The sequence below is a fragment of the Rhipicephalus sanguineus genome, chromosome 5, assembly GCF_013339695.2.
Source record: "Rhipicephalus sanguineus isolate Rsan-2018 chromosome 5, BIME_Rsan_1.4, whole genome shotgun sequence".
NCBI lineage: Eukaryota > Metazoa > Arthropoda > Arachnida > Ixodida > Ixodidae > Rhipicephalus > Rhipicephalus sanguineus.
Window position 1 is genome coordinate 57908686 of NC_051180.1, and position 72089 is coordinate 57980774.

The following is a 72089-nucleotide window of genomic DNA, read 5'->3' on the forward strand; positions in this document are numbered from 1 at the left end:
AATGTCGCTAGCAGCGTCCTCGCTGATGTGCACCTGTCCGGTGATCGGGTATTGCGAAAACCGTGATACGTTTACAGGACAAGGTAGAATTTAACAACGGTATTTGCACCATTGTGCGGAGGCTTCTTACAGAAGTTCTTGTGATTAGATGGCAGCCCGCTAGCTGGTCGGCAAGCGGAGTATCGACACCACCCAGTTACAAAAGCGGCAAGTAAAAACCGTTATCAGCGAAGTGTATAAAGAGCTGTCATAATAAGCAGCTAAAACAACCCCCGTAACTTGTTTCGGAATGAAAGTAATATAACTTGAGCAAGAAATACAAAACTTTCGAGATACTAACCGACATTTCATTCAAATGAAGCAAAATTGGTCGCAGTTAATAAACTTTCAAGCGAACATTTTTGTGCATCGGCGTTTAGTGCTACATTAAGGCACTAGGGGTGTGCGAATATTCGAGTTTCGAATTCGAATCGAATAATACCTAATCGAATAATTCGATTCGACTTTCGAATAGCTAGTATTTGAAGTTTCGAATAGTTCGACAGGACGAATACCTAAAACGCGACAAAGGTCAATGGTGTTACTTGGCTTGGGTGGGGTAGCTAAAACTAACACTAGCATCGGTATAGTAGGCCTTTCGGTAAATGTTTTACAGATATCCTCGTACAAAAGCGAGTGCATGTTTATTTTAAAGGCGATTATATAATTTACACGCGTAAAAAAAGAAACATGAGAAAACTGCCAAGCGCTTCACAACTTCACCTCTGAAGCGAAGACACGGACTTTTCTTGCTAATGTTCGGTCGCGTATGCAGCAGGCGCCGTAAAACATCCCGACTTCGGCTCGCGAAGCCTTCGATGATTGAATTCACATACTAAAATTTGTTCACGCTGTGCAGTCGTCACTGCCGCACCGCACCACTCGTTCAAAAACTCCCACTGTTCCGGCGCGTAGTTAAAACGCTGCTGTGAACGAGCGCCCGAGTATTTTTCGGCCCCGTGTACCCATGAACATAAAGAACAATTGCGCGACCATAGATGAAGCACAATTGAAGCCGTATTCCGCGACTATAGGGGGGGGGGGGTATAGGGGGGACTAGCTACCGTACTCCCTTCTTTTAACCGTTAGGAGGTTACGAGTGCCCCTGCGAACTGGAGTGACGTGTCTTCTATTGACATGAATGCGCAGTGCGCGCCCATGAAGGCAGAAGAAAAATAACCTTCCTGAAGAGGCGCGCAATAAAGCTGCCACCAAGCCGCAGCGTTCCTAATTTTACCTTTGTCTTGCTGTAACTGGCGGTACACGTTTCGTGAAAATATACGTACTATTCGATATTCGATATTTTGGCCACTATTCGGCACTATTCGGTTGGAATTCGATTCGAGATGAAATTTCACTATTCGCACACCCCTAATATACAGATATATAATAACAAACTTCTGAATGTATTGAAGTATCTTAAGATACAATTGGAATGTATCGTATCGGATACAATCGGCGTTGTTGTATCTTGTATCTGTATTTCAAATACTTCTTGTCTGAGTATCTTGTATCGTATCGCGATACAATTTTAAAGTATCTTTGCTCAGCCCTGATTCACGGTGTTTCCCACGGTCTAAAAAAGATAGCCTGACTGACTGGACTGACTGAACTGACTGAACTGACTGAACTGACTGAACTGACTGACTGACTGAACTGAACTGAACTGAACTGAACTGAACTGAACTGACTGACTGACTGACTGACTGACTGACTGACTGACTGACTGACTGACTGACTGACTGACTGACTGACTGACTGACTGACTGACTGACTGACTGACTGACTGACTGACTGACTGACTGACTGACTGACTGACTGACTGACTGACTGACTGACTGACTGACTGACTGACTGACTGACTGACTGACTGACTGACTGGCTGGCTGGCTGGCTGGCTGGCTGACTGACTGACTGACTGACTGACTGACTGACTGACTGACTGACTGACTGACTGACTGACTGACTGACTGACTGACTGACTGACTGACTGACTGACTGACTGACTGACTGACTGATTGGACTGAACTGAACTGAACTGAGCTGAACTGACTGACTGACTGACTGACTGACTGACTGACTGACTGACTGACGACATAAAAACAAAACAAAACAGACTGCATGAGCCGACAGCTTTCGCGCTTGTCGGTGTCGGTGTCAGTGTCAGTGCTTGTCGTCGGTGTTAGTGCCCCCCAGAAGCCTTCCAGGTTGGCCGCAAAAACCACTTCCCTAGAAAAGAAGGAATCTGGATGCCAGGTGAAACATCGAAACCGTTACAACGAATGTGTAGAGGGTGTGATCTATAGCATCCCGCTGACGTGTGGAAAAGAGTACGTCGGTCAAACCGGCCGATGCGTGAACGACCGGTTGCGCGAACATAGCAACAATGTTCGGCAAATAAACAGTGGGCACTTTTCATTGTAGCACGTGTGACTCTGCTGAGTGCAAACCCCTATTCGAGTGGTGGGGTGATGTGCTTCTCAATTAATGCGTGAAATAATTGAGGCTGCAGAAATCGCGACACTTGGCGAAGTGTGCATGAGCGTCCCGTCCATTGCCTTATCAAGGAAAAAGAAGTTCGGTACATGTCCCGTGCCCATGACCACCGCAAGTGATGTGGGCTGATAACACTGTTTTGCTTTTTTGTAAATAGTGCTTTGCTATCTTTTTTGTGTTCACGTGGCGTTTCCTTGTACCCTGTCTCGTTTCGGAATCAAACTTCAGTTGTAAGTCAGCGCACGTCCGTGCTTTTTCCTGGTCCGTTGTCCTTTTTTGCGCTGTTAGTCACATATCTAAAAGCGTCTGATTCTCCACTGTCGACACTTTCAGCGCGTTGCTCAAGCACAAAGACGTAACAATTGTGACAGTTGTCAGTTCACGCTTGTCCTGTGTATACGCGCATACCTGTGCGTTCCTTTCGGGCGTCCTTCTTTGTGCTTCAGCGGCGCGCTGCAAGTATCGAGCTTCTTGTCGTTCGTGTGACATTCCAATTTCTCGCTATCGCATTCATTGCTTCGCTCTTGCGGCTAAACTGTGACTTTTTTAAAAACTTATTCTGACGGTGAACAGCAGTACGGAGCTTCGCGCTAGACGTCTTGGCCCATTTAATAGGGTCCGTGTTTGCTTCATGTGCCCGGTACATGTAAATGCGTACTATAAAACGGCAATGCTCTAAAATCTCGCATTTTGCCCCTCCACAATTAACCTCCTACGTTGCGTTCGTTTAGCTAATTACTGATTTCCTTTTGTGCGCCGCCATCGCACGTAGCATCGCATGAAGTCAAGCCCTTGAGTTGTACACATTAATTCTTTAGCGCAGCACCGAAAATAACCTTTAAAAAACAAACCTTCATGCACCAAAATGAGTACACACCTCAGGCATGAGCAACAAGTGCGTATTTGCTACCCAGCAGTGCAAGTTACTGAAAAAAAAAACATTAATTTTTACTTTCATGTAACCTTGCGATGTCAGTTTTATACGCAGGTACATAAGTGGGACAGCTAATTCAGTTTCTGTTTCAGTTTCATTATGATTTTCATACGCGTGTTCAAAATACTGAAAAGACAGCACTGGCAGGACTGTACAATCTAGACGTCGTAATTTGTAAAGGATAGAAAAACGCGCTTATATAAATTCTAAAGAGAGCTATTTATTGTATTATGAACCCTTGATACCGAAAAACGAATTACAGTTGTTCATTATAATGCACGTACACCGCAGTTTAGTAGTCTGCTACATAGTAAAAAAAAAGCTGATTTAAATTGACTTGCACGAAACATATGATCGTTGCGGGTCAGTGTTCCGAGCACTTTACGTGGTGGGGAAGCGCATTTTTGTGTTTACTGAAATGCCTGTTGTACAGTTAGTCGGTGACGAAAAAAGACTGCATGCATGCACATGTCAAAAAGTGGTTCCGAATTTGCATTTGCTCTTATGATAGTTGCCTTAAAATGTACGCACGTTGTGCTGTTGTATGGCAACTTTCCGCGCAATCTTTGAAAGGTGTCAAAAGGTGTCGGCCTTCTGAGTAAATATAGCAAGGTTCGGCAAAATGAAGGAAAATGCGGAGATCTGAATGAATGTGATTGCAATATCCGGTTCGCTACCCTGCATAGCGGGTGAAAAAGAAAAGGAAAGTAACAGATTAAGGTTCACGGAGGAATAGTTCACTGTGATAAAACGAAATCGCATTTTTCCCGACAAAGTTTCACTCAGCCTAACAACAAGCTACGCAGAGGCCAAGACACCACCTGGCGGCAGCTACGGACTGACACTTATTATCCAAACCCGCTAGCATATCATAGCTTCTATGCAGAGACCTATCACGGCGCACCTGCAAGGTCTGTGGTATAGAACCTGCTACACTCAAACACGTGCTCTGGGAATGCGAAGTAAATACCAAAGGCACTAATCCTTATGATCTCTCGGCCAAGTGTACCGATGCCCTTCACAGCTCAGAGCTGTACGACCAAATCTGGGCCGTCCAGCAGGCCCTCGACGCGGCCACTAGACAACGGCTATAGTCGGATACAACTTAAGAAGTCCCGAGAGGCCCCGCCCAGATTATCGAAGCGCGGTCGCCGATCGCCCCCGCGACCGAAGAAACAGTCCCGCTCATGCACTCGGCAGTGTTCTCCGAAGGCGGGGTCACCGGCCGTCCGGCTCATGACGTCAGTCCGGAGCGCGCGCCCATTGATACAGGCTTGTGTGCACCCGCCTCTGAGGAGGAAATGCCGCAGACTTCTTAAGTTGGATCCGACTATAGACGTCCCGACGTGAGAGACATGAGCCCGGGTTATGAAACTGCAGGACACTCAATAAAAGTTTTTACCAACCAACGGGTTGGATTTGGTTGGACACTTGTCCTGTACAGTCCTGTCCTCGTGCCACCCACGCCCATGGCTCATCGAAGGAGAGTAGGAGAATACATGGTCATCAAGGGGCACCCACTCATCGCACAGTGAAAAAGGCCCTGAAGTGTGCAGTCGTTCGTGCAAGTCGTTGTCCAAATTTGCCACACGTCCTTCGGTTCTGACGGTCGGTGAGACCAATATTAGATTTCTCTGAGCATATAAGCTGGAAATCAAAATAACTGAATTAGCAGGCACAGTTGGGCGAGTTGGTTGAAGTTCATCTTTAAAAGGCGTGAAAAAAAAACACAACAGACATGTAGGAAGGATACAGGACGACGCGCTTCTGGCAACTGAAGCTTTAATCAAAAAGCGAAAGAAGATATAGACACACATTACAAAAAACAAGAAAAAGAACCAGACCACCGCAGAATGAATATGCATATAAAAGATAAAACACCAGGCACGTTTTTTGTCGCCAGTTTAAGCTATATCGAGGTAATCTACCTCTCGGCTTGATCGCGCTACGGACGGACAGCTTATACAAGAAACATCCGATTTAGAAACATAGGCAGCTTCTACAATTTCTCGAGTCCTTTGGACTCGGTTCGAAAACAAAATAGATGTTTCTTTAAACAAAGGAAGACACCCACAATCAAAATAACACGAGGCGACACACAACGAGGTGGCTGTATTACAGCAAAGTTGATTCTATCGGCTTCAATTAAAGGAGTCTATAACTTCTTGATAAGTGGCGTACCCTGAGACGTAGGTACTGTTGATCTGTTTCACATATGTACACGTTTGAGGCAGTCTCAGTAAACCAATGTGCAAACAGCGCTGAAGTTGTCATTAGTTAAGTGCTGGCGTTAGTCAACACGAGGGTTTTCTTCCAGTTATTTGCTTTTGAAGATACTTATAGAAACCTCATGCCTGCTACTATGCCCGTGAATTCTCTTTACGTCTGCCTCATCTGACTTTTTTTTTAGTGCATCGTACCTTTTTTGTTTTTCCCGCAATGCAGCTAACCGGATATTCATCTGTCACCCGCCATCTCTTTCTTTTTCTCTCCTTTTTTTATTTCTTTTTGTATTGTCTTGTACCGTATCTGATGCAGCGTGCGTACAACTGCGAGTATGCCCATATTGGCGCTATTTTGGCTCTAGCATTACAGGAAACAGTAATGCAGCTTTTTCCTGAAATAGTAATTATGTGCACGTGCTCTTTTATTTATGACGAGCGTCCTCTGTACTGCATTTCCTATTTGAGCGTTCTACCTGGAGGATGGAGGGAGCGCACGAAAAAGCCAGCGAAGCTGTTTGCTACTAAAGACAACACGTTCAGCGCGTTCAATGCATCGATTTGCACGTACAGCATCATTGTTTTCGGGCAAGTGGGATTTCGTTAAAAGAAGGCCGTCAAAGCTGTGAGCGGTGGTGGCTTACACTGTCAATGCTAAATCTAGGGAGAATAGTGAGCGATTCATTTAAAGCCAGAAAGATTAGCCAATGCAGAAATAAATATTCGCCTGCATCCTTCACTCTACGTGAGGGGGAGGGGGAGGTAATACTCCAGAACAAGGAGTGCAGAAAATATATAGAATAACCGTTCAAGGGCTGTCCAATCATGTATGTATGTATGTATGTATGTATGTATGTATGTATGTATGTATGTATGTATGTATGTATGTATGTATGTATGTATGTATGTATGTATGTATGTATGTATGTATGCGGACTATGCAATATGCGCTGTGTTCATGTCTTTGCTTAAGCTGAAAACACAACGCGCCACTCACCATACAGCACTTGCATCATGTCTTACTCGCTCATTCTTCCTCTGCACTGCGGCACAAATCTTACCTAGCTTATTGGCCGCCGTGAAAACAACATTAACCCTTTGCGGTCCAAAACCTTTACCCACTTTCCGGCTCTAGCGGTCCGAAACTATTTCGCCAGTTTCTGGCGCCGCGAATAAAAACACAAGCTGTGGAAGAGAAACGCACAGGATATTTATTTTTGCTCCTGCATTCTGCAGGCAACTCTTTTAGTGATATTTGGGCAACGTATGATACCGCTCAAAGCATTCCCCTGTGTGCAGGCCAGGGTTATTACTGCAGGTTTCCACCGCCGCCGTCGTCGTCTTCGTCACTCACTTCTGTCGAATCACTGTCATCACTGTCTGGTGGAGGCACGTAATTCTCTTCGTCACTAAAGTCATCCTCGCTTTCGCTAAAAGCACCGCCGTAAAACGCACGCGGTGAAAACGTGGCCATGCTTCTCAGCGAACCGCGCGCGCGAGTGGGTACGCTCTAGGCCCCGTGCTGATCATAGTGCTGCACCCTAGTGTCAAAAAAGTAAAACCTCAACAAACAAAGCTCACTTATTCCTCAAGAGATGGCCCTTCATGTATACAAAAAATGTGCGCGACTCGCGGTGAGAAAACAGCAAAATTTAAACCACGAACACCCTTGTCGGGCGGGGCCCGACAGCGGACCGCTACGGCCGTGTTGCGTTGTCGGGCGCTGCCCGACAACGGACCGCAAAGGGTTAACGCCGTATCTAGTTCCTAGACAAGAAGCGGACCGATATTTGTTTCGTAAAACACACCAACAAATTCACTGATTGCCGTACGAGTGTGGTGCATAAGGTCCCTTTCAGCTGCGGCCGCTTCTACGTAGGACAAACGGGCCGATGCATTAACCAGAGATTGTTGGAACATAAGAGATCGCTAAGAGGAGGCTCGCCTTCTAATCTATCTTTACATTGTCGAGATTGTAAGTGCACGCCAAAATTCGATGAATGCGCAGTGTTGTACCGTCATAGAAATGAAGAAACGCGCCTGATGATTGAAGCATGGCCTATCGAGAATAGTGGTAGCGCATGCGTGAGCCAACCGTCGATTAACTTGCATAAAGATGAAATCAAATGCCTTAACAGTTATCTTCCACGTAGACCGCCACGCGTGCCTGATTGATAGGTTCCCCTGTTGCATGGGCATGCGCAGATAAGTTTTCGTGCCTTCTTTCTTTTCAGCCGTTGTGCGTCTCTTCAGTTGTTTAGTCGGCGTTTGTGGTGTCCTGACTTCTTTCTTGTGTCCGTGTTTGCAAGCCCTGTCTTTTTAGATTGAATACTTACCAACTAGCTCAGCTCTCTATTATTCTAAGAGCGAAAATTTTCGCTATAATAAAACAAAACAAACAGTTGCACTGCCCTTCCATATTTGCTTAGTAAAAGAGCTCTTCTTTAGATTCGAAGCAGCTTAAGGTCCATCCCTCTTGCGGCGTCCACACCCCCACTGCGCATGCGCGTCCCCTCCCCTTCTCTCTCCTCTCCGACGCTCCTCCCCTCACGCGCGCCTCATTCTCTCCTGCGCAACGCCGCGATGAGCGCCACCGTCAACGCCGCCGCCAGCGTCAGTGTTAGTGCCAGCACAAGCACGCCATGGGAGGCGTCCACACCACCACTGCGCATGCGCGTCCCCTCTCTCCCCTCTCCTGCACTCCCTCCTCCTCACGCGCCCTTGACGCTACACTTCACCGATCACAAGGCCGTCGTCCTCAAAGCGCCGCGCGCACCGACGCTAGGAATTGCTCCCCGCTGCTTCGCATCCACATGTGGTCCCCTTTAGCGGGAGATGGTGGAAGTTTTAGATGCGAAAGCACCTTATGCTCGAAGCAGTGTCCGTTCTGCGGCGTCCGCCCCCATACTGCTCGTGCGCCAACTCTCCCCCCTTCTCCTCGCATGAGCGCGAGGAGGTGGCGTGAGCGCTGCTTCCGCTTCGTTTCTCCTCTCCCGTTCCTCTCTCTCTCTGCCACAGCTGTGCGTTCGTATTTAATGCGGCGCGCGCTCGCTCCCGTTGCACTCTCCTTCGCAACGGCGCTATGGACGCTCGCGAAGCTGAACGTAAACGGCAACGCCTGCAAGCGAATCTCGAACCTGCGAGGCTGCCAAAGCGTGCGTTCGCTTTGCTTCCGTCATTATATCTCTGTGCAACGGTGTGCGAAACGCCATGAACGACGTCGGCGCTTGTTGCAGCGGCAGTGCCACCGCCGCGGAGCAGTGGAGGGCTCGGGAATCCGAACGTAAACGTCAGCGTCGGCAAGCGGTAATTCAAACGCCTCGAGAACCACCGTCTCATAAGTCACATAAGAGAAACGGAAACTCAATGCGCACCCCCCGCGATGCTTTCGCATCCCACCATGGTTGCCCGTAGGGTGAGACGATGTGTGACTTTTTTTCCTTAGTACTGCCGCGATTCGGCAAGTTCAACATCATCGCTCATAGCAAGTTAGGCAGACTCAAAGACAGTTTTTAAGAGCCACTGTTGAACTACAGCTTTTGCTTCAGGGCCACAGAAATCCTTCCGTTATTCTTCCATGAATTAATCATTGATCGGACAACATTGGTATAACATTTGAATGAAGCGTAAAGCTGTGTCACTCAAAAGACGACCCGTTATGACGGAGCGGGTGGCAACCCCAAGCACTGTACAAGCTCACACATTGTCGAGAACGGATGAGAGCTCATCAAAATTCTAGCACAGTGCTCTGTATCGGCATTTTTGTCTGATATTACACAGCTGTCAAAAGTAGGATTTTGAAAGAACGCAGTTGTCGTTTTTAATTTCATGCTAGATGGCTTCGCACTTTATCTTCTAATGATATGCGTGTTCGGTGCCCAGTCAATCTTAATGAAAATCCTGTTATTTCTGTTGTTTTTTGTAGCTGAATTGATAAGCATTTGAGGCAAGGATATCAGCATTTTTATGGAGTTTTTATTAACTCTATTTGCCAACTCATACAGCTATATCAAAATATCTGGCTATGCATGTAGCGATTGAACATTTGCATAACTTATGAATGACATACTTCAGATATATCGGTCATACGTACCCTAAACTATTGCAAAAAAAAAAGTGTTCGTTGAGGGCATTCCAGCTCGCCATTCAATAACGAATCCTTTCTGCAATATGTAATTACGATGTTCCAACACACTACAACAAATCAAAAGACACCCTGAAGAAAACACGGCGCTTAATGTCGCATAAGCGTAACGCGTGCCTAAAATCACAGCGAAGTTACCAGAATATGTATTTTTTCGGGAAGTGATGCCATTACACATGAAAGCCTGCAGTGCCAGAAGCATCTCATGTGTAATTTAGTCAACCGCTATCAAGGGTTTCGTTTGCAAGCATGATTACGGGTGTGCTTGATCTTTGTGGTACGCTGATACACTCACTTATGCGGCAAGAGTGTGTAACGAGAAGTGTTACCGACATATATATTGTCACGGGGTCGTGACGTCGCCAAATGCAGCAGTCGGCGTGTGCAAGATGAAACTCCTTATTTGGCTGAACTTGTGGCCGCGGGAAACTGAAACTACAGCGATACACACTGTACACTGATAGCGGCGAACAGAGCGTCGGCCGTCAAAAAAACTGATCATGGCTCGGACGCGCCGTCTTCTATACATCATGCATCGAACTTTCCAGCTTTATCACTGGTGGTTGCGCAAGCTCTGGAATAATCTTGACTATTCGCGTCATGTGCGCAATCTTGACAAAATGATCTAGTACAATCTGGAATGTTCCCAGACATTCTGGCACGGCCCGCGAAAGACAGCGATCACACGTGCAACGGACCAGTTACAAAATATATAGCAAAAGAAACGCGCGTGGCAATATAATCCAGCAGTGTGGGCGAGTCGTCGCATATTTCACAGGTACATAGCGACCAGCACACGTTTAGACGAGAACGAGAGCGCACACAATACAAGATTACGTCGTCCTGGCCTTGCTATTTGTCTTCCCTTGTGCATATTTGAATTTATGCTCGTCGCTATACTTACGAAACGACATGGAGCCATCAGACAGGGATAAGCGGTCCTCCTCTTAAGTTAAAATGTCGTGTCGTCGCTGTACTTCATAATATGCACCCTCGAAACAATGAAATATCAATAATAATACCTGGGGTTTAGCGTCCCAAAACCACGATATGATAATGAGAGACGCCGTAGGGGAGGGCTCCGGAAATTTCGACCACATGGAGTTCTTTAACGTGCGCCTAGATATAAGTACGCGGGCCTCAAACATTTTCGCCTTCATCTAAAATGCAGCCGCCGCGACCGGGATTCGATCCTGCGGCCTTTAGGTCAGCGGTCGAGCGCCATAACCAATAAACCACCGTGGCGGAGCCAAACAATGAAATATCAGCTAGGCCCAATTTGCTACCCTCTTCTGCCATTCTGCTGATTTCTTTTTCAGCTGAAATGTTACTTCTCGTAGACTGTCTCGGGTTCAAAGTTGTAAAGGTAAACATTTAGTTGCCACATTAACAGTCGCCGTGGTTGATACGCATCTAACCTTATTTTAATAAAAATTTGTGGGGCTTTAAGTGCCAGGAAGGAAGGAAGGAAGGAAGGAAGGAACAAGCGGAAAGACAGGGAGGATAGCCAGTTCTTAGACCGGCTGGCTACGCTGTGCTGGGGGAAGGGGTATGGGGGACAAAAAATCATAGAATAGAGATATTACAAAAAAAGAGAGCAAGAAAAGGAAAAAGAGAAAAAAAATTGGCCGCGTATCTGCGTGCTTCGCTGCAAATGTTGTCGAAAGACGATAGAGGAGCGCTGCGTTAGAGTTACTGTATATGCTACCTTTGGGTAGCAGAGTTGCGCATAGGTCTGGCTAGCAACCATGGCTATGTCGCGAAGTCTTACTCCGTTTTTGCAGACGACATGCCTACCGGGTCATCGGTCGAAATGTTCGGCGTGTCGAAGACCGGTGATTTACTTTAATGTGAAGGACTAGTGTCAATTCAGTTCGCTGCAGTGGCGCCATCGAGAAATACAAAACTTGACCCTAGCGTCAGCTTCTCCGCAACGCATGGTTGCTAGCGGCGTTTGGAAGACACATGCGCAACTCTGCTACCTAAAGGTAACATATGCAGTAACTCTACGCTGCGTGAGATATGGGCGCTATCCGGCAATACGTCGGCAAACGAGCTTGTGCAGAGGGCACGGAGGAGGAAAGTTCTTTCCTTCCTCCATGGCAGAGAGCTTTTGTGGGCGCGTCGCATTTTCAGCGCAGCTTAAGAAACTAGGGTCTTTAGAATTACGTGTCTATGTATTTTCTATTAAAGGAACACACCATCTAATACCTAGTGATGTTACCCCTCAGATATGCGTAATATTTACTTTTTGATCGACAACGTTCACAAGTATGAACAGCCGTACCAGTTCAAGCTGGGTGGGCGGTAAGCAAGTGGTTCAACTTTGGCCGGGTGGCTGAATCGGGTGACAGTCAGACAAACAGACAGACCAAAATTTCTGCGTTTAAGTTTCCCAAGAAAGACTATCGTCTTTAAAAATTGGGGGACGCTTAAGCTTCGCTTTTGAGAGTTGAACGCAATAGCGATATCCGGCCCCATCCTCATCATGCTGTGTTTCGCTTGTCATTATGTTCAGTCGCCCGGTCTCACACACACGCACACACACACACACACACACACACACACACACGCACTCGACATACCCATAGTAGAGGTAAAGGTTGTTGTTGTTGTTGTTCCTCAGACATTTGGCGCTACCCACTTAGGGGGATAGGCCATGAATCGGACGGTGCCTTTCTCAAAGATTGGATTCACTTTTTAAAGGAAACGGTTTTAAAAATTAATATTTTATGCGTTACACATAACCAGTACAACTTCATAAAGCTTAAAGGGGAAAAACGAAACGAAAGAAAAACGGCCAAAAATACCTATATATACAACTGTGATTAGAGAAAGAAACGCTCTAAAAATAAACTGAGCTATGTTACACTTAACATTCAAATCTTTTAGTCTCTCGTAGGAAATTGCATACAGCGTCGAAAACACTCCTGTGGCTAAAAGCAAGTACGGTAGCACCAAATGAAAGAACCACCGGAAGTGACAAATTTAATCCCATCTTTCGAAGGCGATCTTCTAGTAGTCTTTTCCTTTGGATTTTAAACCTGCGGCACGTCAAAAAGAAGTGATCCAGAGATTCACTCTCCATGCAGTGAAGGCATAAAGGTGACTGAGCCAGACCAGACCTGTGAAGGTAAAAGTTCAGTGTGGGGACTCGACATCGTAACCTTGTAACTGAGATTTCTTCCTTTCTAGAGGAACACCATCTGCTCTTCCAAGGAAACTTCAGTTGTGGGAAGTCTGATGAAAACAAAGGAGATTTGGCGAAGTGATTGGACCTTGTAAGCTTTTCAAATCTCGCTGCAGTGACATATGCCGACGTCGGCAAAATAGACATAACAGGGCCATCGTGGGATGATACTGCAAGTGAATCCGCATATTCATTGAGTATCAAACCTTTGTGGCCAGGTACCCACACTAAACGAATAAGCCGTAAGTGTCTTGGAAATAAGGTAAAGGTTTCCGCCCTCTTTAACAGCACTTTTATGACAACAGTGTACCCACTACGTGTGTGTAAGAGAATGCGAGCACTAAGTATACCCTTTGTAATGGGTGGCATGCTTTCAACCAGCAGCAATTACGCGCGTGATACTTTTTCGAAGTTGCGATGCACCCAAGATGTGTTCGTAAGGGAATACGCGCAGTAATGTGTGTGCCTTTTGTAATGGGTGGCCAGCTTGAAGCCACCAACTCGTTATGCAGTTCACATGGTGTGACGCCCGATGGCAATACACGCATGTACCCCGTTTTACTGCGATATTACACCTCATACTGTGACACCTGTACACAGAACGCGTACGTTTGTGAAGCATTAAAGTTAATTTCAGTGCAGTTCCAAGCAATAGAGTGGCTCTGTAGTAGAACACCTGCTTCCCATGCAGGCGGCCTGGGTTCAATTCTCACTCGAACCTAAGATTTATTTATCATTTATTTTATACAAGATGATGATTTTTCGCTCACAACCAACGACGCCAACGCCGACACTGGAATTTCTGTGGAGCGAGCTCTTTAACGCTGTCGCGTTAAAAAGGCAAGGAGAATATGACACTACTTAGAGTCTGTCTCTAAGACCAGTTGTCCGCAAGAAGCCCAATAATGCTTTCAAAGCCTTCTGTGCTGACGACGGACTCGGCCAAGGTCCCAAAGCCCTTTGTTCCGACAAAGGACGATTGTCAAGTTTATTTAGCGCATACGAAAGTTTTTGTCTTGGCACACTGAAACGGGGACGCACACACATAAGATGGGAGATCGTTTCTTCGCAGCTGCAGTTATTGCATGTAGAGTTGTTGGCCATTCCAATCAGACAGGAGGAGGCATTCGTGAAGGCCACGCCAAGCGACAGGCGGCACAGAAGCGTCTCCTCAGCTCGCGATATTCCTGACGGAAGACGGAGCTGGAGATTGGGATCCAAGCTGTGTAGACGAGCGTTGGTGAATTCCGCCGAGTTCCACTGGGCAAGTGTGAGTTCACGTGCCAGCGAACGAAGTCCTGTAGCTGCGTCGGTTCCGGAGAACGGTATATCTGCGGAGTGGTCACTGTCATGTGCAGATCGGGAGGCCTCATCCGCATGGTCGTTACCGTATATATCACAATGACCCGGTATCCCCTGATACGCTACGTTGTGTTGTTTCTCGATTGCATGGTGGTGAAGGAGCCTTATGGCAGCGACTAACTGCTCAATAGGTCCACAACGAAATGGCAACATGAGACATTGCAAAGCTGCCTTGGAGTCAGAGAAGATGGACCATGCTTGCGAAGGTTCTTCAACTACAAGCTCTAGTGCTGCACGGATGGCAGCGAGTTCTACGGCCGTCGATATCAAATGCGATGTTTTGAATTTTATGGTGACTGACTTCGCGGGAATAAACACTGCCCCTGCTGAGCATGCAGAAGAGACAGAACCGGCCGTGTAAATGTGAAGGCATCTGCTGCATTTCTAGAACCACGATATGACTATGAGGCACGCCGTAGTGGAGGGCTCCGAAAATTTTACCATCCGGCGTTCTTTAACGTGCACTGACGTCGCACAGTACACTGGCTTCTCGCATTTCGCCTCCATCGAAATGTGGCTGCCGTGGCCAGGATTCGATCCCGCGACGAGTCAGTCTCACCTTATTGGCGGAGCAACATTTAGTTCCTGCCAATTCGGGCAAATGCAACATCAAACGTGTTTTCCGTGCAAGAAAAGAGTAAAGGAAAATGGACGCTTGCGATGAAATAGATGACATTTCATTTGATGAAGCCTCCTCTGCTTTTTCTTAATACAAGGCATTCCGGTCTCTTGTATTGTGGTCGGGTATGTATTTCATATGAAAAGATGACCTTTACTTCTATACCTTGCTATGGGCAGTTACTATGTTTGTCAGCGTAGGCGTTCCTGCAGTGTGTCCAGGCGGATATCGTGCTTGAACTATAGATGTGATTAGCACCGTTTCTGGCTTCGACACATAAAGAGCAAACTTAATAAACGCTGCCGTTTTCGTGCTTACCAGCTATAGTAAAAAATTTTATCAAGTGCTCTGCGGTGGAAGCGCGTAATATATATATATATATATATATATATATATATGTGTGTGTGTGTGTGTGTGTGTGTGTGTGTGTGTGTGTGTGTGTGTGTGTGTGTGTGTGTGTGTGTGTGTGTGTGTGTGTGTGTGTGTGTGTGTGTGTGTGTGTGTGTGTGTGTGTGTGTGTGTGTGTGTGTGTGTGTGTGTGTGTGTGTGTGTGTGTGTGACGCTATGAATGGGAGACGCCCAGCGGCACAGACGCCATACTTTTATTCTACCCACGCGTACTTCTTCATCATCTGCTTCTACCAGCCATTCCATCCTTCTTACGTCACAGGATTCCCCCTCACCCCGAAAGCATACGCGCGTTTAAAAACAAAACATGAGCAACCAGAGTGTTAAAGCTAAAATGTCAAAACGCGGAGTAGTTCCGTGTCACAAGGGAGTTCCGTAAAACTAGCACAAAAAGATTCAAAGGAGAGGCCAACAGCCCGGGGATATCAAGGAGAGCTCTGGTGGGCGAGGCTGGCTGTTGCGCTCGGGACAAGATAAGCATGCCTTGAACGTTGACACTGATGATGACATAGCTGGTATTCGAGTGAGCAATGGACGAGTTTCGAAGTCTCTGCAGGATCGACAGCTCGGATTTCGTAGGCGTCGTATTCTTCGTTGTGAGTGGTAAAGAACACGTGCATGCAGTTTGCGTGCCGGTTGATTGAGGCTGACTGGGCGCTGCCTCTGTTCCTGCAGAGTACAAGGGTTACTTTCTTGTCTTTTTGGGCGTTTTATGTGGTGATGTCGCAGTTGTTTTGATCGAAGGCGCAATCTTGATCTTTGGTGCAGAAGGGGTCCATGACGATGGTCCTTTCGGCGGTGTCTTCTCTTCGGGCTTCATTTCAGACTATCGTCTTCAAGCCGTGAGCGAGGTTTTGATGACCTTTTTTTTCGTCGTTGCACATGTTGAAGTGTGCGTTGTAGTCGCTTGATTTCGTCGACTTGCTTGTGCTGGTCTAGCTGATGAGGCAGTGCTTGAGGAACATGACTCTGATTTTCTTCGCAAGTTGATGTGATGTCCACTGTAGCTGGTGCACGGTGGGCTGTTGTGTTGCTTGTCAGGCAGTGAATGCTTGGTGAATTGCGAATGCGTGTCACTTTGCGGAACCGCTGAGTTAACTCCTCCTGAATCATGGCCTCTTACGGAATGGCAGTGGCTTGGCAGGGTATTTTCTTGATATTCCGGCTGGTCTGTAGCGCACGTAGCGATCTCATGAGGCGTGCGATGAGAGTTAGGAACACCAGTAGAGCTCCTGGACGCAAAACCAGGTGGTGGCCCACGAATGTAAGACGAGCAATCAAGCAATCTGGGTGGCTGAATATTGATGTTATTTTTATAGTGCATTGAAGAGGTAGGCGATGGCGATCTTTGCGCACATGGAAAGCCTGGTGGAAGGTCCGGTCTTTTTTGTGTACGTGTTCGTTGCCCTTTTGTGCGCTGCTTATTCGAGTCCGGTCTCGTAGGAAAACGGCCGTGATATCTTTCCATGAGCTGAGACTTTGTTTTGTCTCTTGGAAACTGTGCATTCATGCTCGTCGTTTGAATGCGCTCCGTATATTCGGAAGGTTCATGAGACGGGGCGATCGTCGAGGGCTTTGCATTATGAGGCCACATTTGGCAAAGATGCCTGCGACGCGAAGATTGCTGGATACCGTGGTGACCGAGTTGAAATTTCTCCTGATAGAGCATTGTAGACGAGTCTTCATAGTATTCTTTAAAACGAATGGTCATTTCTTCTTTGATTTTTTTCCAAGATTCGTCGTTTTGAAAGATGTGTGTGAGGTAAAATTTGAAAGCCTCACCGGTGACGTAGTTGTTGAAGTTGGCGACCATGTCCCGTTCTGTCCATGGTGCAGCGGTAGCGTGGCGTTCGAAGAGGTCGAACCAGTCCTCTACGTGTCCATCGTCCGCTGATCCGTTGTACTGTGGGATGTCAAGGTCTGTTGATGATGCCGTCATGATGCTGGTCGTTGTATGCAGCTGGATCTGCTTCGGTGCTTCGTGTATGGTCAGGGCATCTTGTTACTGCTCATCGATGATGTTCGGCTGATAAAGCGGCTGCCAGGTCTTCATCCTGTCGACTTGTGTGACGCTATGAATGGGAGACGCCCAGCGGCACAGACGCCATACTTTTATTCTATCCACGCGCACTTCTTCATCATCTGCTTCTACCAGACATTCCATCCTTCTTACGTCATATATATATACCGCGGAGGCCACCGCGGTGCGATGTTATCTCATGCGTACTTCGCGCGTCGGAAATGGCCGATGTACGTTTCTACTTCAGCCGCGTTCGTCGGCAGCGTTCGCGTGCTCTTACTCGCACGGCGAACATACGGCGCACTGAGGGATGTTATTGATTTGGACTTTATACGGAACATGACGGCGACGGCAACAACCCGCCGAGAGTGTCCATATAATTGATATCGCAATTAAAGCTCCGCATGCGGCCCTCTGATCTAGGGGTATACGTTTTCCCATTTGGAAGGTATTCGTCGTGCAGCGGTTGCAGTCATCACAGCTGCCTTACCTGAATCATCGTCGCTGCTGGCTTCGGTGTCCTCCGCAACGTCCTATCGCGAGCAAGGTGATTGCAGACCCCAATAAAACACTGTCCTGCTCTGGAGAATTCTGACAATACAATGCAAACAGCCGCGCTCTTCAGTGCTGTCAGGGGCTATCCACATTAATTCTGCATTGTTATGAAGTTCACGGTCTAGCTGACCGCATCGGAACGTTTTACACACAAACACACACACATACACACACACACATACACACAAACACACACACACGCATACACGCACACACGCATACACGCACGCACGCACTACGCGGTACGCAGATAATTAAGAGCAACGCTCCATAGATAGTTCCGTCAGCACGTTTCATCTGTTCAATAGAAATAAATTTTCGACGCAGAAAATTGTGTTCTGAACCCATTCCTGTATTGAAATAGTTATTGAATGCATCAGCATTAAACTTCTTGTACACTAACCTTACAACCAGTTGCACATGAAAACTTGGAACTTTGTTAGATTGAAATACTATAGTATTTGAATCTAACAAAGTTCTTCCTGTGTCTAACAAAGTTCTTCTTGTGTCCCTGTGCAGTTACGCGGTATACCGCGTAACTGCACAGGGACACAAGAAGACAGGGACAAGCGAGATTACTATACGAACTGAAACGCGAAGGTCGCGGGTTCCCGAAGATCCTGTCCGCGACGGTTGCATTTCGGTGGAGGCGAAATGGTAGAGGCCCATGTACTGTGCGATGTTAGTAAATGTTAAAGAACACCAGATGGTGGAAGTTTCCGGAGCCCTCCATTACGGCGTGCCACATAATCATATAGTGAGTTTGGCACGTTAAACCCAAGATATCGTTATTATACCAACTGAGAGTTTATTTGGAAAGCAATGACATACATTTACCGAGAGAGAAATTTTCCGTAACGACATCCGAGATGATAACACAACGATAAAAGTACAACCGATAAAAATAATGAAAATAACTCTCACACTTTGCCAAAGTTTGCATTACTTTGTAAAAAATAGTTCACTCCTGCGGCATCTGCCGCTTTCCAAAAAAAATTGGGGGACGCCTAAGCTTCGCCTTTAAGAGTTGAACGCGATAGCGATATCCTGCCCCTAGTGCGCACTTCGAACATTACGAGTTTTTAAGATGGATGGATGGTGGAACTTTATTAAATATAGTCCTGAGAGACGCGACTAGCGCGCAGTGGGCTTCTCCCACGTTGGGACGGGCAGGCTTAGCCTGACCGCCGCATCGTGGGCTCTCTGGACGGCCCAAAGCTGATCCCCCTTGTTGGGGCTTCTGATGGCGGAGCTCCACTTGGCTGGGTCGGCTTGTTCACTGCCCAGTAACGAGGGGCATCGCCAGAGCATATGCTCTAAGTTAGCTATTTCCCCGAATGCGCGCACTAAGGTGTGTGCCTTATGTAATGGGTAGCATGCTTTAAACCAGGAGCAATTATGCGCGAGCATGTGCGCGAGAAACTATTTCGGAAGTTGCGATGCACCCACTACGTGGTCCTAAGGGAATACGCGCAGTAATGTGTGTGCCTTTTGTAATGGGTGGCTCTCTTTAAACCACGAAGTCGTTACGATATTGACATGGTGTGACGCCCGATGGCAATGTACGCTTGTACCACGCAATATTACTGCGATATTACATCTCGTACTGTGACACCTGTATACAGGACGCGTATATTTGGGAAGCATTAAAGTTACTTTCAGTGCAGCTCCAAGCAGAGTTGTGGCTGTGTGGTAGAACACCTGCTTGCCACGCAGACGGCCTGGGTTCGATTCTCACTCGCACCCAATATTTTTATTATTTATTTTATTTGCAGCTTTTTCCATTTTTCGCTCACGGACAAGATGATGATTTTTCGCTCACAACCAACGGCCCCGACGCCGACGGCGGAATTTCTGCGATACGAGCTCTTTAACGCTATCGCGTTAAAACATGAACTCTTTATCTGAGAGGGCGAGCGATTGAGAGTCTACTCACACAAGACAGTTGATCACACGCAATGCTTGCAGCTTCACTAATGATTCTTGTGCTGTCACCTTCATGTTTATCAATCACAGTATCATGAATCACGAATCAAGCATCACTAATCATCCACTCGCCCAATCAGGCATTCTGTGAACTTTGTTAATCCGGAAATCAGAACCTCGGCAAACAGTTAATATATTTATGTTTTTAATTTACCTAACGAATATTACGATTTATTTGATATAATAGAAGAGACTTCGCCTCAGGCCTAGGGGTTATGGTGCTCGACTGCTGACCCGAAGGTCGTGGGATCGAATCCCGGCTGCGGTGGCCGCATTTTCGATGGAGGTGAAAATGCTAGAGGCCCGTGTGCTTAGATTTAGGTGCACCTTAAAAAACCTCAGGTGGTCGAAATTTCCGGACCCCTCCACTACGGCGTATCTCATAATCATATCGTCGTTTTGGGACGTTAAACTCCAACAATAATATTATTATTCTTCGCCTCACTTCACCTCCAAAAATAGAAAGGAACTTTACCTCTTAAAGCACAGTTATTCCTAAGGGCTTCATATCTTCTTGTTTGCCCGATTCGCAATTCTAGGCAGTGATCGACTGCTATGCTCGGTATTTTCTCGCCTTGTCACTGCCCAGAAATGCCGGTTGTAATTTTGTTCTAACCGTGTTACACGTTTTTGTACACTTTCCACTATGACATCTGCTGCGTTCGTGGCGTCGCGAGCAGCCAAGTCAGACTGCAGTTGTCTCGCCTTCACCTCACTCGCAATGTCAGTCGTGACTTGTCATGTATTATCAGGATTCGCAATAAATTTGTACTTCAGACAAGCTTTAGTTCAGGCGACAAGTAAATTTTACTGACAGCCATCGAGTCTCACCTCGCCGCCTCACTTTGACGGCCATAGAACTTAATTGAAAGATGCTATAATTGACGTCGCTTTAGACTCTTGAAATCGTTGCCTCTGTTAAGGGTAAAGCTGTTAATGCTCGAGGTAAAACGTATGACCGGTAAAAATTATCATCATCATAAACGGGTGTGTGCCACAGAAATTGGGTGAATCCCACTACTCACCACTGGTCTACTAAAAATGAAGAAAGCAACAGTGAGGCCAAGAAATGGCTGCGAAGCGACGGCGGTGAGCCGAAGACTCCGAGAACGTACAACACGAGAGTACTAGGTAATGGGAAATGCAACGGCGGCTGAAAGAAGACCCCGAAGCGATGGAAGCTCATACGCCAACGACGACGTGCCCGTAGATTTATGAGAGCTGCGAACGTTCTGTTTCAGCGCGAGTTTCTGTCCCTGGATTATTTATTTATTTATTTATTTATTTATTTATTTATTTATTTATTTATTATTAATACTGTAAGCCGAAGGCTCATACAGGAGTGGGCATACAAAAAAGTACTGCCAAAGTATCCATTTAAAGAAGACAGATGAGATCAAGAACGACACAGGAACAACTAAATACAATAGACAAGCTCTGTCAAAAAATAATAAAAATAAAATAATAAAAATAAATTAAAAATAAAAGAAGTCAGCATCCACATTGGGCACCTAATTAAAAGCCACGTTATACAAAAATGACAAATAGGCGACGCAGTGAGCCATATTCGCACACGCGTATACACTCAATAACATGTCATCGTAAACACTCAACACCATGTGCAAAAAATTGAGCATAAAAAAAAGAAAAAGAAAAGCTGCAGCTACAGTACAAGGACAGAAAACGCGTAGATACTGAGTATGCGGTAGGTTTGATAACATGCTACACATCGTAGTCATGGTTGCGATAACGACTCAAGGTGCAACTCGAGTGCCGATACAAAAGCAACCACAGATTGCGAACAAACAATATCAGTTGGAAGTGAATTCCATAGTTCTATTGTTGAGGGAAAAAAAGAGCACTTCAATGTGTTACAACGGGAAATAATTGGCCTAATACATTTGACATGGTTGGTTCTACTAGAACGACGTCCGGGCGGCCCCAAGTAGTCGGACTTGGTTAACTTTGTCAGGTCGTGATAAATCAAATAAAGAAATTTCAAACACGCTATCTTCCTCCGACATGCGAGCGTAGGTATACCAGATTCGATGCGAAGCGCGGTGACGCTGTCATGTCTGGAATACTTTGTGTATATAAACCTGATGGCCCGGTTCTGAATCTTTTCTAACGCGAGGCACAAGCATTTTTGATACGGGTTCCATACTATGCTGCCGTATTCCAATATAGGCCTGACCAGAGTTTTATAAGCGGTTAATTTCACCGAGGGGGAAGCCGTTGCTAGTTTTCTTCTTAAAAATGCAAGTTGTTTAAACGCTTTAGCGCAAACATTACTAATGTGTATGTCCCACTTGAGCGATTTTGTTATCGTAATACCTAGATACTTAACCGAGTCAACTCGTTCCACGCGATCGTTCATTAGTGTGTATGTGAAGTGTAAAGGTTCTTTTTTACGAGTGATTGTCATGTACATGGTTTTCTTTGTGTTAATTTGCATGCCCCATTTTTTGCACCAAGTGCTGATATTAGCAACAGCTTGTAGGTTTGGGCGAGTCGGTTCATGATGCGAAAACTAGAAGCAGCGCGAAAAAAACGACGACAAAAATAGGAACACACACAACAGGACTAGCGCTGTACTGCCAACTGAATGTTTATTGAAAAATCACCACATATAGCTATGCCACCAAAAACGCCTTGTCACACAAAAAAAACGCCACAAAAAATCAAAGGTTGCGGACATGCGTATTGCTATACTACCAGGTGTTTATCGAGAAAAGATCTCTCATGAGTAGTTAAACTAAGTGATGCCGCGCTGACACACTTATCTCCAGCTTTATTGATAAAGTAAGCTTCCACAATTTCTCTTTCTTTTTTTGATTTTCCAAACGTCAAAAAACTAGTCTGCCCGAACTTGGGTGTGCATGCGCATTTTTTACAGTACGAGGCTAGATGGCTGCCATAGCCATTTTTGACATTGTTGTTATGTTGTCTGGCCCTATCATTAAAGCACTGCCCAGTTTGTCCGATGTACACTCTCCCACAACTTAATGGTATCTCATAAACAACATCAGAGGTGCACTTGGTGAATTTGGTTTCATGGTTAGTAGTACATATCATTTGTTTTCGACCTTTCATAGCATTACACAGCGTTGAAAGTTTACGAGGAGCGGAAAATACGAGGTTGACTTGGTGCCTGTTGGCCACTTTCTTCAGGTTATGCGATAACCTCAATAAACATTCAGTTGGCAGTACAGCGCTAGTCCTGTTGTGTGTGTTCCTATTTTTGTCGTCGTTTTTTTCGCGCTGCTTCTAGTTTTCGCTGTCCCTGGAGTTCGGACATCCGTGTAGTGTCTGTGACCGTTTGTGGTTTAACTCGAACGCGTTGAGAATCAACCTAGAAACAGCCTAGCAACACCTAGCTAAAGCCTAGCAACAACCTAGAAACAACCAGACTAGACTTCAGAATCGTCCAGTTTCAGGCCTTGAGCGACTTAGTGGAAGCTTCGCTTTTTTTTTTTTTTTTTTTCGAAAGAAGAGGTAAAGGAACATGAACGCAGCAGTGTTGGCTGTGGCGCTTGGCATAACGACGACTGCTAATGTGCCCTCAATTTCCCGGGGATATTAGTTGTGCTGAATATAAAGATCTTCTTTTTAACGCTAATTTAACTTTCATTAGCCGCCTTGTCATAGTTCGGTACAAGTACACCGTTTCTCCTGAATATAGACGGCACACTGTCCTGCTTGTTGTAAATGTTGCCTGGACGTTCTGTACCTTCACCCGTCCATACCAGGGGAATTATTACCATGTTACTTTTCTCTCATACAAGGTTTCTCTCGTACAAAGTGATTAATACTTTACGATGGTGACTGTTTCCTTAAGTGTTTAGTGTATTACATTTCCTTCTTATGCCAGATTTTGATCGTATTGTACACACACCGTTGTGCATGAAACATGTTACTTGCGGACAAGCCTGCTGTTGACATGCAAATCCTGGCAGCCCGGCCGGTGGGCTCGACGTGCCGGTACCGACGTGGGACTAGACTGGTGCGCGATGAGTTCGCGTCCTCGCGAGACCTCCAATAAAGATACCTCACTCACTCACTCACTCACTCACTCACTCACTCACTCACTCACTCACTCACTCACTCACTCACTCACTCACTCACTCACTCACTCACTCACTCACTCACTCACTCACTCACTCACTCACTCACTCACTCACTCACTCACTCACTCACTCACTCACTCACTCACTCACTCACTCACTCACTCACTCACTCACTCACTCACTCACTCACTCACTCGGTTTTCTTGCTGAAGTGCGTGACCGTTAATATTGAGCGTGCACATATATCGTACCAACATGTGCCTCCCATTGTTATGAACATCTGACATAGCAGTCTCATGAGACAGCTTGTAAATGTTAGTTTGCCTAGCTTTCCCTATTACGTTACTGCGCACCACTTTGAGGACGAATACTGAACCACACGGAACACGAGCGCACCTGTGTTCGTGTGGTTCAGTCTTCGTCCTCAAAGTGGTGCGCAGGAACGTAATAATGAATAGATACCAACTAGCCCAAGCAAGTACCCTTACTGGCTTTCCCTCCTCCTTTCAAGAGGAAAATGTATTAAATGTTGTCGCCAACATATAGTCTTTGCTGTCCTTGCAGTAACCGCCACTACTAGGTTATAAGGCCCGCTGAGGAGCTGGCTGCAATTTCGAAACGCCCAGCTGGCTTGAAAATCCTTCCAGGATAGGCGTGCGCAGGATTCTTCAGTGAGTGGGTCTGTTTCACGGCAGAGCCCCCCCCCCCTTCACTTTGTACCCTCCTATTTCGATGTCTGCACTCCTCCAATGACCACAGAACGTGGCTATCTATCAACTGCTTAACGAGGCAGCGAACTTGCGTCCTCTTGACAGGCGCACATTTCCGCCACACGTTCCCCTCTCTCTCTGTCTCTCTCCCTTTATTTGTCTCTTTCGTTGTAGTTGTTGTTTTAAATAGTACTCTTTAACACGTGTCACATTAAGATGGAACAAGTTACTGCCGTAATCGCCCAGTGAGAACCTGTATCTCAGGGCGGCACTGGGTCAAGCAAACCAGGGCAGTATAGGAGAAAAAAAGCCCTAAAAATCCATAGCTAATATATTTTTGCAAGAAATATGCCGTGTCCATGGGCACCGGCAGGGGTGGGCCGAAGGGGCAGCGCAGAAGGCGCACAGTGCAAACTCTTGCACTGTGCATTTGAGTTAGATCGCGGAGTGATGTTTGTTTTGGCTATAGCGGATGCTGCTATGAATTCACAAGCTGACACTTGCGGAAATTGTGGTTCTTTAAACGGAGGTACGGCGTTTCAAGCAATTTAGAACGAAAAATATTTACCCCGTCCTTGCGTAACCTCCCCGAGAAATTCCCTTTCGACTCAAGAAAGCGAAACGTGGTGTCACCGTCTATCAAGAATGCTGAATCTAGTTTCTCACTTATCACTATACTGTCTTACGGCGCGCGAATGTATTATGAGTATAAGCAGTGCCAGCGGTATGAAGAAAGGAAAAAGTAGCTCGTCCATTTTGGGGCAGACATTCTGAATTATTTAAAATATTTCTGGGGTTTTACGTGCCAAACTCAGTGGATGATTATCAGACACGCCGTTTTGGGGTACTGTGGCATAATTTCGATCCCCTGTAGTTCTTTCTTCGACAGAGAACGAGGATGCGTCTAAGTTTAAGGCGAACGTATCAAATTAGAATAGGTAACCTCACTGTCAACCACTCGGCGAATTACAGCTACTCACGTTGTTTACACAGCTTCAATAAGAAAGCAGTTGCCGTGTTTCTCGTCATTGCATTTCGCGCATTCCTTAAGCTTTAATGGTTTGATCTGAGAACCTGAGCCCCCTGCGTGCTTTCCCTAACCGGCGTTAAAAATTTTTTACCCGTCAAAACACGAAAGCGCGGCTTTCGCATCATTTCGAAGCGTAACGATATATATATATATATATATATATATATATATATATATATATATATATATATATATTATATATATATATATATATATATATATATATATATATATATATATATATATATATATATATATATATATATATATATATATATATATATAAGAGTGATGGTATGATTGCAGGGTATATATATATATATATACATATATATATATATATATAAGAGTGATGGTATGATTGCAGGGTATATATATATATATATACATATATATATATATAAGAGTGATGGTATGATTGCAGGGTATATATATATATACACATATATATATATATATATATATATATATATATATATATATATATATATATATATATATATATATATATATATATATGTATATATATATCAGTGCTGGGCAGTATCGAAGATACATGTATCTTAGATACTATCTTAGATACTCTATGGGTATCTTGTATCTGTATCGCGATACGTCTCGAAAGGCGAGTATCTGTATCTGTATTCCCGATACATTCGATAATGTATCGTGTATCTTAAGATACAAGATACTTCTATCGCAACACAACCGTGCGAAACAATAATCGCTGGCCGAGCTCCGCTTCTCAAGCTGGTACTCGTGTCACTAAGCCGTCTGAATAAGTTTAAGGGCAGTGGCGTTATTTTATTTTTACGCCAGAGTCATCCAGTGAGGGTAGAAAATGTGGAAGACAAGCACGCGGACGTCTACGCCCAGCCACGCACCTTTTGTTTTCTCGATTTCTTTTCTTTTTAGTTGCGCCAATGCCGTGACACTTGCTCTTAACCACTGTCCTGCGCCGCGTACTCCAATGCGTGCGGCGTCTATTGCGAAAATTGTGATGTTGCTATAGTGTTGTTATTGAAGATTATCTTGCGTCTTGCTCCGCAACGAAATGCGATGCGTGCAAGAATGGGGTTGCTTTGCGTCGTGTGGATTTTACATATCAGCGATTTGAAGGATCCCGTTGATGTAAGTTTGACTTGCATGCAATGAATTAACTTATATGCAAATAAGATTCTAAGAACTTTAGCACCACTGATACTGATGTTAGATCTAATAGAGCAAGCGTTTACCTAACAGAAAATATCTTGGCGTACCGTATTTTTCACTTCCATCTACATTTATTCAACGAATTTATGAAATCATAACTTGTTTATCAGCACAAGTGCTTTCTTAGCTTTCATTTTGCATCACATACATTACCTAGGTCTCTGCACTGTTTTTCTGGTCTGGTCACTGCAATATGTATTTTGTAACGCGCTCCGAAAATAAGATTTCTGCTTTATTCTTCTGTCTGCTTTATTTCTACTACTGTTTACACATTTAGACGTTGCCAAGGCGATTTTGAAAACAAATATATTATTATGTGGGCATGCCTTGAGTAGACAGTACAAAATATTCCGCTTACCGCTTAAGAAAATAGCGAAATTGAGCTTGCATTATAATAATGGAAATCATTAGGAGCCATCTTAAAGATTTTAGGAAGGGGTTCGAGAAACGTTGTTTTACTGAATGCTCCGTTTTACTCATGAGCGTCCCAACGAGCTGTTTCAGGCAATTTTCCGTAGACACTGAATTTTCTATTGTCTCAAAAGGCAAGTCTACGATACTTCATGCTCATAGCTATTAAGAGCGCCGTCTGTATTGTGTTTCTGTACTCATTCAATGTGAATGTTTGGTACAAAACCACCTCTCTATTTTACTAATACTTTTTTTCCCTGTTTTAGGCAGTCTTAGATATTTTTCCTATTACTAATCGCCACGTAATGGGAGCTATAAGCGGCAATAGTGTGAATAGCGGCGATGTCCTGCGACGCTTTGTGCAACTATACAATACGTCTGAGACGTTTCTGTGTTGCACATGTTCTCTCATTGAAGAAAAATTGCTAAAAGATTGCAGGTTACTGAGCATATCAACAAAGAATCCCTTACGCCAGCAGCTAAGTAGAATCATGGAAATTCATTGCAGTTTTACGTCATCTACGTATACACCAGGGGTCTCAAACTCAGCCTATAGCTGGCGGGCCGCAGTCACGAAATTTAGCTCCAAGGACCGGGACAGTGAAGATGGTGGGGTCGGAGAGAGGCACAGAATGACATTGCCATTTCAAAAGGAAGCCTTTCCCATATCTCATGTATAGGTCATTTCTGAAGGGGATTTGGACTCAGGATTCGAGAAAGATCGATACGATGTACACAACGAGTGAAATCTGGACGCGGATTGAAATGTAATTTTTGTTCCACGGTTATGTTTCAGCATATGGTGACCACATGTCCCTCACGAAAGAAATGCCTCAGGTCTGTGTAGCTCATGAACATACTTATTTAGAAAATAAAAAAAAAACAATGGGACTGTGACGGTCATGTGTGCCGGCCGGGCCGCTAGCGAACGGTATCAAATCCCGTATACACCATGCGCTCCCCCTCCTCCTCCCCCCCCCCCCCCCCCCCCCAAAAAAAAAAAGTCGCTACCAGCGTTGTTGCTGCTGTACGCCTGTTCGGATATACGGTATTGTGCAAACCTTCTTTTACGGAAAAGGTAAAAGTCCACACCGGTATTTGCGCCGTCGGGCAAAGGCTTGTTATTGAAGTTATTGTGATTATATGGCAACCCGCTAGCTGGTCGGCAAGCTGAGCAGCGACTCCCATCAAATGCAAAAATGACAAGCAAGAACCGCTGTCAGCGAAGTGTATAAAGAGTTGTCCTGTGACGAAGCTAAAACGAGCCCCAATAAGTTGTTTTAGAAGGAAACTAATGCACTTTGAGCAAGAAGGGCAACAGTTTTGAGATAATAACAGACATTTCATTCAAGTGAAGCAAAATAGGTCACAGTTAAGAAATTTTCGAGCAGACATTTTCGTGTATAGGCGTTTGCTGCTACATCATATGGATCTAGAATAACAAATTTGAGAATGTATCGAAGTATCTTAAGATACACTTGCCAAGTATCGTATCGGATACAATTATTGAGGCAGTATCTTGTATCTGTATCTCCAATACTTTTTGCCTGAGTATCTTGTATCGTATCGCGATACAATTTCAAAGTATCTTTGCCCAGCCCTGAAATATATATATATATATATATATATATATATATATAATCTTTTCGTCCACTTTACTTTCTTCACATTTATATTCTAATTATTACAAATAACACCCCCTATACTTTCCTTGGCATTGCTGTCTGTTAGTTCTCATTAATATTCTCTCTCCCTCTCTCTCTCTCTCTCTCTCTCTATATATATATATATATATATATATATATATATATATATATATATATAGTGAAGACAGGGAATACAGAGAGAAGAGAGAAAAGACCGCTCAGCGCACCACTTGTGCGAAGCTGCCTAGATTTTAGTGTACTTGCACATTCAGTTGCCCGTTACTTGATTGTCAACTTTCTTCGCATTATCTCCTATTGGTATTCCCGCTTCACCCCCTATCTCGTTGCGCCCCCCAGCGATAGAGAGGTAAACTACGAACAAGGAATTGACCAGTTCCCTGGTGTCGTTGAAACACCTGTTTCTTCTCCCATCGTCTCTGTGAGCGACAACAACATCAAGATAGCAGATGTCCTTGTCTAAATTAAAGATGACAGACGAGGACAACAAGTCCTGAAGGCGAGGCGCGTGAAGCCAACATCCTCCTCCTCCTCTCACCTGTAGGCACCTAACCTGCCGAATTCAGAAGACTCATTATGCAATAAACAAGAATATGAACCGAAGCGGCCTGATTTTTACTATAGTCACGACCACATTTGTGAAAGCAGTTGACGTTAGCGCATTCTATACTTGGTGGTTTTATAAAAACCACTTTGCAACGCTAATAAACTCGCAGAAGACACGCGCTGTGAGCCTTGCTGTGAGCTTAAGAGGGCTACCAACATTGTTCTTGCACGTCAGATGCATTTTTTTAGTAAACTATGGGAATATGTGATCGAAAACCACCTCGGATTTCTTGAGCACCCTGAAGTGTGGAGAATGGCTATCCGTTGATTTTTCAAAAGATTACATCGTTTATTACCGGGTAGTTTAGCATGAGACATTTCATAGAAATCTACACGACCTCAATGACCGCCCTTGGATTATCTTATTTTTCTTACAGAAAATGCGACGAGAAATTCATAACCATAATGGCCACATCATCAGGAGTATGTACTGGCAGGAAGAACACACCAACCCTCGTCTGGCTAATTTACAAGCGCAAAAAAAGATTCACAAGTGATTAAAACTGATGCAGTGTTTTGAGACTAACATGTTTTGAGAGTTTAAGACTAGAATGAAACACTAACTTTCCTTTTTCGAAGCTAGCGATGCATGAATGATGCAACGAAATGCGAACTCGCGGAAACAAAATGAGGGATAGCGCAGAACAAGGAAGGGGTTCAATTACCACAATTGCATGAACCGTTTCCATGACTTCGCTTCTTGGGTGAATGGTCATACTGATTCCTCGCGTGGAGTCGCTGCTGTGCCGAATAAGAAGTTAAATAAAAGTGAAACACTCAACGCCGAGCGTGGCCAGATCCTCCTTTATTTTCATCTCACTTGTGCGCTGTAATATTCCAGTTTAAAACAAAAAACAAAAAAAAAAACAGCGAAGTATCAGCATCACCAAAAGCGCCGATTGTCGCCTCTATATTTATAGTGTCAATTATGAAGGCTTTCTAGAGACGAAGATATGAGAAACAGCCGTAGACACCCCTTCCAATCACCCTTATATTTACGAGTACCAGATAAGAGTTGCTACTTTACACCGAGTACTTGTGTTGTAGAATAGTGAGTGCCTGAGCAGTGATTCTTACCCAGAAGATTACTTCTTACGTGGTGTGGCCCCTAAGCGCTATACAGTGAGTATTATAAGTGCGTGCTCTTGGTACCTGTTTTGAGACTCATAGTTCAAGCGAGAAACTTAAGCAGCAGTCATCGTCAAACATTGCTTTATACGGAGCAGCACAATTCCTGACTCTCTCGTATGCGTCTTTATATATAGTTTTTGCTTTCTTTTCCTTTACTGGCTCACTTCCACTAACATCGTTTCAGTCATTCTGGAAGTAGCGAGCCATGCTGATAGCAGACCAAGGGAATTCAGATTTACTTTAAGCAAGAAAAAAAAATGCAGCCCATAAGGATTAATTTCAATCTGGTCGCACACCTTATCACTTAGTCAAAATGCTTCAAGAGGGTAGCAGCGACACCTTGATTGGATTCTAATATACTTGTTGCAGGAGGCTCGAGCAATTTTACCACCTTATAATTTCGCAGTGCTAGGGAAATGCTATTCGTTTCCAATGCATGATGTACAGGGTTCGATTTGCAGTGCCCACGGAGAGGACTTCCCCTACCAGGTGCTTGATTGTGTCTGGGCTCTCATCTCGGAAATCGCCCCATTGTCTGCGAAGATCTGCGAAGGTGTCCAGGCACCCCTTGTTCTGCTACAACCAATTGGTGAGATGGTCAAGCAACTGCCGCTGCATGGTGTGCCGTGTACCTCCCGGTAAAATAAACACAAGCGCGCTTCCAGCCCGGTAATCGGCAGAACGAAGCTTCAAGTCGATTGGGAGGCGATTCACCGTGTGGGAAACTGGCGGCGTGGGGACGCCATAACCTAAGTACAAAAATACCGCTGTCTTATTTTCACTCAATTTACCATCGCACCGTCGCTGTTAACTCTGCATTCCACAACCTGGGAAGTGCCGTTACTAAAGTAGTGCAAAGTACATACAAATACCAATGGTGCGTGTGGTACACTGCGCAATTAATATTGACTAGAAACGCCTACCTGGTTGCGAACGACAGGTTCCAAAAGCAACGGGAAGTAATATTTCATAGCATGCCATAGTGAGCAGAGCAATAAGGTGGATTAGTTAGTGTTCATTCATCTTGAAATTTGCACTAAGTTAAACAGAAACACAGCGCAGAACGAAAAAAAGATAATAATAAAAGACACACGACGTCTAGCGCATTTGTAGCGCTCGACGTTGTGGGTCCTTTATTATTTTTTTCGTTCTGCGCCATGTCTTTATTTAACTTAGTGCAACCTTTCAAACGCATGCCGTATGATAATAGGATAGCACAATGCTACTGCGCCGTGTTGCAACGTACGCATTGATTTAGATCTAAATGTAAACAGAAAGATTAGAGCATGCAAGCTGACGTCAAGAGCATCAAGCTCCATGCTAAATTCTTTTTCATGTTATGATATTCATGCGCCCTCATCTTACGTATATTCGGTAACCGCGCTTCCCGAGCAAATTAGGTGTAAGCGCCGGGACAGATACGTCGCCTACGCGGTAGAGACAGCCTGTTCTGAGAAAGGCGGCTCGTTGTCAATGAAGGCTGTGATGAGCTCGAACATGGCCTCAGGCTGGTCGTAAGGCAGCACGTGGCCTCCGTTGCGAACCACGACGAAGTTGAGGTTGGCGACGCTCTTCTTGTAGCCGTACAGGCGCTTGCCATCGGCGCTTCGCCAGATGTGGCGAGGTGCGTGAGACCACTTGTCCCCGTGCGACCAAGCCACATTGGCCAAGAACTTCTCCGTGTGCGTCGTGGGCACGCAGATGTCCAAGTGACCGCTGTAAACCAGCACCTTGTAGCCGTTCTCCAGCACCACAGTGAACTGCGGCACCGCCGAGCGCATAATGTCGGTGATGAAGTGGGCTGCCACGAGTTCGCGGCCCATGCTGAACCCTTGCTGACCCACGTGAAGGGCGCGCCGGATCTCGGGCTTCTGGACGAACGCCTTGTACGCCTTGCTACCTTCGGGCTCCGTGTCGGTCAGGTAGTTGTAGTAGTACTCGAAGCCCGTGACGTTCTTGAAGAAAGTTTCGTGCGTCAGGACACCGAAGAAGAGTCTGTCCATCATGATGCCGCTCTCGACTGTGTGACCTGCGCGGACCATGTCGACCGCGTCCTTGGCCACTCGCATCATGTAGTCGGCGGCGCTGCGGTCGATGAGACCTATCCCGTAGATGAAACTGCCGAAATCCATCATGTTTATGGGGTCCGTCAGGCCGTTGCCGTAGGCGATGCCGCGGAAGTTAATCTGGACCCGCATCGTGTCCGCGTTCTCGTGCAGCGCGGCGCCCACAGTCGGCACGTACTTACCTGCATGTCACGAAAAACAAAAATAAGGACGGGGGATTCGTATTATTTAATACCATAAAAGCGCAAAATGTTGGAAATATTGCGTAAATGCAAAAAGTAAAACATGCACCGGAACAAACACAACTCTACGTAACTAAAGAAAATAGCCCGCGGCTGTAGCGAGCCAGCTTTTTTTTATGTTCCTTAGAAATGTCCTGCGTAAATATCCTGCGCAAATCGAGCGAACTTGTGACGTCACTGTAGGCTCAAGGAGGAACATAAATGCGAGCGGAATAAATGAAGACAGCTCGTACTACATACAGTAGCGTAAGTCGAGAAAGTTGTCAGGCAACCTATTCATCCTATTGAAGTTCACAGAGGACAAAGGTGCCCTTTTTTGTTTTTGTTTTATTTACTGTGCTTTATTTCTAACAGGCCGAAAGTAGAAACTGGGTCGAAGTTAAGGTAACGCTGAAAGTCGGCTGTCTCAGTAGCAGCAGCAGCAACAGCAGCAGCAGAGATAATGTTGCCATATTTATTATTGTTATGTTTGCTTACTTTTATTGTGCTTTCTCTTTAGTTGTTTTTGCTTTTCTTGGTGTTTACTTGGGTCAAATATTGTACATCGACATTAGCATTGTACAGAATGTGACTGCAAGAAACCTAGAAAGTCAGTATCTTCAAAGTAAGATGCGCCGATGACGGCTGCACTCACAAAACTTGTCTTTCGTAAGGGCGTTTTTCCTTAGTCAGCCTGCTTCGCTAATGATATGTCTCGCATCGTGATTGGTTGAAGTATTCCCTTACTAAGAATTTTAGCTTAAGACGTTTTTGTGCATACGTGCCCTGAAGCAAGCATTGCGATATTAAAAACTGCGCTCACCGGCGTAGGATTCACCCGCGATGTAGAAATCGTTCTGAGCCAGCTCTCCGAACAACGTGAAGAACTGTTGCAGGAACTCCAACATGTCGCGGCCAACTTCGGTCTGGTTACGGGCGTAGCCGGCGTCGTTTTCAGTATAGCTGTATCCCGTTCCCACGGGTTGGTCCACGTAGAGCATCGAGTAGCGCTTCGTCCATGTGAGATCGCGGAAAGCCACCTCGTTGCCATCCTCGGACAGGTAGTAAGGACCATGTTCATTGAAGAAGCCCAGAAGCGAGGACGTACCAGGTCCCCCTTGCATCCACAGTATCACCGGGTCATTCTCTGGATCTTTCTGACAAAGAAAAAATACAAACGGCAATTACGAATGCCAATGTAGCAGTTCTGAGGAGAAAGCCTTAGATGCCTGATCAACCGCGAAAAGCAACCCGCGGCGTCGGCGTCAACACGAGGGACGCAAAAAAGATAACATGATGACGTCCTCATCGCATCACAGGCTGCCAAAACTTGACGTTATTATGACGTCACTCTGATGTCACCTAACGTGACGTCACTTGATGACGACATCACATGACATCGTTGCTTGGTCCAAAATAGCATGATCACGGTGCGGCCGATCCTGGAGGCAATGGAAAAGCCCCATTAGGTGTAGGCTGCTTTCGGATGGAGGCGGGGGGGGGGGGGGTCGAGGGAGGATTAACACATTGACTGAGAACAAAAGGAAGAATATGGCTTTCGCATTCGAGTCGTCTTAGGCGAATGCATTGAAAACCTTGTGAGTTTTCTTTTTTTTTCTTTTTTTTTTTGAAACAGACTAGTACACCTAATGCGGGAGTGCCCGTGGCCCCACTAAGACCCAATAGCAAGCCTGAAACGACCGCACACATCAACCTCCTTGCCGAGACGTTGGAGGCCAAGATCTCCACACGGGACCTGGACGATCAACGACGACGCGTCGCCAGAGCCCGGGAGGCGATTGCGGTCAGAGTATTTCGGTAATGAGGAACCCTCACACCTATGGTAACCCCAAGCTTACACGGTCGATAACACTGTTTTAGCAATAAATGTTTCATTCATTCATTCATTCATTCATTCATTCATTCATTCATTCATTCATTCATTCATTCATTCTGACCAGCAATATTTTTTTGCTTGACACCTCTGCTTTCCGCCTTCTATTTCTTCTGCCGTTACGACGCTGCTGAGAAATGAAGCGTGAACGTATTCTTTTCTGAATGTGCAGCTTTGCGGACTGATCATTTTTGCTCTGTTATTTGTCACCAGTGTGCGCAACCAAGAAAGTACCGGTGATGAGCTCGAGCATCCATAGCTAGAGAAGCATGCAGAAGCGGCCCTACACAGTGTCGTTTATAGGACGACCAATACCCTCCCTAAACATCTCATGGCTAAGGCTGGCCGTTCCAGATGCAGCTATGCAGGTTGTTAGAATCTGCGTTTCCCATTCACTCTATTTGATACTATCACCGCCTCGAAGCCAAGGCGGCTTGAAGGAGTACATCGCTATGGATTGATGATAAGGTGGAAAACCACAGCGGACACAAAACGGATATCTTTCACTGGTAGCCCATTAATGTAGTCGGAATGGCTCTTAAGAAAATGCTCGAATGTGCTCTCTCGCAGGCTTTTAGAAGTGTTACGGACAATTGACCCATAACTGCTCTATCTGACCCAGGAAATGACCACTTTGGTTTTTTTCATGTACAGTTGGTTAGTTGGTAAAAGTTTATTAGTAGTCCTGAGAGACGCGACTAGCGCGCAGTGGACTCCTACCACGTTAGGACTTGCAGGCTAAGCCTGACCGCCGCATCGGGGGCTTTCTCAATGTCCTAAAGCTGATCCCCGTTGTTGGGGTTTCTGATGGCGGAGCACCACTTTGCTTGGTTTGCTTGATCGTTGCCCAGTAACGAAGGGTATCATGTACAGTGTACAAACGCTTTTTTTGTATTACACCCCGTCAAATTGCTGCCACCGCCACTAGCATCGACCAGCATCAAACATGCGCCACGAGCTCGTCAGCACAACGCGTATAGTCATCGAGATAATATGGCGGCTTTGGTTCCACCACTTAGTTGACTGAGCCCCTGGAGACTATCTAACCCAAGTGATTATCGGATGTGGTCTCTCAATGCAAAGCCCTTTAGGAAAAGCTGCTCTAGTTGCTTGAATGAGTCTCTTGCTTGCGAAGATTCCTTGCGAAGAGCAAACGAGAGGCTCGAACGTACCATCGATAGTGGGGCAGCACGACAACGTCAACGCCGACGACAATGTCCCTCTCAATCATGAGTATGATCGTTATTATCACAATAAAACTAAAATAAAACGACGTGACAGCGCCACCTTCATCTCCCCGAAACAAACATTCGGGCTAAGAGGTTGCGTAATCATACTTATAGATTGTAGCACCATCTGAAAGAACGCAAATGTCACGATAAAGTTACCATAACTCACCAGTGAAGGCACGAACCAGAAGAATAGGTTGCTATTGTACTGTGGATTGACTGTGATGTAGCCAGAGTAGCTGGGCACCTCGTAATCAGCCCCGATAGGTCCGACCTTGCTGGACGACTTGGCCTCCTCCAGATTACCAGCATTGATGAGAGGCGTCAAGAGCAGGCGTTCTCCTGCAAGTGAATGAGCTAAGCACAGAGGCCTCCCGGAAAATAGGACCCTGCTAATTTCTAGTATTACCTTGCGTTCATAGCCAAGTTACCACATTTGGTTTTTATTTTTCATTAAGTGGTCCTTCGTTCTATAGAGTTTCATACAATGATAATTAACTAAAAAAGGCGCTGCGGTCATTTATCTAACGTGACGCCATATTTTTTTGTGTGTGTGTTTTGATATAAAAATATATTGTTGGTGCTTCTCCTACTCTTTGTGATTCAGTCGAGCTGCTGAAATTGGAACGTTTTCAGAAAGCGTTCGGACTTCTTAATATATTTTCTGAAACTTAGTGCCGTCATTCTAACGTTCTGCAAAATCATTCGGGTTTTCTTTAATGTTTTCTGAAACATAGGGGTAGTTGTTGTTGTAACTGTAATGTTCTATTAAAACGTTCGGGTTTCTTAGAATGTTTTCTGAGGCATTGTGAAGCTTGGTGCTGGGATTGTAATGTCTTATGCTTGCGCTCGTGTTTTTTACCCTTGAAGTTGCTTCCCTGATTCATTAGCAGTGCGCAAGCAAGCTGCAACAGCTTCAAGCTTACGTGCATCTTAATCTAGGTAACATTTAGCAAGTGTTATTTACCATGCTCACTGAATTGTTATTTTAACTCTACAATATACGCAAAGCAAGCATAGCTATTACCGTACGACAATATTTATTAAAAATTGTGCTTCATTGTGTTTAACACGAAAATCTGCAAGGTTCATTAGAATATGGAAGAACGTTTTGAGCGAATCCAGGTACGGCGCTGTTTTTCCCGAGCACGCCGATACCGGGATTGCCAAGCACATTCCATTTTCCAAAGCAGGGGTGGCCGCCAGAAAGCGCTCCAACAAACAGCTTTTTCGGGGCAATCGCGATAAAGATATACGGTTGATCCCAACTCCAGCGAAAAAAAAAATTGAAGTCATGTGCATAGCCACATCTTCCAATAAGCAGTGAACAAGCGTTTCTTTAAGATATGGGCTTTCGGATGGGCCAACATTAAGATGGGCTGCTTTCCGCCGGTCCGCCGGCCACCCCTGCTTTGGAAAATGGAAAGTGCTTGGCAATCTCAATATCGGCGTGATCGTGAACAACAGCGCCGCGTGTCGCGATTTTGCGGCTCCGGACACCGGTCACGTGTGCTAATATTTTTTCTGTTGAGACTGCACATACGATGAAGTCTATGCTGACGGAGCTGTCATGATGGCGGTGTATGCTGACACTATATTCAGTGCCGCTGTTCCCACTGGCTGTGGTAGTATTAAAGTTAGGATTTTAAGAACCAAAATTACGGTACACTCAAAATCATCGTGGTACACAACAATAAGTCTAATGTCACCGATAAGCTGTTTTCCAAATACCCAAAAACGATATCAATTTTTGAACAGTTTGTCAGCCTTCTGTGTCCTTCTTTTTTCTTTCTTTTCTTTTTCTTTTTACTCTAGAAGTGTAATTTGGAGCATTACATTACCTCAGAATGTAGACATAGGGAGCATTCGCGCGCGACTTCGATGTCATTTGACGTTTGACAGCAACCCCATTTTTATATTGCAAAATCTCAAAATCTGCATGAATGCTACATTTAGGACGAGTGCATTGGTAGGCTATATATAAGAAATCGACGGAATAACTCTTATGCTCTAAATTCTGACTGTCACATGAGTACTTTACCTTAAAAGCAAAAATAAAAAAATGACGTATCACTTTGTGTGTTTGTCCGATAATACTTTCATTAAAACATACCTCCCCCCTCCTTAAATAAAAGAACGTCAAAACAGAGGTATTTGATGGATGTACAAGAACCGGCAATGATAGGTGACTGATATCAGCGAGGCACAGCCTTGACCGAGGACAAAGTTTGCTGATGTTGGGCTATTATCACTGCGGCAAAAAAAAAAATAGTGCAGGCTCATTTTGATTTTTATATTATTCGTATTTGTCGCTTCTACTCTCATGTCAGTTAGTGTCACTTACTGTCATACTCACATGTCATTTAGTAACTCGCCTTTATAGTTCTATTTAAAGTTTTCGACATGTCTAAATTGTCTGTTAAAGCTGACAAATGTCATTCAGTAAAAATTATAATTACAACATAGGTATATAGTTATGTGTAGTTGCCTCTGTCGTGCACGAAATAAGGTCAAACGCGCAACGTTGCACACTAGGGTAAGCTCCGTGACAGCTTTGGAATTTGATTGGTAAAATCTACGTTCACATAGGATCCATGGTTCGACGACGCCTGAGTTTTGAGTTGACCGAAGTCTTGCTTTAGCCGATCTTAGCCGGTGCTGGCAAAAAAAAAAAAATTCGATGTTTTTTTTTGTAATTTTTAGCTGCAAACATGCAAGAATGTTTAACCCCACATTATCCACTGTATCCTATTTTCTACACTGAGTCTGATGCGGCGTAATTACTGATTAAGACGCCTAAACCTTTATTGAAAGCTTGTTGCAATTTCGCTATACAATAGTAAAGCTTTAGTGATGCATGTTTCAATAATGTGTGCACTAATTACAGCGTTTTTCGTGATAATTCTGTTATAACTCAAATAACAATTACTTTTCTTCTACAAGTGCGCTTTTCACAACCAGGACGAAAGGCGACCACTTTGTGGTAATTTTCTTTCAGGCTGACCTATTGGTAGGCATTCAGGCAGTGACATAGCCAGGGGGGGGGGGGGGCACACCGGGCCCTTACCCCCCCCCCCCGAATATTTTTTCCTATGGCATACAGAGCTCAAAATGACACTTGACCACATCTGCCTGCCCGGCCCCCACTTCAAATCAAGGAAGTGCCCCCACCCCGAAAAAAACCGCCAGGCCTGCGCTGAAACCGCAGCACAGTCACAGCGAAAGCTGGAAGAGCAGCGTTTCTAGAGCCCGTTAAGCTCTCTTGGGGCTACAAAACAAGTACACTAGAAAGGTACCCACTGCTCCATAAATCACAATTTTTTTGTGAAGTTGGGAAGCACCTACTAAGCCATTATTCGTCATTCTGCGGAGAAGCGAGGCACCAGCTACACGTCAGTAAGGCATCATGTGCACTTCGTTGACGCGACGACTGATGACGATGAAGAATTATGGCTCAGCCCTTTGTAATGGGTTGGAATCTTTAAACGGCCCACCATTTATGTAATTTGCATTGGGTGACGCCCGGTCACTATTTCCCTCTCCCGTCATGCTGTATAACATACGTTGACGTGGGAGAGAGACGGGGGGGGGGGGCGAAGAACTTTACTGAGACCCCGAGGAAATGGATCATGCGCTTATGGGCTTCCTTGGCAACCAATACAAGTGCGCTTGCGAGGAACCCACTACGCTATAAATCAGTGTAATTTTACTGAGACCCCGAGGAAGTGGATCATGCGCTTATGGGCTTCCTTGGCAACCAATACAAGTGCACTTGTGAGGAACCCACTACGCTATAAATCATTGTAATTTTTGAGAAGTAGGGCAGCAGGCACTGTGCCATTTTTTGTCATTCTACGGCGAGCGTTGGTACCTGCTATACGCATGTAAGGCATTATGCGCACTTTGTTGATGCTGTGCCTGATGACGATAAAGAATTATGGCAGAGTCCTTTGTAATGGGTTGGAAGCATTCAACAACCTACTCGTTGCACAATTCGCATTGTGTGACGCCTGGTTACAGAATTCGCGTTGTGCGACGCTTGGTGCTTATTTTACTCTTCTACCACGCTATATTGCATATGCTAATGTGGTTCCTTTCCGACAGGAAGCCTGTATAGGACCTTTTTGCAAAGCAGTTTCAAGCACCGGCATGGCTCAGAGGTTGAATACTGGGCTCCCACGCAGAGGGCCCAGGTTCGAACCTCGTTCCATCCTGGAGTTTTTTTCTTATTTCGTTTTTTTTCTTATTTCGAGCGATACTGGTTACGGACACCGGCGGCGGCGGCGGCGGCGGACAACTACGGCGCCAAAAACGGCCGGTGAAATGATCTCATAACAGCTTTCGCTGTAAAAAAATTCTGCCAAAGCCCCTGCCTTCAGGGTTAAGGAAATAGATGGAAAAGGACCGCTTTCGTGGCTCACTTAGTTGCCACAGCATCGTTCACGTAGCGCAGAAGATGCGAGTTTGTCTCCCGCCAATTTGATCTCTTTTTTTTTTCTTTTTTAGCAGCAGAGCTGTTTATGCCAGCCGTTGTTTGAAATCCGCGAACAGAAAACTATCATTATCATGGAATGACACGCGCTATCTTCGACCCCTTTATCTACATCTTCATCTTCTGCTCCACTCGAAGAATACGTCCGCCCATTTGTCCAGTGGGGGATGGAAAACTGTGGTGGGTGAAAGAACGAGTCCTGAGAGAGAGAGAGAGAGAGAGAGAGAGGGAGAAAGACAGAAAGAGAAAGAGAAATTCTTGGCGAAAAAATTTCTTGACGAGGCTGCCAGGATTCGAACCCGCGTACCCACGATCCGAAAGCGAGCATCGTAACAACTCGGCTATCCGGACACGCTAGCAGAGCGTAACGTAGCCTTCTATAGTAAAATATACCAAGGGAGTGGGAGAGGGAAGTGAGTGTGAGGGGGAGAGGTGTAAGGCCGAGGAGGAGAGAAAGGATAAGGGGAGAGAGTAAAGCATAGCATAGCACGAGAAAGAGAGATATAGAGAGAAAGAAAGCCGGGGAAAGCAAACACACCAAGAAAGAGAATGAACGAAACAGAAATAGAAGAAAGAGACAGAAATAAACAGAGACAAAGAAGACATCGAAAAACTATAGAGAAGAGAGAAAAAGAAAGACAAAAATAAAGCGAAACAAAGAAGGCCGCGCAGCTCCGCACTTCCTTCAGGCTTGGCACCACTGGGGCGAAGTTTACTTAACTTTTTCTGTGCACTTTCACTTCAATTTGCTTTATTTTTATATTCGGCTATTTTAAATTTTCAAGCAGTTTATCTATTATTTCGTCGACTACATCGCATGTTTGCTTGATGTAATCGTGTATGCTGAATGTTGAGCCGCTTGGTGACACCAGGCAATTGATTAAATGCGAATCCATAAAACGATTCCTTCCATTGTGAAATGTCAAGGAATGTTTCTTCTTGCATCTACCTTTATTATTGTTGTTTCAATTACTCTAAATGACTTGGTCATTTGTGAGCGAAAGAAATGCGATGCAGATATAGGAACCCGTGTACGCCATATGACAGGCACAGCATGCGAGGCCAACAGAAAAATAGGCCAAGCGAAGCAACTAGCACGTTATTTGTAGTTTTTAATTGACGTTTAGTAATTATGAGATAATGTTAAATTAATCAAAGTGGGCGAAAAGGCAACTCTCCGCCGGTGCGTACCAAACCTCCAACTTTCAAATTACGCGCGGTGCTTTACCAACTGAACTGGCTGTCGTTCCCGCATCCCCATTTTCTTGGTTATTTAGTTACGTCGACGCCTACCTTCATTTGTTGCACCATCCAGGCCACCGTTCTCATTGCTCACACTGGTCTCATTGTTTGCCACAAATTCCTCCACTGCCTGGTCTCTGTAACACCACAAGACAAGAGAGTTCTCTTCAAAGAAGTGCACATTGGCGTGTCATAGAATCGTTATGCATACTTCTCCTATGTTTCCGTATAACCCAAGAAAATTATCCGTCTGTAGTCGGATACAACTTTAGAAGTCCACGGCATTTCCTCCTGAGAGGTGGACGCACACAAGCCTGCACCAATGGGCGCGCACTCCAGGCTGACGTCATGAGTGGGACGGGGAGTGGCCCCGCCTTCGGAGAACATTGCCGAGTGCATGAGCGGGACTATTTCTTTAGTCGCGGAGGCTATCGACTGCCGTGCTTGGGTCATCTGGGCGTGGCCTCTCCGGACTTCTTAAGTTGTACCCGAATATAGTCTGGTAATTTTTTCTTGTTCGATGAGGAATGTAATTAGAGTGTATTACGAAAAAACGGAAACAAAGTTGGCAACTCAGGATTCGCCGAAAAGAATAACGCATACTCTTTTTTTTTTTTTCTTGGAGTACAGTAGCAAAATGCGAACATACATCTTTACGGTCGTGTCTATTTTTGTTGCCTTTTTTTTAAACAGTATGTTAAGTTTGACTAATTGGTTAGGTATCACACTGAATGGAAACGGCCTCCTGAGAAAATTAAGACCAGCACTGCCGGCGTTCCGTGCAGCGAAATGTTCATAGTTAAACACAAACTGCGATCTCGTTCAAATGTGCATACGGGAGAATTAATCATTACAGCTTGACATGATTGTACGAAGCCGCAAACAGATAGATAGATAGATAGATAGATAGATAGATAGATAGATAGATAGATAGATAGATAGATAGATAGATAGATAGATAGATAGATAGATAGATAGATAGATAGATAGATAGATAGATAGATAGATAGATAGATAGATAGATAGATAGATAGATAGATAGATAGATAGATAGATAGATAGATAGATAGATAGATAGATAGATAGATAGATAGATAGATAGATAGATAGATAGATAGATAGATAGATCTGTTGATCATGTTAACACGTTGATCATGTTGAAACGTTGATCGTGTTAACGTGCTTTGTCGCCTTGCTCGCTATTTTAAGATGTGTCGGGTGATGACTATATAGTATCACTGTATCACCTTCCTAGTAAAACATAGATTGCCTATGAGCTTATCCGGCCTTCACTAAGTCACAGTTCATTAGAAAAATGCAGTATCGTCGTTGCGACGTGTGTTATCACCATGCAGTTAATCAGTAGGGTACTTAAACTCTGCACCGCCATCCGCGGAGTGCAAGTTAAAGGCAGCGTCGTTCTAAACCAGACCAGATATCTATCCTATTTTTTCTTGTCGTTGTTCGCTCTTTCGCGCGTCTTTAATACACGACAAAGTGGGCAGATCACTGGAAGAGGCCTTTGACCTACAGGGGACATAAGGGGATGGCGATGACCACGGTGGATGACGATGACCACGGCGGCGACGACACAATTTGTGACAAAGTTTCAAGCGCGCTGAGAGACGTGTAAGGAATCTTGAAACGAAGAGAAGGTGGCCATAACATACTGTATACCGACTGGCTCAAATGCAAGAAGGCCTGAGGTACCTGGCGTGCGGAGATTAAAGGGACACTAAAAAGCAAAACGATTTTTCTCATATTAGTAAAGCACTCTTTCACGATACCAAACACACCACGCTTGCTGCGAGATGGCGCGCAAAAACAAAACGTGGGGGGCGACGCCACCTTGAAATTTCCGCACCATTCGACGTGACGTCACATGCTTTGACGGTGTCTACTAGGGACGACGTAGTTCCTAATCGGTAAAAATAAAGTACATTGTCCTCTGAGGGGGCCATAGACTTAATATACCAAGTTTGAGGTAATTTTCTTGAGCCAATGGCGCTAAAATACGATAAGTACACTTTGAATCGTGACGTAAAGCGGGGAGAATTCGGCGCGAAATTTAAAAATGAAACTTTGAACTTTATTTTCTCCTTTATTAATAAACCTACGATGGCAAAATTAACGACATTAGAGTTCTCAGAGCACAAGTTATCAATCTAAATCGATTCATCGTTTCTCTTTAGTGTCGCTTTTAGAGATGAAATAGAAACCGTAAATGCACTGCGTGCGCATGTGTTGTTCAAACCATCCTCGAATATCCTACCCCCCTCAATCTTCAAAAAGCGAAGTAGCTTCATTGCAAGTTCATCACGCTGCGGTTGCATGTGCACACTGTCGATGACAATGACTCAACAGAAGTTTTGATCCTCTTTCGGCTTTCTTTTGCACGCTGAGAATACTCGAAGGCTGTTATTATTCGAAGGTCAGCGTAAGAGTAATTTGTCGTTGTCAACAAAACACACCTGCTGTAAAGTAGGCAGGCCGTTAGCACTTTGAGGGACTCATTCTTGTGTTTCTTGAAATATGAGACGTCGCTGAGGTTGCTACATCGTAGCCCCATATGAAGGCCCCACGTAAACATAATGAGAACAACAACATATTTCTCAAGCCGAATGTCTCGGTCTTCCTGAATTGTTACGTAGGGCTGCCTTTCCGTAGCAAGTACTAGAGCGTAAACACACTAGTGATGCAGAACTATCGGTAAATTGACTATCGATAGTATCGATAGTTTCTTTGAAACTATCGATAGTGTAAACAGACTATCGATAGTGTAATCGGTAGTACCATCGTTAATATTACTATAGCGATATTACTGCCACGCGTGTTCATTGCTTTGTTTTGACGTATTCGGGTTTCACCCACAAAGACTGTTAGCAACGTTTGACGCAGACCGCGCCGTAATCTTTGAGAAGCTTCACAATTGCTTGAGATCATTCTGTTAAGATTACGCGCCGGACGCGAATAGTCAAGTTTATTCGAGAGCTTACGCGAGCGCCAGCGATAACGCTGGAAGGCTTGATGACTGATGTATAAAGGACGACGCGTTCCATCGATGTACAGATCACTCAACGGCTGACGACTGCTCCCGCCGCTATCAGTGCGCAGCATGTATCGCTTGTATTTTGAGTTTTGATTTTCTGGGCACAAGTTCGCCCAAATAAAGATTTCCTTATTTCCCAGTGTTGCTGCAGCATTTTTCACCGTCACAACCAGGTGACAATACTATCGATAGTGGTGTGAATAATGATGCGGTTGCTGGCCGGCTATATTGCCAAAATAGTTGCGATAGCCTACTACCAGCTTCGCTTAATTTATGAGCATTTTTTTGGCAGAGAAATTAATTATTTCCGCAGTGAAAATGGCGGAAAATATCCATCAATAAATTCATATCCGAAAGCAACCAGTTACACCTTACAATTAACTTCTTGATATTTTTCTTATTTTGAAATCCTAAAATGTAATATCAATTTGAAGCCGATAGTACCATCGAATTTTTTACTATCGATAGCGCCATCGATACTATTTTTCACCATCGATAGTTCGATAGTGAGTCAGCTATCGATAGTATCGATAGTACCATCGATAGTTCTGCATCACTAAAACACACACGATGCGAATACCGCTCAAACGAAATGTCTGTGAAAAGTTGCCTAGACTAGACAACTCTCCATACGGAGCTCTCGAGTCTCCCAGCGTGAAAAAAAAAATCACAACATATCCACGGGGGCCTAGCCAGGTGACGTTGAGTTTACTCGCGTCTATTGTGGACCGAATAAAGTTGTTTCACTCACTCACAACATATCCACGGAGTGAATGATGATGAGTGGGCGAAGCTGCGGAGGTTCATCGGTAAACCGTGAATCTTCCGTGAATTCTGCCCAGTACATCATCACCGACGTGAGATCGGGCGCGTTTATACTAAAGGTTCGATGAGTTATGACGACTTGCAGCTCACTTTAATTTTACATGTACGCTGTGAATTTTCATTGTTTAGAAAACCATTGCTTTAGAAAACATCTGGCGTCTTTCGTTAAGCAGCTGGCGTCTTTTCGTTTTGCTTTAGAAACATCTGGCCTTCTTTCGTTAAGCAGCTGGCGTCTTTTCGTTTTGCTTTAGAAACATCTGGCGTTCTTTCGTTTTGCTTTTACAAAACATCTCCCGTCTTTCGTTGGTTTATTTCATCAATCAACGGCGTTTTGAACAAAATTATTATTGTTTAATCACGCACAGGAGAAATCTCACCAGGCACTACCTTGGAGGAAAAGATTGGCTGCTAATGGGAATGAGAGACAGAGGAAGTCGGCTTTTAGCTAACGCTGCGTATTTTTTATTGTTCAACAACGCACAGGAGAAATCTCCCACCAGCACCACCTTGGAGGTCAAAGCGTAAGACTGGTTACACACTACGACTACGACTACGAGGGACGAACGGGTGCCGCCTTAAGGAGCTTCCCCCCTAAAAAAGAATACCAAACACACATCGGAATCACATGCCACCGGATTTCAGTGATTCAGTAACAAGAACTCGAACAAACGGTCGCTGAGTTTATCCAGTACAACGCCTGTAGTGAACTTTGCGCCAACGCCTAGTTGAAGAAATATACTTGCTCATCATCGGCCCTCACTCGTACGTGGACCAGGAGAGTCGAGCAAAGCAGCAAGAGAACCGTGGTCAGTTGCATCCCGGTGCAAACGTCAAGACTTCTCGTCCCAATGTGCCCACATGTGAATCTGCGACAGGTCGCTTGTCAGGTCCCTCGATGTAGCTTTCCTTTTATTTTGCGACAGCCGGCAGAGGAACTATCAAAACAGTAAAACAATTAAGCAGCAGTGGAACTCATTACCCGCATCGACGGCGCTCTGGAACCTATACTGGAACTTGTATTTTGTCCTTTTTTTCGTACTGGGACTTTGGCAGAGTTGTATTTCACAGCAGCCTCGGCCTGTTGTTATCCCGCATGAGCGCGCGCTGTCTGCTAGCTGGAAATGAGGTTGAAACCGAGTGCAAGAGGGGCGCAAGCGCATGTCATGCTCAGAAAATACGCTTCGAGAAAGGGCAGAATTCGCGCACCGGAGAGGGAGTACAGCCCGGCAACTCGCTGCCCTTGAGCAGAGTGGAGTTTTATGTATTTTCTAAGAGTGTCAAGTAACAAAAATGAAATCCGAGAGGCGCTGATCGTCAGCAGCACGCAGTGCATGTAGTCAATGCACCGCTGTCGTTACCCGCTGCACTGCCCGAAGGCCATAACGTGTAGACGGCGGAACTGAGGAATATTTTTGGGCGTGTCGGTTCAGTGTCAGCAAAAAATTGTGAGGTACTTATTCATGCATGGTCGCGAAACTTGAAGTACGTGTGCACTTTGTACACATGTACTTAAAGCCACGTGTGTATACATGAGCCTTTCGCATTCAAGTGTTACAGAGAGTGTAGCAAGCTGCCGAACCTTTTGACCATTCCTCACGAGACAGCCGGCACAATCAAGTGGCCTCATGTTTCAACAGTACATGCGAGAAATACAGCTTCTCGAGATCGCACTTATATTGTACTTCAAAGGCAGAGTTAAGGAGTACTGACACAAAATTTTGAAGGCGAGATAACTTGTGGAATAGATTTGTGTGGACACACACGCGTCATCTACGAAATATCAACGTATAATATAGCCTAGAACACACTTAAATCAACTTTAATGTGAGTGTCGCGCCATTTTATGCAAAACTTTGATGTTAAGGTAATCATAAAAAACATTGGATTTGTGATGTAGTTACTTGCCCCCCTCTTAAGAAAGTGGGACATGGGTAAAACACGGTCTTCAGAGGAGTGGAAGTAACTGCACCACGAATGCCTACCAACTAGCACAAAGCAGTATTAATTTCAAAGTCATAGTATTTGTTTTCGCAAAAGACAAATACGATTTTTTTTAGTGGACTCATTTCTTTGTGTCAAGGGAGTGAGCACGATCTCAGAAGCAGCACGTAATTGAGTGTATTCTCTGATGTCCGAGACCGCCGTTCTGATAAAAGGATCACCAGGCCTGCGCGGAACACGCAGCACAGTCAGAGCGAAAACTGGAAGAGTGGACTTTGTAGAGCCCGTTGTAGAGATTCTGGGGGCAGCAAATACAAGTACACATGAAAGGTACGCACTACGTCATAAATCATGGCAATTTTTCTGAAGTAGCGAAGTTCCCGCTATGCCATTTTTCGTCATTCTTCGGAGAATCGTGGTACCCGCTACACATCTGTAAGGAATTATGTGCACTTTGTGTTGTGGCTGATGAATTATGGCTGAGCGCTTTGTAGTAGGTGGGAAGCAGTGTCGCGGAATGGGCGCCTCCATTCCATTCCAATTCCATTCCGGGGAATTAGAACCTGCCGCAGTTTTATTCCTTTCAATTACTCGGAATGAAAAAAAAGTTGGTCCATTCGCACTCTGCGAATAGCCAGGCAGTCCAATTTCATTCTTGTAATTCCTCAACGTAGGAACGGCATCTTCATAGTTTTATCGAGTTAAGAATGAACGACTCATAAATCTGATGTCATCAGATGCATTAAGAACGGCAAAAGTACGTAAAACACGTTACCAATGTCGAGGGATAGTAGCTAGCTCGGTGACATATATATCGTGCAGTACAACCACCCTACTAATTCCCTGCTAAGAAATGGTTCTTATTTAGTATTTAGCTGTGTGTCTTATTTTCTTCTTGTGTACGTGTTCTTGTGCCGACTTTCACGGTGTTCAAGGTGCAGGAATACTTCTCGCGTGCATAGCCAGTTCTCCCGCTACCTATAGTATTTGCATGGTCAGCATGTTTGAACGAATGGTGGTGTTTTAATATTGTTTAAGATTAAATGTGTTAGTGCTCAAATGACGACATAGCGTATTTTTATTCTGGAAGAAGTAGTATTGAGGAGATTAAGCAGTTTTGCCACGCGTCTGGAGCGGTCGTGAATATGAATAGAACTAAGATTTGGTTAATGGGGAACAAAGCCCTCTAGATCTGCTGGTATTAGTTGGAACAGTGCACCGTTTGGTCACCTTGTGCCTTAGCATCGAATACGGAACACTGGGCCGCACTGCTCGTCAGCACTAACGTTTGTCAAGCGCGCCTCGCAAGTATGACTGGGGTGAGGAGAACTTTCTGTGTTCGCCTGTGCGCAGGTATGCAGTGTCTTCCTTGCCGCAAAGGTTATTTACGTGTGTCAGGTACTAAACTGCTCGTGAGAAAAAGATTATGCTGTACATAAAGCATTCGCCATTTTCGTGTGATGGTATCAATGCAAACCAACGCGCCGGGGTAGTTTGTTTCTCCCTTCAGTATCTGTTGGGATAATGCATTTGTTTGTGCACTAACTTGTGCCTTGGTTTGTAGTAGGCGCGTTGCTTATAAATGTAGCAAGCCTGTAATCAGCCAAGCTATTTAAAAAATACTGCTTTATTGTTAAATTCGAAGCTCTGATTTACTAATGCTTGAAGTTTGAAAAACAGCAGGTGGACGAAAACGTGCTCTATTTTCGGAAAAGGACACAATTCCATTCTCATTCCATTCCGTGCAAAAGGCGCTTATAGTTCCATTCTCATTCCATTCCTCCAAGCGTTGCCCCCATTGCTAGCTGAAGTTCCTAACATATACCTGGACACAGCATATTGTGAATCCGGCGCAGAGATGGCATAAACAAGCACGTAATAAATACCTACTCGATATGCACTCCTTCAAAGCGTCGTGAAACGCGAAGATAAACGCGACGCGCGTCGTGTCTTCCCTCTAGCCTGGCCGTTCATTCTCACAGGGCGAGTGCTGAACGCGGTGCCACAGACAGGCGAGCGTTGGAGAGCTATTTTTTAATAGGGATGGTAGCTATGAGTGAGGCTTGGGCTAAAGCCATCGCCTCGCAGTGTGTTAAAGCGTTGACGAAGTTACACTTCTCCTATTGGAAAGGCACCGATTGGGATGGTCATGGCAACGGCGCGTTGCCAGAGCTAATCGCGGAGGCCACGCATTACTCCAGACGGCGACACCACCCCGCAATCAAAGAGCTCTGTGAAAGGAAAGTGTTAGAGATAAAAGGCGCGTTCCTGTATAACCTCCATGTGTTTGGCGATAGCGCAGCGGGCTAAACGCCCCTCTGCCATTGTCGCGAACCGTGAGGTCGTGGATTCGACTACTGCCAACGGAATTTTTTCTTCTAGTTTTTTTTTCTTCGCCATCTGATGGCGTTCATTTTGCTGACGTATTTCCGCGACGGAAAAACGTCATGAAAGTCTTGGTGGACCCCGGCATAGAACACTTTCTTGCTAAAAAACTATTTGAGAGTTGTTAGCAGCACTGACATTCTGATGCCGAAAATGGCGCCAAATTCACAAATAAAACCTTGACCTTCACTTTGTTTCCTGATAGTGAACCTATAGTAATAACTGGGGTTTTACGTCCCCAAACCACGATATGATGATGAGGGACGCCGTAGTGGAAGGCTTCGGAAATTTGACCACCTAGGTTTCTTTAACACGCCCCTAAATCTAAGCACACGGGCCTCTAGCATATGGCCTCCATCTAAATGCGACCACCGCGGCAGGGATTCGAACCTGTGGCCTTCGCGTCAGCAGTCGAGCACCATAACCATAGACCACCGTAGCGGCTTCTCTCAGTGAAATCGTAGTGAGCCTAAACAACAATACAGTTCCCAAAGGATGAATAATCAGTATAAACTGAAAAAAAAGAATTTATCCCTTTAACGCTATAGGTTATTGCTTACCTATTGGCCTGCACGACGTTCGAGTGCAGTACGCTGCAAATTCAGCAGCTAAAGACGTGTCTAGCTCCTGGCTTGACACTGCTGCATCGCCCATACACTGACTGTCTCTGTATTGTTTTCGCACGCGCGCATATCAAAATCGAGCGAACATTTTTTTTTTCTTTTTTGAGAACCTGGAATAGTGTGAACGCGCAGCTGGGTGTCGTTGGAGGTCATGTCCGGGGCGCCATTAATTATTTATGCCTTTCGTGACGCGTTCTTTGCAAACTTCGATAGTCATAACAATCAACGTTATAGCTGGCTTTCCATCTTTTCAAAGTTCGTTTGTTCTGCGCAGGCGTGTTTTATGGCATGTCCACGCTAGGTTTCTGCAAAAAAAAAGTAATAATACAAAATGCGCTGCTGACTCACTCGGAAACGGTTGTACGAAAATAGGTCTCGATTAATGGGCTGTTTCTGAGCTGCTAAAAACTATTCCTTGGCCATTGGCGTAACTAGGGTTTTTAGGGGTTCAAATCCCACCCTGAAGTTTTTGCCTTTTGTATGTGTATATGTAGACATGCAAAATAAAAATGCCGGGGGGCTTGGACCCCCATTCACTATCACCCCCCCCCCCCCTCGTCGATACGTTTTATGCACGCGCACATATACAAACGCGCGCACGAACATACATAAAGGATGATCGGACCCCCCCCCCCCCCCCCGCAAAAAAGCTTCTTTCTATGCCCGTGTCCTTGACAACGCTTCTGTGAAGCTAGCCCCCATATTCTCAAAAGTACCTCGGCTGAAGTTGCTCGATCACTCGACCGAGTGATCACAGCGCCACCACCAAACTAAAGACGACGTTGCGATTACGAAGCCTCGCTGCCGATTATCGCAGTGACTACCTTGGTGACTATTCCTTCCTAGGGAGTGGACGTACGTTCTAGAATGCGTGCGTTACAGGGGCGTAGCCAGAAATTTTTTTCGGGGGGGGGGGGGGTCAACCATACTTTATGTGTGTTCGTGCGTGCGTTTGTATGTGTGCGTGCCTATATACGCAAGCAAAACTGAAAAATTTCGGGGGGGAGGGGGTTTGAACCCCCAACCACCCCCTTGGCTACGCCCCTGGTGCGTTATTAAGCTTACAAGCGACCGTAATCCACCGTCTGTCGAATCGGGGTTTGTGCGTGCGTGCGTGCGTACGTGCGTGCGTGCGTGCGTGCGTTCGTGCGTGCGTGCGTGCGTGCGTGCGTGCGTGTGTGTGTGTGTGTGTGTGTGTGTGTGTGTGTGTGTATGTGTGTGTGTGTGTGTGTGTGTGTGTGTGTGTGTGTGCGCGTGCGTGTGTGTTTTACACGCATTATAGTCGACTGTCTATAAATGCGTGAAATTTACATAATTTGATGCCAATGTTCAAGAGACCAAATTTAAAGCATGTGGTAGGGTTAGAATGAACTACAGCGTATTTTATGCGAATCATTATATAATTATTGTACAGTCACTCATGCTATATTTTTTTCATAAACCAAATTTAACGATCCGCTCAAATTACATGCTATAGTTATTTGCTGGCAGATAACCATCGCACGTATCGCATGGCAGATAACTATCGCAGGGAGTTCCGTAGTCTTGAGAACATCCTGGCGTTGTTTTTCTGCTTCTTAATTCTTTCGGTTAACCCCCTTGCAGAACACTAAGAAGATTCAGACCATAGAATTGCCCTCGAAAAAAAAAACACCGAAATCCTAACCACAAAAACTAACCAACAAAAACGACTGTTACTGGAGTCATGGTTCATTCAAAACATCGAGAGCAACTTGAACCGTTGCAAAGAAAACCTGCCGTCAGTGTACATGCAAGAAAAGCAAGGTAACCCGAGCCTGGATTGAACTCAACCGTCGCCGGCCGCCCACAGCCGCCTTAGCCCATCAATCCCACGCAACCGCAGCAACCACAACCCCCTGAACACTCTCACCACCAAAGAAGACGCACCGGCCTTCACTGTCCTTTCGGAGCACCTAGCCTGCCTGTGCGACGCAGACTTTACAGAACACGAGCTTGCGCGTGTTTTGAAACGCAGACGTTACCGCAGCGCCCCGGGACCGGACGGCATCACGCACAACATGCTGCAGAACCTCGATGACAGCCAACGCCATCTCGCTGCATTCAACGAGGTCTTTCGCAGCGGCTCCCTCCCGGATTGCTGGCGTACAACGATGGTTGTGCCGGTGCTGAACGTGGTAATTAGCCGCGATACCTCAACTCATACCGGCCTATCTCTCTCACCTCAGTGCCGGAAAAGACCATGGAGGCAATGGCATTTCATCGCCTCCAATGGATATCCAGTGCGCGCGGCACTTTCCCACCTCAACAGTGCGGCTTTCGTGCCCTGCGCGCAGGGGCGGCGCCAGTGGGGGGTTTGGGGGGGGTTTGGGGGGGCTCCAGCCCCCCCAAAATTTCCGCCTGCCCCCCCCTTTGCCCCCCCAAGAGCAAGCATAGTCAAAATACAATGCATATGTTCCCAGCCTCTCAGCCCCCCTGAAGGAACCCACTTGTCGTGGGTGCCCCCCCAGTAAAAAAATCCTGGCGCCGCCCCTGCCTGCGCGCCACAGCCAACTGCATAGCCGCGGTCGTCGGCACCCTTGAGCAGGCACTGCACGACGGAGAGACAGCCCTGCTTCTTCTCCTCGACGTGCAGTCGGCATTTGAGTGCCTACCACACGCTGCTATCATCGACGCGGTTTGTGCGCTAGGAGTACAGGGCAAACTCCTCCAGTACATCAAGGCCTTCCTCACCGACCGCTCACTGACTGTCCGTGTGGGGAAGGTGTCCAGTACTCCACGCCCTGTTACCACCGGTGTGCCTCAGGGGAGTGTGCTGAGCCCCTTCCTATTTAACCTGGTCCTCGCACCTCATTGAATGCCTCCCGAAAGGTGATACGTTTGCTGTGCGCGCGGTGATATACGCGGACGACATTGCCCTGTATGTGCGCGGTCCCATCCGCTACATCAACGCCGTCCTCCGGTGCCTCCAGAGTGCTCTCGTGGCCGTGGCCGGATTCTTGGACGGCATTGGCCTGCGCATCTCGGCTGTGAAAGCTGAAGCACTCCTTGTGCATCCGCGCGCCAGTGCTCGCCGCACCACTGCCCCCATCACACTGCACGGTGTCCCACTGCCGTGGAAAACACACGTGCGCTACCTTGGCCTCACCATCGACCACAGACTCCAGTGGAACAACGAGGTAGGCCGTGTACGCCGTGAAACGCGCCGTGTTGAGTGCTTCTTGCGTCGCATACTCGTGCGAGGCGACGGATGCCCCGCCTCCTTCGCGATGACCATTTACGGGGCCATTGGGATGGCCAAGCTGCACTACGCGCTGCCCCTGTGTCTCTTGCGCCCCCTCCAGTGGCATGCGATCGACGCCGACCACCGCCGAGTGCTCCGAATGTGCCACGGACTTCAACGTAATTCGCGCATTGCGGACACACACGCGGAAACCCGCGCCTGCCGGCGTCACTCGCAGGCGAATTGCGCGCGCTCTACCACCTGGAGCGCTTCAACCGTGCACCGGATGGAAGAGCCCTGCTATCCCAGCTGCGCGCCCTGCCCGACTCCCGTGTTGGCATGCTACTCAGCACATTCGACGCCATCGTCGCGGACAGCGCCCCAAAGATTCCCCGGAGGCCTCCCCCACATAAGCGAGTGCCTCTCTCCATCGGTTTCGAGCTCCCGGGGGTCCACTCCAAGCGGAACACACCCGCCTGTGCCATCGCATGACCTGGAAGAAAGAGTGCAGTTTTTCACTGACGGCTCCGTGCTCCAGGACCATTCTGCGGCCGCCGCCTGCACGGCACCGCAGCTTCTTCTTCTTCTTCAGTGGTTATTCAGGAAAGGAAAAAGGCACCTAATTTCTGTCTGCCTATAGGCGACACGGCGCAGTGCCTTGTAGGGGTGGGGGGTAAGGAGGGAATAAAAGAATAGTAGGAAAATAGAGAGAAAAGTGAGAGGAGCACATCCATCCAACGAAGAGAAAAGAGGACAGGAAAGATTGGGAAACGGTCACGGGAGTTCAGGGACGGGTAGAGGCACAGTGCACAACACCGACGAAACGGAGAAGGTCCCGACGATGAGCGGCGCACGGCATAGCGGGCGAGGAGTCCGTCACGGGGCGCCGGTCAGCGAGAGGTACGAGGAGTAATCCAGGACATCGCGGCCGGCACGTCCGTCTTGCTTGAAAGCCAGCGAGCGAATCCACCGCAGCTGGCATTGAAGCGCCAATGCTGGCTTGCCTACCTTGCGTCCTCCACCACGGCTGAGCTGGTAGGAATTCACCTCACTGCTGACCTCATCCGTGAATCGGCGCACATAGATCGCGCCGCGATCTTCGCGGACTGGCGGTCGGCATTCCACCAGCTCGCCAAAGAGCCCCCCCCCCCCCCCCCCCACTCGCACAGCGTGTAGCCTTGAAACTGCACGCACTGCGAGAACACGGTTGCGACGTGGCTCTCCAATGGATACCGTCACACGTTGGAATCGCGGGGAACCAAGCTGCTGACGACCTGGCGAGGACTGCACACGACCCTGTGGCTCCACTGACAACGTACGCGGACTCTGTAGATTCAGCACGCCAGAACATCCGGCGAGAGCTCGTTCGCAACCACCCTGATGCGCGCGTAGCCGCCGGCTACCCCCCGCGTTATGTACCGGAGGGAATGCTAAACCGAAAGAAGCGCTCCCTCCTACTCGCACGGCGGACCGGCTCTGTCTGGACCGCCGAGCGTCGGCACCGCCTTCGCGGTGCTCCCGCACCTCTTTGCGGCGACTGCGGTGAGGAAGAAACGCTGCAGCATTTCCTCATCTCCTGTACCGCCCTAGCTCCGCAACGGGTGCACCTCGCGCGCGCCTTCAGGAGTCAAGGGTTACCCTGGGCGACCATGAATGATGTGCTGCACCCGGCCGGACAGACACAGAGCGTGTTTAACTTTAAAAACCACGTAGCGGCGTGTAGGAGCAGGAAAAACATTTATTCGCAGCATAGAACCCTTTCGGGGTTTGAGGCCCGCTTGGTCCGTAGGTGCCATCCTAGCAGCGTCGGCTGCCCTCAGTCTATGGCGCCACAGGCAGCTGCCGTTCTGCGTGCCTTGTCAAACTCAGTTAATCATCAAGGCTATCCCTAGCCAGCAGCTCTTCCCACCGCTCCACACTCGCCTAGTCAATGGGAGGCAGACCCGAGATGGCCCGTCATGTGCAGCTGGTGTGCATTATGGCGTAGACGCATTGTAGACCTCACGCGCGTCCCAGTCCTTACACCAACATTTCTACAGAGCTGCTTTGTGTATGCTGTCGTCTGAGAATCAAATGTCAAGCAAACATTCCGTACTACTTAGTCAAGCGCTGCAGTTTCTTGTCGTTGTTATCGCTTGCATAAATGAGATGATGCTTACTGGTATCTCTTTTGAAATGAGGCGGCGACAGGTAGCCTATAGCCTGCTTGTTACCTATAGCCTGCTACCTATAGACATGTTTGTTATAATAATGTGTCACTTCATCTTACGCAGTGTAGTTCCCTACCTATGTTTGTTGTTTTTTCTTACTTAATACATGCCTTTAGTTCTACAAGGCACTGCTACCATCGCCTCTAAAGATTCCTGTTCTAACAATCTATTCCCTGTTCTTTTGTCTGCTTTTTTTTCACGTGTGCTCTGAACTTCTCTTACCTACCCGCCAGTGCTGGGCAGTATCGAAGATACACGTGTCTTAGATACTATCTTAGATACTCTTTGAGTATCTTGTATCTGTATCGTGATACGTCTCGCGATTTGTGTATCAATATCTGTATTTCCGATACATTAAATAATGTATTGTTTATCTTAAGATACACGACACATCACCGTGTGAAAGAATGAACATTGGCAAAACTCGGCTTCTCAAGTGGATACTGCGTCACTAACCCCCGTATTCTCAAACAATCCTCGACTCAAATTTCGTCCTTCACTTAATCGAGTTGAGCACAGCGCCGCTGCTCGGCTGAAAATGATGCCGCGCTTCGCAAGAATCGCTGCAGATTATCGCTGATATGCAGTGACTTGTTCTGCCTAGAGACGGCGACCCATCTACTTTCTCAAGTCAAGGTGGAGCGTTGAGTGAAGGGACGTTCTAGAATGCGGGGGTAAGCCACATGAATAAAACTAAAGGGAGGGACATTCTGTTATCTTTCCGCCGGAGTCCTCCAGAGAGGGCAGGTGATGAGGTCTGCGCGTCCCTATTAGTGGAACCGAATCATGTGGTGGCGCTCGCGCCATCTCGAAAAATACAAGCGCTCGAATGTCTACGCCCAGCTTACCTCTTGTTTTCTTTTTCTTTTTGGTTGTGTCAGTACCATGACACTTGTTCGAAGCCACTGCCCTCTACTCCAATTGGTTGGGCGCCTATTGCGCAAATTGTCATCCCGCTATAGTGTGGTTATCAAAGTTTCTCTTGCACACGGTTCTTCTTTACGAAGTCCGAACAGTGTAAGAATGGGGTTGCATTGCGTCTCGTAGCTTTGACGCACCAGTGATTTGAAGGATCTCGTGGATTTAAGTTTGACTTATTCGCTATGAGACAACTTATATGCAAATGAGATTTTCACATCTATAGCACCATTGGTAGCGATGCTAGATCTAATAGAACGAGCACTTACCTAACAGAAGATATACCGTGTGTTCAGAACACACGGTATAACAGAAGATATACGAAGCGTACCGTGTGTTTTTATTCCGGCTATCTTTATTCATAAGAGTCCTTAAAAGCATCATTTGATTGTTAGCAAGATAAGTGCTTTATTAGCTGTCCTTCGCGTCCTTCCCGTACATTATTTGGGTCTGTATATTCTTTTTTCAACTGGTTGAACGCTTCAACAAAGACGTAAAATCAGCAATGAGTAAGGTAAAGACACAGTATACTGTACTGATGGGCGACTTTAATGCAAAGGTAGGCAAGAAGCAGATTGGAGATCATGCAGTTGGGGAATATGGCATCGGCTCTAGAAACGCCAGAGGGGGGTTACTAGTAGAGTTCGCAGAACGCAATAATTTACGGATCTTGAATACCTTCTACAGAAAACGGGTTACTCGTAAGTGGACGTGGAAGAGTCCTAATGGCGAAACTAAAAATGAAATAGACTTCATAATGTGTGTCCATCCGGGCATTGTACAGGATGTGGATGTAGTTAACAAGATCCGATGCAGTGGCCATATAATGCTAAGATCTAGCATTCAACTAGACTTGAGGAAGGAACGGCAGAAACTGATACTCAAGAAGCCGATTAATGAACTAGCTCTGAGAGGGAAAGTACAGGAATTCAGAGTTTCACCTCAGGATAGGTACGCGGCTTTAACCGAGGAAACCGACCTTAACGTTGACGCAATGAATGATAACCTGACTAGTATCATTAAGGACTGTGCAGTGGAAGTCGGGGGCACAGTCGTTAGACAGGACACTGGTAAGCTATTCCAAGAGACCAAAAACCTCAATAAGAAACGTCAAGCCATGAAAGCCTCAAGTGCAACAGACAAAATAGAGCTGGCGGAGCTTTCGAAGTTAATCAATAGGCGTAAAGTAGCCGACATAAGAAAGTATAATATGGAGAGAATTGAGCATGCTCTAAAGAACGGAAGAAGCCTCAAAGCTATGAAGACAAAACTGTGCATAGGCAAAAATCAGATGTATGCATTAAGGGACAAGGAAGGCAAGGTCACAAACAATATGGATAGAATAGCTGAGGTAGCGGAAGAGTTCTGCAGAGATCTGTACAGCAGCCGAGACAGTCAGGATGATAACGTAACAAGCAGTAATAGCCCAGAGGGATCTCACATCCCACCAGTATTGACAGGAGAAGTAAAGAAAGCCCTAAAGGGAATGCAAAGAGGCAAAGCCGCTGGTGAGGATCAGGTAACATCAGACCTGTTGAAAGACGGTGGAGAGATTATGTTAGAAAAACTGGCCACCCTGTATACGAAGTGTCTCTCGACGGGGAGGATACCAGAATCTTGGAAGAATGCCAACATCATCTTGATCCATAAGAAAGGGGACGTCAAGGACCTGAAAAATTACAGGCCCATGAGCTTACTGTCCGTTGTCTACAAGCTATTTACAAAAGTAATTGCTAACAGAATTAATACGATATTAGAGTTCAATCAACCAAAGGACCAGGCAGGATTTCGTACAGGCTTCTCAACAATAGACCATATTCATACTATCAATTAGGTGACAGAGAAATGCGCGGAATACAACCAACCCTTATACATAGCCTTCATAGATTACGAGAAGGCATTTGATTCGGTGTAGACATCAGCAGTCATGCAGGCACTGCGGAATCAGGGTATCGACGAAGCCTGTATAAACATAATGGAAGAAATCTACAGCGGATCCACAGCCACTATAGTCCTCCATAAAGAAAGCGACAGAATCCCAATAAAGAAGGGCGTACGGCAGGGAGACACGATCTCTCCAATCCTATTCACCGCGTGTTTACAGGAGGTTTTCAGGGCCCTAGGTTGGGAAGAATTAGGAATAAGAGTTAATGGAGAGTATCTCAGTAACCTGCGATTCGCTGATGACATTGCATTGATGAGTAACGCGAGAGACGAATTACAGCTCATGATTACTGAACTGGATACGAAAAGTAGAAGAGTAGGTCTGAAAATTAATATGCATAAAACTAAAGTAATGTGGAACACTCTTGGCAGAGAACAGCGCTTTGCTATAGGTGGCGAGACACTGGAAGTTGTAAAGGAGTACGTCTACTTAGGACAGCTAGTAACCGTGGAGCCTAACCATGAGAGTGAAATACTTAGAAGAATAAGGATGGGATGGGGCTCATTAGGCAAGCATTATCAAATCATGAATGGTAGTCTACCACTATCTCTCAAGAGGAAGGTATATAACAGCTGCATCTTACCGGTACTTACCTACGGAGCAGAAACCTGGAGACTTACAAAGAGGGTTCAACTTAAATTGAGAACGACGCAGCGAGCGATGGAAAGGAAAATGATAGGTGTAACCTTAAGAGACAGGAAGAGAGCAGAGTGGGTCAGGGAACAAACGGGGGTGAAGGATATCATAGTCAAAATCAAGAAGAAGAAACGGATATGGGCCGGGCACATAGCATGCCGGCAGGATAACCGGTGGTCATTAAGGGTAACTGACTGGATTCCAAGGGATGGCAAACGCGTGAGGCGGAGACAGAAAATTAGGTGGGTAGATGAGATTAAGAAGTTTGTAGGTATAACGTGGCAGCAGAAAGCACAGGACCGGGTTGATTGGCGGAACATGAGAAAGGCCTTTGCCCTGGAGTGAGCGTAGACAGGCTGATGATGATGATTCTTTCTTGTCTGTTTATTGCCATGTCTCTCTTGTAACGTGCTACCGAAATAAGCTGTCGGCATTATTCTTGATTTTAGCGTTCTTCGTCATTTCGACTGTTTTTTTTATATTTACATTCCACGAGTTTTCTGTTATGTGAAAGCGATGTTGAGGACGAACATATAATAATCTGGGCGTGCCTGTAATATAACGAAAATTCTGCTTACTACTTAGTAAAATAGCGAAATTGAGTTTGCATTAATTGTAATAATGGAAATGATTAGGAGCCATCCTAAATGTGTTACGAAGAGTTTTCGAGAAACCTTGCTGTACCAAATCGTCCGTTTTTTTTTTTTTTCCTGATCGTCGCAACGAGCCGTTTTAGGTTATCTTCCGTGCACACTGATGTTTTTGTTGTCTTACCCTAACAGGTGAGCTCACGATACTTCCTGCCTAATTGTGATAGTAATTAAAGGTGCCGCCTGTATCGGCTTTCTATAGTTATTCACTATTATTCTTCGATACGAAACATTCTTTCTATTTTACTTAGATAAATATGTTTCTTTTTGTTCTCCTCCTTAACTGTTTTTACTATTAGTAATCATCAAGTAATCGGAACTATAAGTGGCAAGAGTGTGAATAGCGGCGGTTGCCTTCGACGCTTTGTGCAACTATAGAACACGTCTCGGGTGATTCTGAGTGCACATGTTCTCTCGTAGGCGAAGAATTGTTGAAAGATTGCTCATTAGCGAGTACTTTACTGCAAAACGTTTTACGCTAGCAGGTGAGTAGAACATGGAAAGTCATTGTAGTTTTACGTACTCTACATATACGCGATGAATCACAAGATACCTCGCTACCAGAGCTGTTGCCGATATACACTTGCCCGGTGATCCAGCATTGTGTAAACGGTATAGTACGTTTACGGACAAGGTAAAACTCCACACCGGTATTCGGTCCATCGCTCGGAGGTTTCTTATTGAAGCTCCTGTGATTAGATCGCAACCCGCCAGCTGGTCTGTAAGCAGGACAGCCTGTCCCATCATTTACCAAAGCGACGCACAAAACCCACTTACAGCGCAGTGTGTAAAGCGCTCTCATGTTAAGCAGCTGAAGCAGCCCCAATAAGTTGATTCGAAATGAAGCAGATACACTTTGAGCAATCAATAGAAAACCTTTCAAATACAAACAGACATTTCATTCAGATCAAGCAAAATGTGGTCGCAGTTAAGAGCTTTAAATCATACATTTCTCTGTATACATGTATATGTCCTTGCTGCTACACTACGTAGGTCTCAAATATCAAATTTCCTAATGTATCGAACGTATCTTAAGATACCTTTGGAAGGTATCGTATCGGATACAATAATTGCGGTGGTATCTTGTATCTCTATCTCCAATACTTGTTGCCAGAGTATCTTGTATCGTATCGCGATACAGTTTCAAAGTATCTTTGCCCAGCCCTGCTACACGCCTTAAAGCCCAGAGTCTGTGAAAGATGGGCGCCTTCTATTGGTCTTGCGAGGTGAACGTCCTGGCATTCCACTGCAATACATTGAGTAGTGTGCAAACCTTTTTTTTTCTTTTTTTACGAAAAGCACGTTCCTATTCTTGTTTCCAAAATTTGCGCCAGCATGTATTCGTGCACAGGCGGCTGCTTGAGCTTCTAGGGAGCCTTGATGTGCGCGCCTCCGTGCCTCCGTCGCACGGAGGCGCGCACATGAAGGCTCCCTATGAGCTTCAATAACAAAGCGCTGCAGCTTGCGTTATCATACATATATTGCCTTACTTATTCAGAATGCCTTTAAAGTCGATAAGTCCTAAAGACATCCATGTTGAAAGTATACAAGTCCTTCTAACGTAGAACATTTCTTATATCTTGGTTATGTTGCTATCACACTCTCGCTTTAGTTGAACTTGCGTGCCGATACTGTAATAATAATGCGCTCATTTTTTTTTTTCATTTCATCGATTTTCAGGCGACCATACTACGTATTTGCATATAGGTGACTGATGTAAAAGCTCAGTAAAGTCTGACGTGTCGCCCGTCCGCCACTTCTAGCTCCTTTGCTCATTCTTCACACAACTAAATATTTACGGCGCACTATACTCTTCCTTCAAGAAATATCGAAGCTAACTCAACACGCATATTTAAACCCCACTTCTATGGTTCCCGTGAAGGAGATGACGAAAAAAAAATGAACCGGAAATGACGAAGGTATCAAGGAATAGAGATATATGACAGAATTTATTTCGTCTTATATAGTGTATTTTCCTCGCTCTCCAAATGGAGTGTATAGTGAACGCTGTGACAGGCCACAATCGATTTTCATTCACTGCGGCACGCAGAAACCGGGCACGACGTGTACCTCGGAAATTAATAACGAACATTGTACATTGAGTGACCTTCGCATCACTCAAAAATGGTACGAACCGATAAATCCGTTAGAACGAGAAATTACGCGTTTGATCCGTTTTGACCTTGTCCAACAAGAACGCGCTACGATTGGACTGTCACGAATTGTGACACGGCAAATCAGGAGCATTGGATCAATCAAACGACGTGATTGGTTGTAGGAAAGTGGCACGACTTGCACTGACATTTCGTGACACATATGGCCGTTTATATTCATTTGAGGTCGACCTCGAGATCTATAGATCTTGTTATTTTTTTTTTTCGTCGTCGTCAGTTGCGAACTTCGTCAAATAGCTCGTTGCATTGTTCTTACGAGAAAAAAGTTAGAAAGCTAAGAGCAAAGTTGCCAAACAGGTTTGCATTCCTTGGCATTAAGTGCACTCTGTCGATGCGTAATTTGTCACGTGAACTCTGCGAACGCGTATAATTTTGATTCAGCATTTTTTTTGTTGTTGTTTACCATGAAACGGGCACGCAGGTAAACCAAACAAAACGATAAGTCCCAGGGGCGTAGTCAAGGGGGGTGTTGGGGGGGTTCAACCCCCCCCCCCCGAAAATTTTCAGTTTTGCTTGCGTATATACACGCGCGCACATACAAACGCACGCACGAACATACATAAAGAATGCTTGAACCCCCCCCCCCCCCCCCCACCGAAAAAAATTTCTGGCTACGCCCCTGATAAGTCCGCAAAACAGCCGAGAACAGGGCACGTTTTTATAGATGATTTCTCATTCTCGCGCTGCCTGAGTGTGGCGCTGGCTAGCACTCTCAGTGTACGGAAATGCTCAAAAATGTGGGCGAGAAAACGGCCGACGCAGTGTTAGGTTCGGTCCCAACGGGTGGCAAGTTCATGTTTCGTTCACTTCCATTTCCCCATGTATATCTCAATTAATACATTTCAATTAAGGACTACAAACAACGTCCTCTATGCTCTCCTTGGACTCATATGTTCGTATGCCAATTTTCCCGGTAACAAACAAAATAATAACGAAGGCGGTTGACCGATAACAAAAAAGCTTATGAATTCGACTCCTACAGTGGTAACGAAAGGTTAATGCGTCCGCTATAGCTAACATGATTTGACTAAGAACACATGGTGATGCTATGTCGTAACACAACTTCGATAGGGTACTTCGCAGTCATTTTCAAATATAAACGATAGCTGAAAGACAAATATACGCCTAACTTGCGTACGCGCTGTTTGTGTGACGCTTACCTGAGTTCCGGTGGGACACCAACAGATTAGTAGTCAGCAGTTTTACTGGCATGTGATCTGCCCTGGCCTGTGATGATTTAGCTAGCGTCGGAACTGTCATCGACCAGTACCCGTCAAGAGCGCTGACTGTTCTGCCGCACACGATCAGAAATTACAGGGCCTGTGCGAATGCAAACAGGGAGCTTGCACTGCGTATCGTCAACAGCCCAGAAGCGTATCGCATCTCACTTTTAGCGCATCGCGTTCATGTAAACAGCGATAATGCGCTAGGAAGGCGCATCGCACTTATCCGGCATGCAGGGGTGGATTAGTGTGTCCGAGTCGACCCATGGGCCGTAAATCAGGAGGATGGAAACGGCGGTCCACCGTCATGCGTGCTCCGAGCCATCGTAACCCGATACCACATGGCAGCTGTGGAGAGGGGGCGGGGCGGTAGTGAGGGGGGGGGGGGGGGGGGGGGGGGGGGGGGAGGGGTAAGGCCTGCGCTTGCAAATGCGATGTGCTACCGTCGCATTCATGTAAACGTGGCTAGCGACTCCCTGTTTTTGTGGTAGGTTACCTTTTTGCATGTGTTAGGTATCTGAAATGGAACGCAATGGTTAGGCGCACGCCATATAGTCATCCTATTTTTATTGTATTTACGGCAGACGAACTCCGCTCTCAACAGCTGCGCCGAGAACCCATGTGAACACGAGACTTCTTTTATTATTCCTTTACATAGCGTAATTGTGTAAAATTTAGGAGCACAATGACACTTTGGCAACTAACGACCGCAGGCTAGCTTATTCATAGTTAGCCTGCGGTCCCCTACTGCCTAACTTAGCTTCTTTTCTGCACTTACCTTCCCATAAGCATATAGTCTCGTACTGGTCGATCTCTTATGGAAAAGTTGCAATCGACATGGATGCGTTTGTGCTATATCCAGAACCCATTAATTTGGGCGCATCTGAATTATAAGGCTCGGGTTAACAGTATGCCAAGAATAAATCTATCCTTAATTTTTAGGCTAAAACATATTGGCGTATTGTACGTTGGACCAAATGCGAACAATGCACGTAAATGACGACATGCAGTGGCGTAGCCAGGAGGTGGCACACTGGGCCCATGCCCCCCCCCCGCCCCCCCAATATCTTTCATTTTATTTGTCATTGCATACAGAACACAATATGACACTCGAACACATCTGCCTGCCAGGCCCCCACTCCAGACCAAAGATGTGCCCCCCCCCCCCACCCCGAAAAAACATTCTGCCTACTTCCCTGATGACATGCAACCTTTCTTTCTTCAGAAGACATGCGGGGTTCCCACATAAATGCATGCATGAGATAAGCGCTCGTTTTATGCATCTCAGTGTCTGCCAAGTGTGTCCATTTGCCATTGTTTTAGGGCAAAATATCTGTCTTTGAAACGAGAAAACCTCAAATTCGGTGAATCAAAGGTATACATCCTAGTCGGTGTATACATCGGTCATATCATCTTAGCCCAATGCGCTTGTACCTTTAACGGAAACCACTCGCAGCAAGGGAACCGATATCACGAGGGACTTGACCGCAAAAGCTGACATACAGTACATTGCTCCATGGATTTCGGGCAACGATATTCTGAAGCGAAAATGCACGTCACCAAGATCGAACCACCAACGAAAGTAAATGTGGCGGAAACGTTGGAGATGGTGGCGACCAAAGTCAATGGCCATGCCAGTTATTATACTATAGTTTACCGTTTAACGGATAAGACTAGGCGTTAAAAGGGCGCTTGTTTTCGATGAAGGCCGTGATGAGTTCGTAAGCGACCTTAGGACGATCGAAAGGCAATAGATGACCACCGTTTCGCACCACCACGAAGTTGAGGTTCTCGACGGTCTTCTTATAGCCGTACAGGTGACGGCCATCACTGCTACGCCAAATGGTCCGCGGCTCGCGGTTCCAGCGGCCGGCGTGAGACCAGTCCACTTGCGACAAAAACTTCTCGGTCTGAGTGGTGGACATGGCCATGTCCAGGTTACCGCTGTACACGAGCACCTTGTAGCCACCCTCGACGACCACAGTGAACTGCGGCTTGGCCGAACTCAGTAGGTCTTCGAAGAAGTGCGAAGCCACCACGGTACGCGACACGTGGAACGTTTGGTTTCCCACGTGCAGTGCACGCCGTAGTTCTGGTCTCTGCACGAACGTCATGTACGCTGAATTGTCCTTTGGCGCGCTATCGAGCAGCAAATTGTAATAATAGTGCATGCCCGTGACGTTCTTGTAAAATGTGCTCTCGTGAAGCACGCCGAAGAACAGCCTGTCCATCAGCACAACGGCGTCTCGCATGAGGCCGGAACGGATGCAGTCGGCCGCTTGGTCGGCGACACGCATCATGTAGTCGGCCGAGATGCGGTCTATGAGCCCAAAGCCGTAGAGGAGCTCGCCGAAGCCCAGCATGTTGATGGGGTCCGTGAAGCCGTTGCCTATGGCGATCCCTCGGAAGTTAATCTTGACCCGCATGGTGTCGGCGTTCTGATGCAGCACTGCGCCAATCGTCGGCACGTACTTGCCTGCACCGGACAGATAATACGTGAAATGCGGGGTAGGGCAAGATAAATGTTGCATGAAATGTGCTTCGCACGACGTTGCTCGCACTACGTAGCTATACATATTTAGCCGACTGCTAATGTAGCAATTTTGGAATGAAAATATCTTATGGATGTGTAAAAATGCATTTACGGCGTGCAGTAACGATCTTCATGTACGCTCTTATGAACCGAATGTCTACATTGCATGCCTCCATGGCAGTATATATAGTGCACCCATAGGCATACCCTCAGGGTGGGCAGCCCCCCCTCCCCCCTCTTTTATGTAAGGGGGGGGGGAGGCAAGTCGGCTTCGTACCTTTACTAAGTCGGATTTGTCCCGCCATTGCTCAAAATACAGGGTTATGGCCACGCATATTTTTGACGATAATGGCAACCGAGAGCCCCTTGTGTCACATTCCATATGTACTTCCAACCTTTACCCCCGGAAAGCCGGGGGACCAAAGACAGGCCGTTGTGAAAAGAACGTCATCGCTTCAATTTTATTTTCACGTCCCATGCGAAGCTCTTTTTTTTGTTGTTGTTGTTGGACTCGACCAATAAAGGGAAGGGGGAAGGGGGGTTGAGTGAAAATTGGTTCACCCTGATGGAGAATCTTGCGTACACCTATGAGTGCAGCTGGTATTATTTTCCGTGAACGCCTGTGAGGTGCAACATTGGAATGGATTTCAAACGGATGTATGCATATCTGAACAAGTGGGATCTGCATGCATTAAGGCATGATCCACACGATTCATTCTTTAAGTACGCTCTATTTTTCTTTTTAACGTGTGTATTCTTGCATATTCACTATTGCAACGTTCCGGTATCCTGGGATAACCGTATGTGTAACAAAACAACGTAAAACACAGAAGACGAAAAAAAAAAAACACCCAGTAGCCGCGTGTGCTCTGGCAAAAGCGAAAGGCGCAATTACCGGCGTACGACTCTCCGGTAACGTAGAACTCGTTCTGGGCTAGCTCTCCGAACAGCGTGAAGAACTGCTGGAGGAACACGAGCATGTCGCGGCCCACGTCGGTCATGTTGTGTGCGTAGCCGCTTTCGCTGTCGGTGAAGCTATAGCCCGTGCCGACAGGTTGATCGACGTACAGCATCGAGAAGCGACGGGCCCACGTTCGACCGCGGAACTTGACCTCCTGTCCATCTTTCGTCATGCGGTACGGTCCGTGCTCGACGAAGAATCCCAGCAACGAAGGCGAGCCTGGTCCGCCTTGTAGCCACAACAGCACAGGAGCATGGCCAGGGTTGGTCTGCGTTCGTAAATAACAGGCAGGAACGCCAAAGATGACGATTTCATCACTTCGGTGCCATTTCGATAGCTGAGAGTATGAGTGTAAATCGATCATTCGTTCAAAGTCACACGGTCTCTTATGTAGACATGTATTTGTCTAAGATGACTGGAAGTCGAAAGCCATCTTTTTCTTTTCAGTCGATCGTATTGATCCCGCCCGAAAGCTTTTCGTACCCAACGTGGTTTTGCGTTGCCTCCAGGATCGGAGGAATTGGAAGCTTTCTGCACTTGACGTGGTTTTGCAGTGCCTCCGTGATCGGCTCACCGTTGACCAAGCGACAATGTCATGTAATGACGTCGTCGTTTCACGTCATAGTGATGTCACAAATTTTGGCGACACATATGAAGTCATGATGACGTCATATGGTGAAGTGATCGCATTATGGTAATTTTTTGCATCACTTGTGTTGACGTCGCCGACGTCGACGGTCACTTTACGGGTGTGATGGGGCTTCTAAGGCTTTAGCCTTAATAAGCGATCGACTAAATTTCACGCAAGTATCAGTATAAACTTCTGACCGATACCCTTCAGACAAAACTTGTTCATAAAGGAAGGACGCTTTATTGCATTTAGGATATAGTTATCTGTGGAGTTCAATTGCTGTCATTTACCATCTGCCAACATGTTTTTCCTCGACCAGTAGCTTCACTGAGAAAGTTGCGCGCACGCATCGTAATTGCTTAAAGGAATGTTGTTGTCAATGTACATTGCATAAGTGCGATTTATTTGAGGGGGGTGACGGGGGGGGGGAGGGTGGAGGGCTACTTGTGTAGCTACGGGTAAATTGCCCTCTATACCATATAATTTTGTGATGCTCTTGAGCTTTCTAAAAACGTGCATTGAGAAAAATGTAGCTGGCGCTCCTCCCGGCAAAGATTATTTAGACATTCAGTAAACGTGGGAGATCAGGAAATTTAAGTGGATTCTGAGAGAAGGATGGTTTCTGCTGATAGCGGGGAGTCAAATGTATGAGATCTTGAGGAATCCCTTGTGTCCTAACCACAGCCGCGCTCGATCAAAACGAACAGCACTTTAAAGGGTACGTGGCCATGGTTCTTCAGTACATGTTAATAATAATGCTGATGCTGATGACGATTATCGTCATGATGACGACGGCGACGATGGTGATGCGTTCCCAAAAAAGCAATGGCCTATAAATTAGGTTTAGAAGAAGAGATACTTGGGCGAATTTGTAATCGTCCATGATGGTACTCGGAAGCGCAAAGCACACAAGATAACACAAGAAAAACGAGAGAGCACTCGTCTTGTCTAGTTCTTTCTGCTGTGTCTTGTGTGTTTTACGCTGCCAAGTACCATTATGGATCAACAGCCTAGCATGGGCGCTTTTTCAGCGCGTCTGTATAGAGTTCTCATCAGAACCATTACTACCAAAGTGTATCGTAGTACCATATACTTACCACTGAAGGTACAAACCAGAAGAACAGGTTACTGTTGAACTCTGGGTTGACAGTGATGTATCCGGCGTAGCTGGGCACTTCCTTATCTGCCCCGATGCGTCCGACCTGGCTAAGCGACTTGGCATGCTGCAGCGCCCCTGCCTTAATGAGCGGCGTAAGGAACAGCGGCTCCCCTGCAGTAAAACTGAGATGAACATTCTCAAAACGGGTTGTGATTCATTTCTTTGTTTTTTTTAAGAAGCACTACAGTGAGATTTATATTTAAAGAACAGTATGTTCGCCGGATTTCGTGACGCATAGAATTGGAGCAAAAATATATGTTAGGATATAGCTGGATTCACAGATCACATCGGTAATGGTATGCGCATAGATAATATACGTAATTTAACGTTATTTACCTCAGGTTACGGAAATTCTGCTGGGTGTCTTATTTTGGACCATACATCTCTTTAGCGCATTTTTCTTACCACGGGAGCGTAAAAAAGGCACTTCGCACATGTGCACTTCGACAGATTATATTTAATGTGCATACCGCTTTAGCTAACTGCGAAAAATCAAAGCTGGGAGTGATATACGGTTGCCTCCACTCTATATATTACTCATTCTCATTGGATAGACTCTACAATTTTACGACATAGCTGTGTTTATTAATAATAATATCTGGAGTTTAACGTCCCAAAACCACCATATGATTATGAGAGACGCCGTAGTGGAGGGCTCCGGAGATTTCGACCACCTGGGGTTCTTTAACGTGCACCTAAATCTAAGTACACGGGCCTCAGACATTTTCGCCTCCATCGAAAATGCAGCCGCCGCGGCCGGGATTCGATCCCGCGACCTTCGGGTCAGCAGCCGAGCGCCATAACCACTAGACCACCGTGGCGGGGCTAGCTGTGTTTATTAAATATCAAGTACATGGAATGGACTCTTCCTTTCTCACGAGGATAAGTCATTGGAGATGAAATTTACCGCTGACAGTTGTCGTGTTTGCTACTAAAGTTTGACACATGGTTATCTTCCCCAAATTACTGCTGCTTCTGTGGGCGTTGTCACTGCTTATAATCACTAGAACCTTTCTCTGTTTTTTACAGCGAGGATGTATATGCCGCGACGAAACCGATGTCCGTAGGCAGGTTGTCCAGGTGTGGGCCACAGAAATGGGAAAATCCCCGCTACACCCACCGCTGCTCCACTAAAAATGAAGTGTCCGCGAGCAAAAACGTATGTGCCATAAAAATTGGGCTAACCTTACTACCCACACCACTGGTACGCAAAAGTGTCGCGAAACGGAGAATTCGGCTAAAAATAAAAACTTGGAGGGCGCTTGAGCTTCGCTCTCAAGAGTAGAACGCGATAGCGTAATCGGACCGTGTTCGTATCGCCTTCCCAATCGCTAGCCTCGCTTCGCTTCTCGGCGGAGACCTAAACCGTGCCTCAAGGAACGCCAAAGTGCGGACGTCCTCCGGCTACAAAATTCATGCATGCGGCACGACGAAACACGGCGGGCGGGTCGATGCCGTTTAAAAGCGCGCTCCGTGGGCCCTTTGCGCTATCTCGCGGGTGATAATCAAGCCACTGAAGAACCTCCGAGATGTGCGTACCACCAACGCTAAATTGTATATATAAATAGCTCGCCGTTATACCCCTGTCACACGGGCAGCGTTAACCGCGGTTAAGCTAACTACGGTTACGGAGCGAGGGGTCGCACGTTCGAATCCCCGGTCCCACTCGAGCAGAATATTTTTTTTATTTGCATCCAACTCGATATTTCGCTCGTGAACAACGCTGAATTTTCGCTCACAACCAAAGACGCCGCCACCGACACCGACACCAGAATTTCAGCCAAACGAGCTCTTTAACGCTATCGCGTTAACACGCATGCTGCTCAAATGGCTCCTCAAGATCGTGGACGAAACGCCAAGCGCATGCGGCAAGCCAGACAAGACGATGCTTCTCGCGGCAGAAAGACGCATTCTGCTCAAATGGAAAACTTTAAAGGAGCATACGCTACATTCAAAAAGGACTTTCTGTATCTTTCTGTACCTTGATGTACCTTTCATGAAATTTCTGTGCCTTTCTGCGCCTTTCATAAAAATTCAGTGTCACACCTGTGCCGCGTGCAACAAAGCTTCGCTTGTCATCCTCCTACATAGAGTGGAATGCCTCCGTGATAAACTCAGTGATAAAAAAAAACGGGGCCGCACTTTTCAGATTCGCTGGTCAACCATCTCAACAGAGGGATGGTTTTTTTGGTTTAATATTTAGTTAATTTCAGTTTGTTTAAATATTCCTCACGCTCTCGAACGACAGCTTCACACAAGAAGCATATTCACATATCAATAGTTCTCGCAGGCAATGTGTTATTGGTTTTCCTTTCCCTGATGTTGGTTACGCAAATCTCACCTAGGACGCTGTCTTCATTCGCATCGGGTGCCGTAGAAACTTCTTTTGTGACGGACCTGCAAATGTGAACGTATTTAGGGGAAGTTACATAAGTATACCAAATGGCTTCTATAGAAGTTTGCGGTCTAAGGAAAACTATATAGCAGGGCCGGAATTTCGCTACGATGCTTTGTGCTGTATTCTATGCTACAGTCTCATCATTCACCACTCACGGCCGCCTCATCCCGTTGATAACGTGGGCTGAACGTCACTCTGGCCCAGTGGCGCAGGCAGAAATGTGTTTAAGAATGGGAGGGACACACACACACACTCTTAGGTGAAATGCAAGAAGAAGCGTTAACATCGCTAAAGGCTTCGCTGCAAAATGCCAGCCCCGGGTTTCGTGCGCTACACTACGCAAGTGGTATTATGTATGCGGCAACATTGGATAGGAAGCAAGTCGCAATGATCACAACGTCTCGCGCATTGTGCTCCATAGCGGGGAACCATCATCTCGTCCGGGAATGCTCGACCATTCGTTCGTTCATTCATTTCTGAAAGTGCCCATGAACAGCTATGAACAGCCATGAACAGTAAGGGTGTACTTTTGTTACACAAAGAACAAGGAAAAAAAGAGAAAACATAAAACACGAAGAAACAGTGGTACAGGAAGGCAGCGAAAAAAAAATAAATAGGAAGTTAATCAAAGAGAGACAGTTGACGAAGAGCGAAAAGAAGAGCTTTTACATCGCTA

The 72089-nt window shown here is 46.0% G+C and overlaps 2 protein-coding genes across 2 annotated transcripts in view; both read right to left on the reverse strand.

The window, feature by feature from the left end:
• Positions 1–31434: 31434 nt before the first annotated feature.
• LOC119394673 (venom serine carboxypeptidase) lies at positions 31435–54102 on the reverse strand. Its single transcript, XM_037661986.2, has 6 exons — positions 53698–54102; positions 46683–46759; positions 42002–42087; positions 36386–36558; positions 33917–34250; positions 31435–33054 (listed from the first exon to the last, which is right to left on the reverse strand). The coding sequence occupies exons 1-6, from the start codon at positions 54100–54102 to the stop codon at positions 32234–32236; spliced, it is 1896 nt and encodes a 631-aa protein (XP_037517914.1). The 3' UTR covers positions 31435–32233.
• A 10939-nt stretch (positions 54103–65041) lies between these two features.
• LOC119394674 (probable serine carboxypeptidase CPVL) overlaps positions 65042–72089 on the reverse strand; it is a 17065-nt gene continuing 10017 nt past the window's right edge. Inside the window, exons 2-4 of the mRNA XM_049415946.1 lie at positions 68954–69137; positions 67160–67493; positions 65042–66207 (exon numbers count right to left, since the gene is read on the reverse strand). Of these exons, the coding sequence (XP_049271903.1) occupies positions 65405–66207; positions 67160–67493; positions 68954–69137 (1321 nt within the window). The 3' untranslated portion in view covers positions 65042–65404. The remainder of the gene's footprint in view (positions 66208–67159; positions 67494–68953; positions 69138–72089) is intronic.

Coding starts and splice junctions, on each gene's coding strand:
- LOC119394673 (XM_037661986.2), bottom strand. CDS start 54,102: ATGCCACTGGAGGGGGCGCAAGAGACACAGGGGCAGCGCGTAGTGCAG. Junction 42,088..46,682: donor GACCTGTCGCAGATTCACAT/GTGGGCACATTG, acceptor GTGGTGTTACAG/AGACCAGGCAGTGGAGGAAT. Junction 36,559..42,001: donor GGATGGTGCAACAAATGAAG/GTAGGCGTCGAC, acceptor ATTCACTTGCAG/GAGAACGCCTGCTCTTGACG.